This window comes from Somniosus microcephalus, unplaced genomic scaffold, assembly GCF_052327205.1.
Source record: "Somniosus microcephalus isolate GS21.2 unplaced genomic scaffold, FLI_Smic_1.0 scaffold1059, whole genome shotgun sequence".
Classification (NCBI taxonomy): domain Eukaryota; kingdom Metazoa; phylum Chordata; class Chondrichthyes; order Squaliformes; family Somniosidae; genus Somniosus; species Somniosus microcephalus.
This window is the reverse complement of record NW_028226246.1, coordinates 1-57,384: the sequence shown is the minus strand read 5'-3', so window position 1 is coordinate 57,384 and position 57,384 is coordinate 1. Positions and strand designations below refer to the sequence as shown.

Sequence of the window (57,384 nt, the reverse complement as noted above, 5' to 3'; positions counted from 1 at the left end):
TAAGCTTTTCACCAGATATCAGGCTACTGGGGTATCTGCCCCATTTCACTAGTTTATTAACAGCAACTTGGAAGTGTTTGCCTGGAGCTAGTTATCTTGGCCTGCTGTTTGTCCCTTGTTAAGGAGGTTTGCGGGGCTCTTGTGGCGTGAGGTTGGTGGAACTGATTGTTGAGCCCCATGAAATTGCAATGTTCCTGGAAATTTTAATGCTGGGATTAGCTTATTACTAGAAGTGGAGGTTGTTTAGTCCTCTATAACTGACTGGGATAATGAGTCTAAATGGGGTAGATGTCCATATTCTAAAAATGATAGAGGCACTAGTGAGGGTGCAAAACATTTACTAGGATGATGCCAGAACTGAGATTCGACTTACTAGGAAAGATTGACCTGTTTGGGTTGCCTTCTCTAGGAAAGAGAAGGCTGCGGGTGTTTAAAATTATGACTTGGTTCGACAGGTTAGATATCGAGATGTTTCCACTTGTGGGCAAGACCAGGACTAGGGGCCTGTAACTACAAGGTAGTAACTAACTAATGACTCCAATGGTGAATTCAGGAGAAACTTCTTTACCCAGAGAGTGGTGAGAATGTGGCTGTCGCTATCACGGAGTGGTTGAGGCGAATGGTGTAGCTGCATTTAAGGGGGAGCTCGAAGCATGAGGGAGGAAGGATATGCTGTTTGGGTGAGATGAAGGGTGGGAGGAGGCTCGTGTGGAGCATAAACACTGGCGTGGACAATTGGGCTGAATAGCCTGTTTCTGTGCTGTCGATGGCTTGTTAACCTGCAGGATTAGTCACCTGAGGAATTGCATCTCTGAAGGCCCCTTAAATGGCTTTCGGTGTTGGCCGTGGCTCAGTGGGCAGCACTCTAGCCTGAGTCGGAAGGTCGTAGGTTCAAATCCCACTATAGAAACCTTGAGTACAAAAGCCAGGCTGACGCCCCCAGTGCTGCACTGTCGGAGGTGCCATCTTTTCGGATGAGAAGTTAAACCGAGGCCACTTCTGGCCCCTCGGGTGAATGTAAAAGATCCTGTGGCACTTTTGGAAGAAGAGCAGGGGAGTTCTTCCCTCTGACCAATTATTATCCATCAGCCAACATCATATGATCTGGCCATTATCACATTGTTTGTAGGCTCTTGATGGGCTGCCATGTTTCTGACAATAGTGACTACATTTCAAAAGTAATTCATTGGTTATGAAATGCATTTTTTAATTTGTTCATGGAGTGTGGGTGTCACTGGCAAGGCCTGCATTTATTGCCCATCCCTAGTTAGCCTTGAGAATGTGGTGGTGAGCTGCCTTCTAGTCCAGTTGGTCAGTGTGCTGTTGGGGAGTTCCAGGATTTTGACCCATTGACGATATACTTGCAAGTCAGGATGGTGTGTGACTTGGAGGGGAACTTGGAGGTGGTGGTGTTCCCATATGCCTGCTGCCCTTGTCCTTCTAGGTGGTAGAGGTCACGGGTTTGGGCGGTGCTGCCGAAGAAGCCTTGGCGAGATGCTGCAGTGCGCCAGTGCTGGAGGGAGTGAATGTTTAATGTGTTGGTGTGACATCCTGAATCTGGGTATGGTGCTGTATAAATAAGATTGTTCTTTCTAAACATCTGACGTGAGTTTGGGACCTACAGTAAAATATAATTATCCCTAACCAACATACTAGGTCCCCAATTGGGATTCAGTTGCCGTACTGGATCTCCAACAGCAGGTGGGGATAGAATCCATACCAACTTAACGAGCACAGTTTTGTATCTCTCTTGTGGCTGACCCTGGTCAGTGAATGCTGGCTGAAATCTGCAGTAGAACTGTTGTCAATATTTAACCACTTACATATTGATGTAGCCCCTTCAACGTACTGAAATGTCCCCAAGGTGCTTCACAGAAGCCCTATCGAATAAAATTTGACACCAAGCCACATACGGAGATATTAGGGCAGATGACCAAAAGCTTGTTCAAGAGGTAGGTTTTAAGGAGGAGGGAGCGCTGGAGAGGTTTAGGGAGGGAATTCCAGAGTTTGGGGCCCAGGCAGCTGAAGGCAAGGCTGCCAATGGTGGAGCGATTACATAGAAACATAGAAGATAGGAGTAGGCCGCTTGAGCCTGCTCTGCCATTCAATGCGATCATGGCTGATCATCCAAATTCAGTACCCGATCCCTGCTATCTCCCCATAACCCCTTGATCCCTTTAGCCTTAAGAAGTGTATCCAACTCCTTCTTCTTGAATATATCTAATGAATTGGCCTCTGCTGCCTTCTGTGGTAGAGAATTCCACAGGTTCACCACGCTGTGGGTGAAGAAATTCCTCCTTCAGCGACTGGTGCACAAGGTCACCCAGGTCTCGTTGCACTTCCCCTTCTCCCAATCTATTGCCATTCAGATAATCTGCCTTCCTGGTTTTGCCACCAAGTGGATAACCTCCCATTTATCCACGTTATATTGCATCTGCCATGCTTCTGCCCAATCACCCAACCTGTAAATCATCCTGTAGTTTCTCGGCATCCTCCTCACAGCACGCACACACGCCCACCCAGCTTTGTGTCGTCTGCAAATTTAGAGATATTATATCTAGTTCCCTTGTCTAGATCATTAATATATATTGTGAATAGCTGGGGTCCAAGGACCGATCCCTGCGGTACCCCACTAGTCACTGCCTTCCACTCAGAAAAAGACCCGTTTATTCCAACTCTTTGCTTTCTATCTGCCAACCAGTTCTCTATCCAAGTCAGTACCTTGCCCCCAATCCCATGTGCCTTAACTTTACATACAAATCTCTTATGTGGGACCTTATCGAAAGCCTTCTGAAAGTCCAAATACACCACATCACAGAATCACAGAAACCCCACAGTGCAGATAGAGGCCATTTCGGCCCATCGAGCCTGCACCGACACCTATCGCACCCGATCCCCGTAACCCCTACACCAACACATATCCCACCCTATTATTGAACGCAGCAACAGCCCGTGGCGCGCCCAAGTGGTGGTGGTAAGGGGTAGCGAGAAGAAACGGATGGTGATCGACTATAGCCAAATGATCAACAGGTACACCCAACTAGACGCCTACCCGCTACCCCGCATATCAGAAATGGTGAACCAAATCGCCCAATACCGGGTGTTCTCCACCATCGACCTCAAGTCAGCGTACCACCAGCTCCCTATCAGACCAGAGGACCGCCCGTACACCGCCTTCGAGGCGAACGGACGCCTCTACCAATTCCTCAGAATCACCTTTGGGGTGACGAACGGGGTCTCGGTCTTCCAGAGGGAGATGGACCGCATGGTCGATGACCACCACTTGCAGGCAACCTTCCCCTACCTCGACAACGTCACCATCTGCGGTCACAACCAGCAGGATCACGACTCGAACCTCGAGAGGTTCCTGAAAACCGCACAAAAACTCAACCTCACTTACAACGAGGACAAGTGCGTTTACAACACCACGCGCCTCTGCATACTAGGCAGCGTGGTGGGGAATGGGGAAATCGGACCAGACCCCGACCGATTGAGCCCCCTACGGGAGCTGCCCCTGCCCAACACTCCCAAAGCCCTGAAAAGGTGCCTGGGGTTATTTTCTTATTATTCCCAATGAGTCCCCAACTACTCCGACAAAGCCCGCCCCCTCTTGAAAGCATCCTCTTTTCCGCTCTCTGCTGAGGCCCACGCTGCCTTCAAAAGCATTAAGCGGGATATTGAGCGGGCCACGCTACAGGCAGTGGACGAGAACACTCCCTTTCGAGTGGAAAGTGATGCGTCTGACTTTGCCTTGGCGGCCACCCTCAACCAGGCGGGGCGGCCCGTAGCTTTCTTCTCGAGGACCCTCCAAGGGCCCGAGATCAGACACTCCTCCGTGGAAAAGGAGGCCCAAGCCATCGTGGAGGCAGTGCGCCACTACCTAGCCGGCAAACGCTTCACCCTACTTACCGACCAGCGGTCGGTAGCGTTTATGTTCAATAATAAAGAGGGGGAAGATTAAAAATGATAAGATTCTTAGGTGGCGGATCGAGCTCTCCACCTTCGATTATGACATCATTTACCGGCCAGGGGCCCTTAACGAATCCCCCGACGCCCTCTCACGAGGGATGTGTGCCAGCGCCACCGGGGATCGGCTACAGACCCTCCACAACGACCTCTGCCACCCAGGGGTCACGCGGCTGTTCCACTTCATAAAGTCCCGTAACTTACCCTACTCGATTGAGGAAGTTCGGTCTCTGACCAGGAATGCCGCACTTGCGCTGAGTTCTCCCTTATCTATTTTACTAGTGACGTCCTCCAAAAATTCCAGTAGATTAGTCGAGCACGATTTACCTTTTGTAAATCCATGTTGACTTTGTCCGATCCTGTCTCTGTTTTCCAAGTGCTCTGCTATTACATCTTTTATAATGGACTCTAGCACTTTCCCCACTACCGATGTCGGGCTTACCGAGACCTGTAATTCCCCGTTTTCTCTCTACCACCTTTTTTGAATAGTGGGGTAACATTAGCTACCCTTCAATCCATGGGTACTGTTCCAGAGTCCGTCGAATGTTGGAAGATGATCAGCAATGCATCTACTATTTCTAGGGCCACTTCCTTAATTACGCTAGGATGTAGATTATCAGACCCTGGGGATTTATCGGCCTTCAATCCCATCAATTTCCCTAACACCATTTCCCTACAAATACTGATTTCTTTTAGTTCCTCCCTTTCATCGAACCCTATGTTCCCCGACATTTCTGGGAGGTTATTTGTGTCCCCCCTTGTGAAGACAGAACCAAAATATGTATTTAATTGGTCTGCCATTTCTTTGTTCCCCATTATAAATTCCCCAGTTGGGGATGCTCAAGAGGCCAAAATTGAAGGAGCGCAGAGCTTGCGGAGGGTTGTGGGGCTAGAGGAGGTTGGAGGGATTTCAAAACAACGATGAGAATTTTTAAAATCAAGGCGTTGCTTAACCGGGAATCGATGTAGGTCAGCGACGGGTGAATGGGACTTGGTGCGAGTTAGGATACGGGCAGCTGAGTTTTGGACGGCCTCAAGTAAATGGCGTGTAGTGCGTGGAAGGTCAGCATTGGAATAGTCGAGACTACAGGCGAATAGAGATGTGGCAGTCAGTCTCACCTGGGTTTAGTGAGTGTCTACACAAAGCCTCATACACAACATACAAAAAGTTGATGTGCATTCACACTGAAGTCTTCCAATAAATATGTATAATCACAGAAGTGCTTGTTTGAGTAAACCAGTTAACATTTTATACACAGCCAGCACACCTCGCCTCACCCCGTAAACAGCTGCCATCAAAGCCCAGTTGCTGTATTATTTTGTCGGTCTGTGCTCGGATTAGCAGCCCTCCAGGATTGTCCCAGAGTCTCCAGGAATTAAAAGATTCATCTCTGGGAGCCTGGCACGTCCTGAGTTCATGATAGGTGCGGTATTCCCAGAAGGTTGTGGGTTCGAGTCCCACTCCAGTGACGAGAGCACATTAATGCAGGCTGACACTCTAGTGCCACTGCTGAGGGAGCGCCGCACTGTCGGAGGTGTCATCTTTCGGATGAGACGTTAAACCGAGGGCCCGTCTGCCCTCTCGGGTGGATGTAAAAGATCCCATGGCCACTATTTTGTAGAAGAGCAGGGAGTTATCCCCTGGTGTCCCAGCAAATATTTATCCCTCAATCAACATCACTAAAAACAGATTATCTGGTCATTATCACATTGCTGTTTGTGGGAGCATGCTGTGTGCAAATTGGCTGCCGTGTTTCCTACATTACAACAGTGACTGCGCTCCAAAAATTACCTCATTGGCTGTAAAGCGTTTGGGATGTCCTGAGGCTGTGAAAGGCGCGATATAAATGCAAGTCTTTCTTTCTTTTACAGGCGACTTTGGGCCGATGGTTCCCAAAGCTCTCCACCCAATGGGGGCACTCTGGTTTGGTTTTTGGTTGATGACATCACCCAGTGTCTTCCTATTGATGGTTTCGGAGAAGGTCAACCCAATCTCTGCCTCTTTCTTTATCATAGGCAACGGCCTATTAAAAGTCAACCACGTGCTCCCTTTTTAAAGGGTCGCAAACGATAAGGTCTGTAAATTAACATAAATTTGAAAGGAACCTTAACAAATCAAATTAAAATTTGGTTGCCGGGGGTGATGATGCACTCCATTCTCCGCGGCGCCCACCGGCCGCGGAAGGCCTCAAGCGTGCCAGTGGATACCGCGTACTCCATATCCAGGGCCACCCGGGCGCGAACGTGGCCGCGGAAGAGAGGCAGGCAATCGGGCAGCTCTTTCCCACCCTCTTTCCAGTTGCCTGTTGACACAGCCGAGGCGAAAACTCCCTTTCGTCTTTTGTGTCGCCGCGAGATCACCGGGACAAGATCCGGTTCAACCTGGATGCGTTCCGCTTCTTTGAGGATGCCAGGGACCTGGTAAGAGTTGGCCAGATGTTGGAAGGTAAGACGGTGAGCGTTGACGCTGAGTAACTCCTGGATGTGTCTCCTGCAGATCTTCATCAGTTGCCACCTGAGAGTAGCTGCAGCAGATCAAAGGCCGGATTCGGTCAACAAAGCCTGTTCCTTCCAGAAGCCAGCCAACCGGTGAGAGGAATCTACCCCCGAATGGTGGACCTCTTTCTTTTTGGCGTATGGATGCATTCTGACCGATGGCTTGCTTCCTTGTTTAGATGGTCCCTGGTGAACGAGTTGGGCCTCTCCCTGGTGGAAGGATCCAATGAGGTTTGTGCCTGTTGTGATGGGGGCAACTGCAGGGGCGAGAGATTGCGATCTGGAGGAAGACCACACTCCAGGTGCAGGAGGGAGGTCCCATCTGAGCTTGGAATGTTGTGTTGGGTGTTGAGGGTGAAGAAGGATGTTTTGTAACTGGATGGAACTAATTGTTGCAGAGTCTGAGCCTGTGTGGGAGAGTGAGGCCTCACTTGGACCTCTGATCGTTCTGGATGTAGATCTGGACCTGGTTCATTCGGTGGATAGTGAAGCTGTTGGGACTCGTGAGGATATTCCGAGTTCTTATCGAGGTGAGTGTTGATTGTATGAAAACCCAATTCCAGTCCTGTGACTCCTGACTCCATATTGGCTTCTCGTTCTCGGCAGGTGATGTGCGTTCTGAGCTGCTTCTGGTCGTGGCTGTGACGTTGGCAGCTGGGGTCCTGATCTCCACCTCTCTGGTGGCCTTCCTACTGTCCAGGAAACACAACTGAATCCTCTCCCTCAATTGAGCTGCTTTATTTGTCAAAAAATGCTTCAATAAAATTGAAATGTGACTTGGTTGAGTTACAGTCTTTGGTGTTGAACTGGTTTTTAAATACACTGTCATGGTGGTTTGACCTAAGTTGTCTAAATGACACTAGACCAGTTTTGGAGGCCTATATTTAACTGAGAATTTCACCACACACCGCTCAGTTTTGGGTAGTTGAAAGTAGGCATTTGCACCTGGAATAAGATTGTGGCCTTAATAGGATGGCAACTGGAATCATACAGCACAGAAAGAGGCCATTCGGCCCATCGTGCCTGTGCTAGCTCTTTGAAAGAGCTCTCCAATTAGTCCCACTCCCCCCGGCTCTTCCCCATATCCCTGCCATTTTCACCGCTTTGTACTTATCCAATTCCCATTTTTGAAAGAGACTATTGAATCTGCTTCCACCGCCCTTTCAGGCAGCGTGTTCCAGATCACAACTTCTTCTTTATATTAGAAGTCTCCTCATCTCTGGCTCTCTTGTCAATGACGTCACTTACTAACCCTTCTGTCAGTGGAAACCGTTTCTCCTTATTTACTTTAATCAAAACCCTTACCATTTTGAACCCCTCCCTTGACCTTCTCTGCTCTAAGGAGAACAATCCCAGCTTCTCTGCAGTAATATTGTGACCTTTGTAAAGGGATGAAAGCGATGGGGAGCTTCTGCCATCTTTCTAGAGCGAGTAGATGGGGTTACAGACACCCAGCTAGGAGTCCGCTGTGAGAATGTTCCAGTCCCACATCGGGGTCAAGAGACTAGACCAAAGCAGCATCTCCTTAATTGGCCATCTTGCTCCATGTCCACTGGCGGTAGGTGTGTCTTGGCCCGGTACTGTCACTCTGCTGGCTCTGTTCCACATTTAACATCCCTTAAAGGTTAGTTACAATTGCCTTTTTGAATATAGTGATGTAACCTACCACCCACCATCACACATGGGTGGGTAGTGGAATCAAACAGTGCTGAGGGGATTGGTAAATGATCAATTATCTTTTTCATTGCACTCTGGCTTCTGGTGCATTTCCCCCACCCGCCCAAAATCCTTCGCCCACCCCACCTCCCATCACCCCCTGTTGGTGGCCGTGCCTTCAGACATCTGGCACCTCAGCTCAGACATTCTCTCCCTAAATCCCTCAACCTCTCCTCCTAATACATTGCTTCAAACCTACATCAGTGTCCAGGCATTTACCTGTCCTAATGTCTCCTCCTTTGACTCTGTCAGGTTTTTGTCTGATTTACGTGAGTTGAATGCTTTGCTTAGTTGAACATTGGGCGGTGTAACAAGGCACCACTGCAACCAGATGGTGAGGATAAAGGGGCAGGAATATAAGATGGCCATTAACAGATCAAATTAAGAATTTAGGAGGACATTCTTTACACAGAATGTGGAACATGGAGTGGTTGAAGCAGATATATTTGGAGTTGAGATACAGGTCGACCATGATCGAATTGAATGGCAGAACAGGCTCGAGGGCCTGAATGGACTCCTCCTGTTCATTTGTAAAGGAGGCTGGTAGCATAGATGAGGGAGGATGAAATAGAGGGCTCTGTGGGGTGGGGAGTTAGATAGAAAGCAAAGCACGCTCTACGCTGTCCCATCAAACACTCCCAGGGCAGCGAGAGTACGGGTTAGATACAGAGTAAAGCTCCGTCTACACTGTCTCATCAATCACTCCCAGCGCAGGTACAGCATAAGTTAGATACTGTTGTGTCCCCTTGTGTTTTTATTACTATGTAATACAGGCACTTTTAACTCATTTCTGGTTTACAGCTTTTACTCAGTGCTTTCATGATGTTGCTGCCGCATGGTGCGGAGTGATACAAGATGTCCGACCTTGCACTGTGCACTGCCTGACACAGTGTGCCACATAGCAGTATAAATGCACTAACCAAAGTAGTTCCATATAACAATGTAACAAGTAGTTCCATTTAACAATGTGATAATATAACGATGTAACAGATACAGGTTACAGCATGAGTTAGATACAGAGTAAAGCTCCCTCTACACTGTCCCATCAAGCACTCCCAGTGCAGCTACAGCGCGGGTTAGATACAGAATAAAGCTCCCTTTACAATGTCACGTCAAAATCTCCCAGGGCAGGTACAGCACGGGTTAGATATAGAGTAACGCTCCCTCTACACTGTCACTTCAAACAGTCCCAGGACACGCACAGCATGGGTTAGATACAGAGTAAAGCTCCCTCTGCACTGTCCCATGAAACACTCCCAGGGCAGGTAGCGCACGGTTAGATACAGAGTAAAGCTCCCTCTACACTGTCCCATCAAATACTCCCAGGACAGGTACAGCACGGGTCAGATACAGAGTAAAGCTCCCTTTAAACTGTCCCATCAAACACTCCCAGGGCAGGTACAGCATAGGTTAGATACAGAGTAAAGCTCCCTTTAGACTGTCGCATCAAACTCTCCCATGGCAGATACAGCATGAGTTAGATACAGAGTAAAGCTCCCTCTACACTACCCCATCAAACGCTCCCAAGGCAGGTACAGCACGGGTTAGACACAGAGTAAAGCTCTCTTTACAATGTCCCATCAAACACTCCCAGGGCAGGTACAGCACGGGTTAGATGGAGAGTGAAGCTCCCTCTACACTGTCCCATCAAACACTCCCAGGGCAGGTAGAGCACGGGTTAGATACACAGTAAATGAACAATTGACCCAGCAACAACTGCTGTTAGCGGAAGAGAGTTCCAAACCTTTCCCACCCTTTGTGTGTAGAAGTGTTTCCTAACTTCACTTCTGAAAGATCTGGCTCTAATTTTTAGGCCATGTCCCCTTGTCCTGAACTCCCAACCGGCGGAAATAGTTTGTCTCTGTGTACCCTATCGGTTCCCCTTAATATCTTGAAAACTTCAATCAAATCACCCCTTAACTTTCTAAATCCCGAGCTTTTCACCATTGGGAAAGTACGCTGATCTATCCTTTTTCGATCCAAAGTGGATGACTACTGTATTAATGGTGCCCATCAAAATGTGCCCTTGTGCGACTCTTTCAGGTGGGGGTGATTGACCAAATTGTAATAGGCCCTCGTGGCAATAAATCCATCAGTTCTGGCATTTTTTTCCTTTTTTTATTCTTCTTATTTTTTCTTTTTTTGTCAAGTTTTATTAAAAGTTTTATTAATTTACAGTTGATTAGTTTAACCAAAAGAGCACCCCTATTGGTCGAATGTTTTCTTAAGTTACAGTCAATTGCTTTAATCAAAAAGAGCAGTCAAATTTGAAATTAGTTTGTTCAGGTTCCTTTAAAGTTTTATTTATTTACAGACTAACTGGTTAATCACCCACACATAAAAGTGTACAGTTGATTGGTGTAACCACCCAATCAAAAGAGTCACTCCGATTGGTCGAATTAAAATAGGCCCTCCTGGCAATAAATACATGAGTTCTGGCATTGGGTAGAAATTGTGGAGCTTGGGGTTAATTGGCTCAATGTGACTGCAGGTTGTGTGTATAAAAGGTGCTTGTTGAGGGGTGCAGGGATAGTTGAGTTGTTTAGTATCATGGGGGATTTTGTAGTGAGGGGTTTGCTCCCAGTGCTGGTGTTAGTTGGAGCTGTTTGTTCCTCTGATATTTGGCAACAGTTTGGGGGCCAGAGGTTTCCATGGAGAAGAGTAAAAGCCACCCCTGGGCCTCAGCGAGTCCCTTCTCCTGGGTCTCCCTTTGGCTCCGGTTTCAGTGTGTCTGAGGGGCGCAGTGTGTCTCCACTGCAGACTGTGAGGGTGCAGTGTGGAGAGCACAACCTGCTGGTCAGGGTACAGATGGATTTATTTGGAACCAGACACCTGATTAAAGCTGCTGACCTGACCCTGGGGACGGCAGGTTGTCGGCCAACCGGGATCTACTCTCAGAACCACACCGTCCTCTTTGACTATGGGCTGCATGAGTGTGGCAGCAGAGTGAAGGTAATGTGATTCCTCAACTCTTGCTCTAAGCTTGGTGGCTGGATTAGACCCAACTCTTTATTCCTACCTTTGGTGAAATGTCATTGATGTTGAGGAGATTCCTGTCTCCTGCTTTTAAATCCTCAGACTTGTGTTGAATTATGCATTGTCCTTGGCTTTAACTGGTCTTCCTGAGTCTCCAACCTTGTGATCTCAGCCCTATTGGCCTTGAGCCTTCACTTAGTTCTTCAAACTTTTCCTTCCATACATCTTGTCTTGTGGATTTTCAGGTCCCTGGGGATTCAGTTTAATGGTTCAGTTATCTACAATATTCAGCTTTTGTCTCTCTTTCTCTCATACAGAGGAGCTGCGATTAAAGGAGGATTTAATCTTGTTCTTTTCATTGCTCTAAATTATCAACCTGTGGCTCCTTTTATTGAAGTGAAGCTGTCCTTTCATTGAGTCTTTATTCTGTTTAATTGTCTTGTGCTTGCAATCCCCCTCCTTGCATTAGCGACTGAGGCTGCACAACTTCCAACCACCTGAGTAGAATGTTGTCCATTTCTGAACCTGATGTCTTTCAGATGTCTGGAGATTTCCTGGTCTACGCCACCCACCTGAACCACACCCCCAAGGCCCATGGATCTGTCATTGTGAGAACTAATGGAGCTGTCGTTCCCATTGAGTGCCACTATTTTAGGTAAGATTCTTTACACTGTCGTGAATAACGTCTACAGCTGGTGTAGTTCTCTGACCTTGTCCTAAAATGGCTCCATTGTCTTTCCAGGAAGGGCAATGTGAGCAGTGACCCGATCAAGCCCACCTGGATCCCGTTCAGCTCCACCAAGTCTGGAGAGGGGCTTCTGTCATTCTCTCTGCGCCTAATGAACGGTATGTGATGGGTGGATGGGGAATGACTTCCTGTAGTCACCCACTGGCAGTTGTACCCAGTCTCCAACCCTTGTCCCTCTTGTACTTCAGATGACTGGCTCACAGAGCGCACCTCGACTGTCTACTACCTGGGTGACCTCATTCACATTGAGGCCTCTGTTTCAATGACCAACCACATGCCCCTGAAGCTCTACATTGATCGCTGTGTCGCTACGTTGAGCCCAGACACGGACTCCACCCCGAGATACAGCATCATTGACTACAATGGGTAAGGAGCGCTCTGCTTTCTCCAGCTGGTCCTGTCTCAATGGCTTCTCTTGATTCACTCAATGTCCCTTTTTAAAAAAAAAAAAAAAAAAATTATTTCTTCAGTTGCCTCCTGGACAGCAAAGCTGAGGACTCCTTCTCAACCTTCGTGTTGCCAAGAGACGGGCGTGAGCTGGACAAGCTCCACTTTGACCTGGATGCGTTCCGCTTCTTTGGAGATGACCGTTCCTTGGTAAGAGGAAGCCGACCATTGCAAAGTATTTACAGCCATTCTGCATAACTGGCTTGTGCTCCACACGAGTGTCCTCCCACGCCTCTTCATCTAACTCCAACATATCCTTCTATTCCTTTCTCCCTGATGTATTTATCTAGCTTCCCCTTAAATGCATCTACACTATTTGCCTCAAACACTCCGTGGTAGCGAGTTCCATATTCTCACCACTCTGGGTAAAGAAGTTTCCCCTGAAATCCCTCTGCTGTATATCCTGTGTACTCCTATGAATCACTAACATTACCCACTTTTCTCTCTGTTTCTAGCCAGCTTGCTATCCATTCTGCTACTTGTCCCCTGAATCCACCTGTTCATTGAGTTCCCAAGTTGGGAGGTGTTAAGTCTGTGGGTTGTATTGTAAATAATCCACAGACTCCACGATTAACAAAATAAAACCGGTCTTTACTATTCAGAGGTTCGGGCGATTCTGCCCTAGTTAACGTATCACAACCCTTATATACTGGTGTGGTCACTATCGGTATTACAGTATACATGAGCCAACAAATAGTGCCACCCTAAAGTAGTGCTCTTAAAGGCGAACGGTTACATTCAATAGTTCCCTTAAAGGTAAACGGTTACATACACAACACTCCTCCCTTTTTAGCTTATTACTTACAGAATCCCGTTAAACATACAATCTTCAACTTTATATATACAGTTTGCAGATATACTCTCGATGGAGTCAACGTCATATAACTTCATGTTTAACATAACATAATAACATATATAACTTCATGTCAAAACAGATCACAGATTCAGTCTCTGCAGGAACAGTTGCAACATACTTTCAGTGGAACAGTTTACAGGTTCAGTCTCTGGGAACAGTTCGTAAATTCAGTCTCTGATCTTAATTCGTTCCAGACAGCATCTTTTCGTAGTGTTTGGCCGGAGGTTGTAGAAGTAGTAATATTTTAAACAATTATTATCTTCGGCTTCTTCTATTTCTCTCCTGCCTTTTTACAACTCTTGACGTTCCCATCTTCTCGGCGGCCAGCTGTAATGCCACCAACTCTCTGTTCTTTAGACCTTAAGTGCTTCCTCCGGATTTCAGCACTTTGGGAGTTTCCCTCACAATTTAGGCATACCACATCCTCGTAGTATTCAGTGTCACTCAACAGGTCATGGTCACATTCGGGGTCATCCTGAGTTAGTCCATCGAGAGGCCCTTCTACTCCTTCCTTACCCAACTGGACGCTATCCGACTGCTGTTCCTTCTCTATCTCTCTTTCTTTCCGTCGTAGAGCCACCTTCTCCCAATGTTCCGTAGACTTTTGGTGCTCCTCCATGATTTCTGCACTTTGGGAGTCGAAGTTACAAGCTGGGCAGGACAGGACATCGCAATTTTCGGTGCAGTCCACCAGGTCATGGTAATATTCGGTGTCGTCCTGAGCTAGGCCAGCTAGAGGGTCGTCTATTTCCTCCATACCCAGCTGGACGTTAGCCAGCTCTTGTTCCAAATCCAGACATCTTTCCTGAAGAGACTTCTTCATGTGTACCTCTTCGTCCAGCTTTTTCTTGGCTTTCAGCAAGTCGTTTACTAATGACCTCATTAGTGATTTTAATACTTCAACTTCCTTCAATAATTTAACGAGTTCTGGGACATCCTGCATTTCATGTTCTGCCATGTCTTCCACCACTAATTTTTCATCTATGGATGGAATCTTTACCGATGAGTCAGCCTTGGCCTGAAGCTCATCAAACATTTCCTGCAGCCTTTGGACTTCTTGCTCATGGTCAACCTTCAGTTGCTCATGTGCTTTCACCAACACTAGCTTTTCGGAGGTTGCCAAGTTAACCCCTTCCAGGATTGTAGTCTGGGCCTGTTCATACTGTTCTTTCAACTCGTTACACTCTGCTTGCAACAAGTCGTAGAGATGAACTGGAATAAAATCCTGGCTTCCTGAAGATTCCTCTGCAATTGGTGTTTTTGCAATTTCCTGTTGGAGTTCAGCCAAGGCTGCTATGTTATCTGCCTCTCGAAGTCTCACTGCCATCAATTCTTCTTTATTCTTGCAGTCTATCTCAGCCATCTCCCGTTTACTCTCTTTTAACTGAGTGAGTAGCCCCTTATTCTGGGCTGAGAGATATTTCACCTTCTCCTGTAGACCATAGCACTCCTTCTCTGCTCGACATAGCTGATTTCTGCTGATTTGGTTCTGTGTTTCAAGTTCCAACATCCTTTGCTTAGCTGCTTTCAGTTTCGCCTCAATAATCCCCTCTCGCAACATATTCACATCAGGTAAAGAAGCGTTTCTCTCTTCCATGTCCAAGATTTGTTTCTGCATCTCCTTAAGAGCACACTGCGATTCAACTTCTCTTAACCTTGCCTGCACTAGCTCCGTCTCTAATTGCAGAACAAAATCCTCAGTGTAGCGTGGTTTGCCCTTCTGCTGTATCTCTAGATCATGCAAATATTCTAACTCCTGAACATCATAAGGGAGATGTGATCGGTAATTGGTCACGATGGCTCTATGGTCGCTCTCTCTGCTTGAGCCAGTAGGTTCTGTTGTCTTTCCAGACTCTCCCATTCGGTGTCATAGAACTTTTTCATTGTTTTCATCTCTTGTACGAGGCGGTAACTTAATTGTTCTAATTGTTGTTGTACTTTGACACAACGTTGAGTTTGAGCCCGGTGTTCCTCCGTAATGCATATGTCTGTAGCTTGAACAGACTCAGAATTCTCTCTTTATGCACGCCATCGATTTTCTAACCTTAGTCCGTGAGTTCATGTTAACCTTGTTTTTCATACATAAGCTGGACTTATCGTCTTCCGGCTCGGAGTCTGAGCTGCTTGTCTGCACCGAGTCCTCACTCGTCATTGCTTGTAGGTAGTGCCATTCCATGTCTATTTTCTGCATCCACTCCCGCCCTAGGAGTGGTGGTCCTCCCTCAGGTAGTACGTACAAATTCATTCTTGGGTGTACTTTACCCCTATCTCTCACCTTGACTCTTATTTTCCCCATGGGGTATACGTTATGCCCCGTGTATGTCTGATACGAACTTGGTATTTCTTAAGGGTATGTGAGAGAATAGTCGGTGGTAGTCCTTTTGGTTGATGACTGATACAGCTGATCCCGTGTCCAGCTCCATTCGTACTTGGACTCCAGCTATTTTTAGTGTGACCCAGATCGTCTGTAGATCAGTCACTTTACCCACATTGTGGATTCTCAGACTATCCAACTCCTGGCTGTTTGGGTCTGAGTCTGAATTTTGTTCGTCTGAACTCTTTCCAGCCACCTGATGTACCTTGTTGTACTTTTCTTGTGGTGGTGGCTTCCTTTGCTTGTTGGTCTTCTTTCCGGACCTGCATACCCTCGCGATGTGACCCAGTTTGCCACATTTCCTGCACTCCTGGTTCTTAAACCAGCACTGATTCTGGTCGTGTGTTGTCTTTCCACAACGGTAGCATTTGGAAGTGCTTGCAGTAATTTGGTCCACCCAGAGTGCCGCTGCCTTTTGCTGCATTTCCGCCGTTCCTTTCGCTGCGGCTTCATGCGATGAAGCTATGAGGACAGCCCTGTCCAGTGTGAGGTCGTTTTCTTCCAGAAGTCGCTTCTGCGTTCCTTCTTTGGCCAAGCCGCATACGAACTTGTCCCGCAGCGCCTCTGTCAAATTCCCTCCAAACTGGCAGTATTTCACTAGCTTACGCAGTTCGACTAAGTATTCTGCATTGCTTTCATCTTGCCTCTGGGTTCTGGCGTAAAATTTAAATCGTTCAGCCAGCATCAACGGTGTGGGGTTCAAGTGATCCTTCAGCACTGCTACGATCTCTTCGAAGGTCTGGTCCACTGGTTTAACTGGTGCTATTGGATGTTTCAAAAGCCCGTATGTTTTTGCTCCCATCGAATTTAACAAAGTTATTGCCTTGTCGTCGTCCTCAATTTCGTTGGCTACGCAATATATTTCTATGCGTTCCACATACGTGGCCCAGTCTTCTATTTCAGCATTAAAATCATTAATATTTCCTCGCTTAGGCATCTTCTTCTCTTTCCGAGAACAGTACAAGTATTTCTTTACTTATTATTAATTTTCTTCTCTTCTTGAACACACCAGCCTTTCTGAAAATTCTAATTAATTTTCTAAGATAGCGGTTTCCCGCTTCTGTCTTCCCCAGCGGTTTTCCCGCGAAAAATGGCGGCTTTCCTGCGCTTCTCGCTCTCCCCGCCCACTTCAATGGCGGTTTTCCCGCGCTTCTCGGCGCTCTCCGCCCACTTCAATGGCGGTTTTCACCCGTCCCCCGACGCTGACTGTCAGCCCGAGTGCGGCCCGTATCTCCTGTGCGATCGCTGGTGCGCCGCCTGCCCGAAGCGGTTCTCAGCCCTTATCACCGGTGCGATCGTTGGCCCGCTAAGCGCCTCTCGCTTGCACCCTCCCGGGCTCTGGCTCACCCGCTCACGCGTTTCACCGCGGCTCTTATCAGGGATTGCGATCGCCCTTATCTCCCGATCGATGGCCCGGCTGCGCCTCGCACTCCAAAGCGGCCCGGCCCTTATCTCCCGATCGATGGCCCTGTACCTCTGTCTTCCCAGCCTGTTTCTCCTCACAAGCTGCCTGGATGTCTTCTGCTCTGCAGTGCTCAGTCGCTGATGGAGGCTTCAGGGTCCTAATGCCTGTCACTTCCAGTGGGGTGGTGAGATTTGAAACCTTCAACGTCCTGTTTGTGGACGAAGCCGCCGTGAAATAACTGCCGCAGAGTTCGAATCCGACTCGTCGCCAATGTTAAGTCTGTGGGTTGTATTGTAAATAATCCACAGACTCCACGATTAACAAAATAAAACAGGTCTTTACTATTCAGAGGTTCGGGCGATTCTGCCCTAGTTAACGTATCACAACCCTTATATACTGGTGTGGTCACTATCGGTATTACAGTATACATGAGCCAACAAATAGTGCCACCCTAAAGTAGTGCTCTTAAAGGCGAACGGTTACATTCAATAGTTCCCTTAAAGGTAAACGGTTACATACACAACAGGAGGGAGTCACTATATAATGACTTGTGTTGACTGTGTCCCTCAGATTTTCATCTCCTGTCACCTGAAGGTTGCTGCAGTGGATCAGAGAGATTCCATGAGCAAAGCTTGTACTTTCCAGAAGATGCAGAATGTGTAAGTGCCCCCTCTCTCCCTCAGGGATGTGTTGTGTGGGGAAGTGATGCCCAACCTGATTGTGAAACTGATTCTCTTGTTTAGCTGGACCCCATTGGAAGTATCCAACAATGACGTTTGTGCCTGTTGTCACTTGGGCAACTGCAGTGCCACAAGGGAGTTTGGATTTGATTCCAGAGCAAGGAGGGATCTTGCACCTGACGCTGGTAGGACATTGATTGATTCTCTAGATGTTGGAGGTTGCCCTTTACCCTCTCTAACTGGAATGTTTGATATTGCAGGGAGTGATGCTGAATTGAAGTGGGAGGGTGAGGCCTCCCTTGGACCCCTGGTCATTCTGGACACTGATGTGACAGACCTGGCAACTGAGTCCCTTAATGAGGTTGAGCAACGGATGGAGGAGAGGTCTCCAGGTGGTGAGTTGGCCGACTGCTAGTTTCCATTTCCCCCTCAGTATTTCCTTCACTCACTGTTGGTTTCTCATTGCTGTTTAGGTGCGGAGTCTGAGGTGGTCCTGATGGTGGCCCTGACTGTGACTGCTGTGTCTCTGATCTCTGCTTCGTTGATCGCCTTGTTCCTGTACAGGAAACACAAGCAAACCCTGCGCAACAACTTGTGATTAATAAAGTGAAATTAGCAAATCTGTAATGGTTATTGCTTGCATTTGGTCATTGATCAAGGCTGGGGATTTGCATTCTGAATATGGGAAGTTTTCCATATTTATTTACTTCCATTAATGATTCTTGACCCAGTGGCATGCCTACTGAGTGTATTTAAGCTTTTCACCAGATATCAGGCTACTGGGGTATCTGCCCCATTTCACTAGTTTATTAACAGCAACTTGGAAGTGTTTGCCTGGAGCTAGTTATCTTGGCCTGCTGTTTGTCCCTTGTTAAGGAGGTTTGCGGGGCTCTTGTGGCGTGAGGTTGGTGGAACTGATTGTTGAGCCCCATGAAATTGCAATGTTCCTGGAAATTTTAATGCTGGGATTAGCTTATTACTAGAAGTGGAGGTTGTTTAGTCCTCTATAACTGACTGGGATAATGAGTCTAAATGGGGTAGATGTCCATATTCTAAAAATGATAGAGGCACTAGTGAGGGTGCAAAACATTTACTAGGATGATGCCAGAACTGAGATTCGACTTACTAGGAAAGATTGACCTGTTTGGGTTGCCTTCTCTAGGAAAGAGAAGGCTGCGGGTGTTTAAAATTATGACTTGGTTCGACAGGTTAGATATCGAGATGTTTCCACTTGTGGGCAAGACCAGGACTAGGGGCCTGTAACTACAAGGTAGTAACTAACTAATGACTCCAATGGTGAATTCAGGAGAAACTTCTTTACCCAGAGAGTGGTGAGAATGTGGCTGTCGCTATCACGGAGTGGTTGAGGCGAATGGTGTAGCTGCATTTAAGGGGGAGCTCGAAGCATGAGGGAGGAAGGATATGCTGTTTGGGTGAGATGAAGGGTGGGAGGAGGCTCGTGTGGAGCATAAACACTGGCGTGGACAATTGGGCTGAATAGCCTGTTTCTGTGCTGTCGATGGCTTGTTAACCTGCAGGATTAGTCACCTGAGGAATTGCATCTCTGAAGGCCCCTTAAATGGCTTTCGGTGTTGGCCGTGGCTCAGTGGGCAGCACTCTAGCCTGAGTCGGAAGGTCGTAGGTTCAAATCCCACTATAGAAACCTTGAGTACAAAAGCCAGGCTGACGCCCCCAGTGCTGCACTGTCGGAGGTGCCATCTTTTCGGATGAGAAGTTAAACCGAGGCCACTTCTGGCCCCTCGGGTGAATGTAAAAGATCCTGTGGCACTTTTGGAAGAAGAGCAGGGGAGTTCTTCCCTCTGACCAATTATTATCCATCAGCCAACATCATATGATCTGGCCATTATCACATTGTTTGTAGGCTCTTGATGGGCTGCCATGTTTCTGACAATAGTGACTACATTTCAAAAGTAATTCATTGGTTATGAAATGCATTTTTTAATTTGTTCATGGAGTGTGGGTGTCACTGGCAAGGCCTGCATTTATTGCCCATCCCTAGTTAGCCTTGAGAATGTGGTGGTGAGCTGCCTTCTAGTCCAGTTGGTCAGTGTGCTGTTGGGGAGTTCCAGGATTTTGACCCATTGACGATATACTTGCAAGTCAGGATGGTGTGTGACTTGGAGGGGAACTTGGAGGTGGTGGTGTTCCCATATGCCTGCTGCCCTTGTCCTTCTAGGTGGTAGAGGTCACGGGTTTGGGCGGTGCTGCCGAAGAAGCCTTGGCGAGATGCTGCAGTGCGCCAGTGCTGGAGGGAGTGAATGTTTAATGTGTTGGTGTGACATCCTGAATCTGGGTATGGTGCTGTATAAATAAGATTGTTCTTTCTAAACATCTGACGTGAGTTTGGGACCTACAGTAAAATATAATTATCCCTAACCAACATACTAGGTCCCCAATTGGGATTCAGTTGCCGTACTGGATCTCCAACAGCAGGTGGGGATAGAATCCATACCAACTTAACGAGCACAGTTTTGTATCTCTCTTGTGGCTGACCCTGGTCAGTGAATGCTGGCTGAAATCTGCAGTAGAACTGTTGTCAATATTTAACCACTTACATATTGATGTAGCCCCTTCAACGTACTGAAATGTCCCCAAGGTGCTTCACAGAAGCCCTATCGAATAAAATTTGACACCAAGCCACATACGGAGATATTAGGGCAGATGACCAAAAGCTTGTTCAAGAGGTAGGTTTTAAGGAGGAGGGAGCGCTGGAGAGGTTTAGGGAGGGAATTCCAGAGTTTGGGGCCCAGGCAGCTGAAGGCAAGGCTGCCAATGGTGGAGCGATTACATAGAAACATAGAAGATAGGAGTAGGCCGCTTGAGCCTGCTCTGCCATTCAATGCGATCATGGCTGATCATCCAAATTCAGTACCCGATCCCTGCTATCTCCCCATAACCCCTTGATCCCTTTAGCCTTAAGAAGTGTATCCAACTCCTTCTTCTTGAATATATCTAATGAATTGGCCTCTGCTGCCTTCTGTGGTAGAGAATTCCACAGGTTCACCACGCTGTGGGTGAAGAAATTCCTCCTTCAGCGACTGGTGCACAAGGTCACCCAGGTCTCGTTGCACTTCCCCTTCTCCCAATCTATTGCCATTCAGATAATCTGCCTTCCTGGTTTTGCCACCAAGTGGATAACCTCCCATTTATCCACGTTATATTGCATCTGCCATGCTTCTGCCCAATCACCCAACCTGTAAATCATCCTGTAGTTTCTCGGCATCCTCCTCACAGCACGCACACACGCCCACCCAGCTTTGTGTCGTCTGCAAATTTAGAGATATTATATCTAGTTCCCTTGTCTAGATCATTAATATATATTGTGAATAGCTGGGGTCCAAGGACCGATCCCTGCGGTACCCCACTAGTCACTGCCTTCCACTCAGAAAAAGACCCGTTTATTCCAACTCTTTGCTTTCTATCTGCCAACCAGTTCTCTATCCAAGTCAGTACCTTGCCCCCAATCCCATGTGCCTTAACTTTACATACAAATCTCTTATGTGGGACCTTATCGAAAGCCTTCTGAAAGTCCAAATACACCACATCACAGAATCACAGAAACCCCACAGTGCAGATAGAGGCCATTTCGGCCCATCGAGCCTGCACCGACACCTATCGCACCCGATCCCCGTAACCCCTACACCAACACATATCCCACCCTATTATTGAACGCAGCAACAGCCCGTGGCGCGCCCAAGTGGTGGTGGTAAGGGGTAGCGAGAAGAAACGGATGGTGATCGACTATAGCCAAATGATCAACAGGTACACCCAACTAGACGCCTACCCGCTACCCCGCATATCAGAAATGGTGAACCAAATCGCCCAATACCGGGTGTTCTCCACCATCGACCTCAAGTCAGCGTACCACCAGCTCCCTATCAGACCAGAGGACCGCCCGTACACCGCCTTCGAGGCGAACGGACGCCTCTACCAATTCCTCAGAATCACCTTTGGGGTGACGAACGGGGTCTCGGTCTTCCAGAGGGAGATGGACCGCATGGTCGATGACCACCACTTGCAGGCAACCTTCCCCTACCTCGACAACGTCACCATCTGCGGTCACAACCAGCAGGATCACGACTCGAACCTCGAGAGGTTCCTGAAAACCGCACAAAAACTCAACCTCACTTACAACGAGGACAAGTGCGTTTACAACACCACGCGCCTCTGCATACTAGGCAGCGTGGTGGGGAATGGGGAAATCGGACCAGACCCCGACCGATTGAGCCCCCTACGGGAGCTGCCCCTGCCCAACACTCCCAAAGCCCTGAAAAGGTGCCTGGGGTTATTTTCTTATTATTCCCAATGGGTCCCCAACTACTCCGACAAAGCCCGCCCCCTCTTGAAAGCATCCTCTTTTCCGCTCTCTGCTGAGGCCCACGCTGCCTTCAAAAGCATTAAGCGGGATATTGAGCGGGCCACGCTACAGGCAGTGGACGAGAACACTCCCTTTCGAGTGGAAAGTGATGCGTCTGACTTTGCCTTGGCGGCCACCCTCAACCAGGCGGGGCGGCCCGTAGCTTTCTTCTCGAGGACCCTCCAAGGGCCCGAGATCAGACACTCCTCCGTGGAAAAGGAGGCCCAAGCCATCGTGGAGGCAGTGCGCCACTACCTAGCCGGCAAACGCTTCACCCTACTTACCGACCAGCGGTCGGTAGCGTTTATGTTCAATAATAAAGAGGGGGAAGATTAAAAATGATAAGATTCTTAGGTGGCGGATCGAGCTCTCCACCTTCGATTATGACATCATTTACCGGCCAGGGGCCCTTAACGAATCCCCCGACGCCCTCTCACGAGGGATGTGTGCCAGCGCCACCGGGGATCGGCTACAGACCCTCCACAACGACCTCTGCCACCCAGGGGTCACGCGGCTGTTCCACTTCATAAAGTCCCGTAACTTACCCTACTCGATTGAGGAAGTTCGGTCTCTGACCAGGAATGCCGCACTTGCGCTGAGTTCTCCCTTATCTATTTTACTAGTGACGTCCTCCAAAAATTCCAGTAGATTAGTCGAGCACGATTTACCTTTTGTAAATCCATGTTGACTTTGTCCGATCCTGTCTCTGTTTTCCAAGTGCTCTGCTATTACATCTTTTATAATGGACTCTAGCACTTTCCCCACTACCGATGTCGGGCTTACCGAGACCTGTAATTCCCCGTTTTCTCTCTACCACCTTTTTTGAATAGTGGGGTAACATTAGCTACCCTTCAATCCATGGGTACTGTTCCAGAGTCCGTCGAATGTTGGAAGATGATCAGCAATGCATCTACTATTTCTAGGGCCACTTCCTTAATTACGCTAGGATGTAGATTATCAGACCCTGGGGATTTATCGGCCTTCAATCCCATCAATTTCCCTAACACCATTTCCCTACAAATACTGATTTCTTTTAGTTCCTCCCTTTCATCGAACCCTATGTTCCCCGACATTTCTGGGAGGTTATTTGTGTCCCCCCTTGTGAAGACAGAACCAAAATATGTATTTAATTGGTCTGCCATTTCTTTGTTCCCCATTATAAATTCCCCAGTTGGGGATGCTCAAGAGGCCAAAATTGAAGGAGCGCAGAGCTTGCGGAGGGTTGTGGGGCTAGAGGAGGTTGGAGGGATTTCAAAACAACGATGAGAATTTTTAAAATCAAGGCGTTGCTTAACCGGGAATCGATGTAGGTCAGCGACGGGTGAATGGGACTTGGTGCGAGTTAGGATACGGGCAGCTGAGTTTTGGACGGCCTCAAGTAAATGGCGTGTAGTGCGTGGAAGGTCAGCATTGGAATAGTCGAGACTACAGGCGAATAGAGATGTGGCAGTCAGTCTCACCTGGGTTTAGTGAGTGTCTACACAAAGCCTCATACACAACATACAAAAAGTTGATGTGCATTCACACTGAAGTCTTCCAATAAATATGTATAATCACAGAAGTGCTTGTTTGAGTAAACCAGTTAACATTTTATACACAGCCAGCACACCTCGCCTCACCCCGTAAACAGCTGCCATCAAAGCCCAGTTGCTGTATTATTTTGTCGGTCTGTGCTCGGATTAGCAGCCCTCCAGGATTGTCCCAGAGTCTCCAGGAATTAAAAGATTCATCTCTGGGAGCCTGGCACGTCCTGAGTTCATGATAGGTGCGGTATTCCCAGAAGGTTGTGGGTTCGAGTCCCACTCCAGTGACGAGAGCACATTAATGCAGGCTGACACTCTAGTGCCACTGCTGAGGGAGCGCCGCACTGTCGGAGGTGTCATCTTTCGGATGAGACGTTAAACCGAGGGCCCGTCTGCCCTCTCGGGTGGATGTAAAAGATCCCATGGCCACTATTTTGTAGAAGAGCAGGGAGTTATCCCCTGGTGTCCCAGCAAATATTTATCCCTCAATCAACATCACTAAAAACAGATTATCTGGTCATTATCACATTGCTGTTTGTGGGAGCATGCTGTGTGCAAATTGGCTGCCGTGTTTCCTACATTACAACAGTGACTGCGCTCCAAAAATTACCTCATTGGCTGTAAAGCGTTTGGGATGTCCTGAGGCTGTGAAAGGCGCGATATAAATGCAAGTCTTTCTTTCTTTTACAGGCGACTTTGGGCCGATGGTTCCCAAAGCTCTCCACCCAATGGGGGCACTCTGGTTTGGTTTTTGGTTGATGACATCACCCAGTGTCTTCCTATTGATGGTTTTGGAGAAGGTCAACCCAATCTCTGCCTCTTTCTTTATCATAGGCAACGGCCTATTAAAAGTCAACCACGTGCTCCCTTTTTAAAGGGTCGCAAACGATAAGGTCTGTAAATTAACATAAATTTGAAAGGAACCTTAACAAATCAAATTAAAATTTGGTTGCCGGGGGTGATGATGCACTCCATTCTCCGCGGCGCCCACCGGCCGCGGAAGGCCTCAAGCGTGCCAGTGGATACCGCGTACTCCATATCCAGGGCCACCCGGGCGCGAACGTGGCCGCGGAAGAGAGGCAGGCAATCGGGCAGCTCTTTCCCACCCTCTTTCCAGTTGCCTGTTGACACAGCCGAGGCGAAAACTCCCTTTCGTCTTTTGTGTCGCCGCGAGATCACCGGGACAAGATCCGGTTCAACCTGGATGCGTTCCGCTTCTTTGAGGATGCCAGGGACCTGGTAAGAGTTGGCCAGATGTTGGAAGGTAAGACGGTGAGCGTTGACGCTGAGTAACTCCTGGATGTGTCTCCTGCAGATCTTCATCAGTTGCCACCTGAGAGTAGCTGCAGCAGATCAAAGGCCGGATTCGGTCAACAAAGCCTGTTCCTTCCAGAAGCCAGCCAACCGGTGAGAGGAATCTACCCCCGAATGGTGGACCTCTTTCTTTTTGGCGTATGGATGCATTCTGACCGATGGCTTGCTTCCTTGTTTAGATGGTCCCTGGTGAACGAGTTGGGCCTCTCCCTGGTGGAAGGATCCAATGAGGTTTGTGCCTGTTGTGATGGGGGCAACTGCAGGGGCGAGAGATTGCGATCTGGAGGAAGACCACACTCCAGGTGCAGGAGGGAGGTCCCATCTGAGCTTGGAATGTTGTGTTGGGTGTTGAGGGTGAAGAAGGATGTTTTGTAACTGGATGGAACTAATTGTTGCAGAGTCTGAGCCTGTGTGGGAGAGTGAGGCCTCACTTGGACCTCTGATCGTTCTGGATGTAGATCTGGACCTGGTTCATTCGGTGGATAGTGAAGCTGTTGGGACTCGTGAGGATATTCCGAGTTCTTATCGAGGTGAGTGTTGATTGTATGAAAACCCAATTCCAGTCCTGTGACTCCTGACTCCATATTGGCTTCTCGTTCTCGGCAGGTGATGTGCGTTCTGAGCTGCTTCTGGTCGTGGCTGTGACGTTGGCAGCTGGGGTCCTGATCTCCACCTCTCTGGTGGCCTTCCTACTGTCCAGGAAACACAACTGAATCCTCTCCCTCAATTGAGCTGCTTTATTTGTCAAAAAATGCTTCAATAAAATTGAAATGTGACTTGGTTGAGTTACAGTCTTTGGTGTTGAACTGGTTTTTAAATACACTGTCATGGTGGTTTGACCTAAGTTGTCTAAATGACACTAGACCAGTTTTGGAGGCCTATATTTAACTGAGAATTTCACCACACACCGCTCAGTTTTGGGTAGTTGAAAGTAGGCATTTGCACCTGGAATAAGATTGTGGCCTTAATAGGATGGCAACTGGAATCATACAGCACAGAAAGAGGCCATTCGGCCCATCGTGCCTGTGCTAGCTCTTTGAAAGAGCTCTCCAATTAGTCCCACTCCCCCCGGCTCTTCCCCATATCCCTGCCATTTTCACCGCTTTGTACTTATCCAATTCCCATTTTTGAAAGAGACTATTGAATCTGCTTCCACCGCCCTTTCAGGCAGCGTGTTCCAGATCACAACTTCTTCTTTATATTAGAAGTCTCCTCATCTCTGGCTCTCTTGTCAATGACGTCACTTACTAACCCTTCTGTCAGTGGAAACCGTTTCTCCTTATTTACTTTAATCAAAACCCTTACCATTTTGAACCCCTCCCTTGACCTTCTCTGCTCTAAGGAGAACAATCCCAGCTTCTCTGCAGTAATATTGTGACCTTTGTAAAGGGATGAAAGCGATGGGGAGCTTCTGCCATCTTTCTAGAGCGAGTAGATGGGGTTACAGACACCCAGCTAGGAGTCCGCTGTGAGAATGTTCCAGTCCCACATCGGGGTCAAGAGACTAGACCAAAGCAGCATCTCCTTAATTGGCCATCTTGCTCCATGTCCACTGGCGGTAGGTGTGTCTTGGCCCGGTACTGTCACTCTGCTGGCTCTGTTCCACATTTAACATCCCTTAAAGGTTAGTTACAATTGCCTTTTTGAATATAGTGATGTAACCTACCACCCACCATCACACATGGGTGGGTAGTGGAATCAAACAGTGCTGAGGGGATTGGTAAATGATCAATTATCTTTTTCATTGCACTCTGGCTTCTGGTGCATTTCCCCCACCCGCCCAAAATCCTTCGCCCACCCCACCTCCCATCACCCCCTGTTGGTGGCCGTGCCTTCAGACATCTGGCACCTCAGCTCAGACATTCTCTCCCTAAATCCCTCAACCTCTCCTCCTAATACATTGCTTCAAACCTACATCAGTGTCCAGGCATTTACCTGTCCTAATGTCTCCTCCTTTGACTCTGTCAGGTTTTTGTCTGATTTACGTGAGTTGAATGCTTTGCTTAGTTGAACATTGGGCGGTGTAACAAGGCACCACTGCAACCAGATGGTGAGGATAAAGGGGCAGGAATATAAGATGGCCATTAACAGATCAAATTAAGAATTTAGGAGGACATTCTTTACACAGAATGTGGAACATGGAGTGGTTGAAGCAGATATATTTGGAGTTGAGATACAGGTCGACCATGATCGAATTGAATGGCAGAACAGGCTCGAGGGCCTGAATGGACTCCTCCTGTTCATTTGTAAAGGAGGCTGGTAGCATAGATGAGGGAGGATGAAATAGAGGGCTCTGTGGGGTGGGGAGTTAGATAGAAAGCAAAGCACGCTCTACGCTGTCCCATCAAACACTCCCAGGGCAGCGAGAGTACGGGTTAGATACAGAGTAAAGCTCCGTCTACACTGTCTCATCAATCACTCCCAGCGCAGGTACAGCATAAGTTAGATACTGTTGTGTCCCCTTGTGTTTTTATTACTATGTAATACAGGCACTTTTAACTCATTTCTGGTTTACAGCTTTTACTCAGTGCTTTCATGATGTTGCTGCCGCATGGTGCGGAGTGATACAAGATGTCCGACCTTGCACTGTGCACTGCCTGACACAGTGTGCCACATAGCAGTATAAATGCACTAACCAAAGTAGTTCCATATAACAATGTAACAAGTAGTTCCATTTAACAATGTGATAATATAACGATGTAACAGATACAGGTTACAGCATGAGTTAGATACAGAGTAAAGCTCCCTCTACACTGTCCCATCAAGCACTCCCAGTGCAGCTACAGCGCGGGTTAGATACAGAATAAAGCTCCCTTTACAATGTCACGTCAAAATCTCCCAGGGCAGGTACAGCACGGGTTAGATATAGAGTAACGCTCCCTCTACACTGTCACTTCAAACAGTCCCAGGACACGCACAGCATGGGTTAGATACAGAGTAAAGCTCCCTCTGCACTGTCCCATGAAACACTCCCAGGGCAGGTAGCGCACGGTTAGATACAGAGTAAAGCTCCCTCTACACTGTCCCATCAAATACTCCCAGGACAGGTACAGCACGGGTCAGATACAGAGTAAAGCTCCCTTTAAACTGTCCCATCAAACACTCCCAGGGCAGGTACAGCATAGGTTAGATACAGAGTAAAGCTCCCTTTAGACTGTCGCATCAAACTCTCCCATGGCAGATACAGCATGAGTTAGATACAGAGTAAAGCTCCCTCTACACTACCCCATCAAACGCTCCCAAGGCAGGTACAGCACGGGTTAGACACAGAGTAAAGCTCTCTTTACAATGTCCCATCAAACACTCCCAGGGCAGGTACAGCACGGGTTAGATGGAGAGTGAAGCTCCCTCTACACTGTCCCATCAAACACTCCCAGGGCAGGTAGAGCACGGGTTAGATACACAGTAAATGAACAATTGACCCAGCAACAACTGCTGTTAGCGGAAGAGAGTTCCAAACCTTTCCCACCCTTTGTGTGTAGAAGTGTTTCCTAACTTCACTTCTGAAAGATCTGGCTCTAATTTTTAGGCCATGTCCCCTTGTCCTGAACTCCCAACCGGCGGAAATAGTTTGTCTCTGTGTACCCTATCGGTTCCCCTTAATATCTTGAAAACTTCAATCAAATCACCCCTTAACTTTCTAAATCCCGAGCTTTTCACCATTGGGAAAGTACGCTGATCTATCCTTTTTCGATCCAAAGTGGATGACTACTGTATTAATGGTGCCCATCAAAATGTGCCCTTGTGCGACTCTTTCAGGTGGGGGTGATTGACCAAATTGTAATAGGCCCTCGTGGCAATAAATCCATCAGTTCTGGCATTTTTTTCCTTTTTTTATTCTTCTTATTTTTTCTTTTTTTGTCAAGTTTTATTAAAAGTTTTATTAATTTACAGTTGATTAGTTTAACCAAAAGAGCACCCCTATTGGTCGAATGTTTTCTTAAGTTACAGTCAATTGCTTTAATCAAAAAGAGCAGTCAAATTTGAAATTAGTTTGTTCAGGTTCCTTTAAAGTTTTATTTATTTACAGACTAACTGGTTAATCACCCACACATAAAAGTGTACAGTTGATTGGTGTAACCACCCAATCAAAAGAGTCACTCCGATTGGTCGAATTAAAATAGGCCCTCCTGGCAATAAATACATGAGTTCTGGCATTGGGTAGAAATTGTGGAGCTTGGGGTTAATTGGCTCAATGTGACTGCAGGTTGTGTGTATAAAAGGTGCTTGTTGAGGGGTGCAGGGATAGTTGAGTTGTTTAGTATCATGGGGGATTTTGTAGTGAGGGGTTTGCTCCCAGTGCTGGTGTTAGTTGGAGCTGTTTGTTCCTCTGATATTTGGCAACAGTTTGGGGGCCAGAGGTTTCCATGGAGAAGAGTAAAAGCCACCCCTGGGCCTCAGCGAGTCCCTTCTCCTGGGTCTCCCTTTGGCTCCGGTTTCAGTGTGTCTGAGGGGCGCAGTGTGTCTCCACTGCAGACTGTGAGGGTGCAGTGTGGAGAGCACAACCTGCTGGTCAGGGTACAGATGGATTTATTTGGAACCAGACACCTGATTAAAGCTGCTGACCTGACCCTGGGGACGGCAGGTTGTCGGCCAACCGGGATCTACTCTCAGAACCACACCGTCCTCTTTGACTATGGGCTGCATGAGTGTGGCAGCAGAGTGAAGGTAATGTGATTCCTCAACTCTTGCTCTAAGCTTGGTGGCTGGATTAGACCCAACTCTTTATTCCTACCTTTGGTGAAATGTCATTGATGTTGAGGAGATTCCTGTCTCCTGCTTTTAAATCCTCAGACTTGTGTTGAATTATGCATTGTCCTTGGCTTTAACTGGTCTTCCTGAGTCTCCAACCTTGTGATCTCAGCCCTATTGGCCTTGAGCCTTCACTTAGTTCTTCAAACTTTTCCTTCCATACATCTTGTCTTGTGGATTTTCAGGTCCCTGGGGATTCAGTTTAATGGTTCAGTTATCTACAATATTCAGCTTTTGTCTCTCTTTCTCTCATACAGAGGAGCTGCGATTAAAGGAGGATTTAATCTTGTTCTTTTCATTGCTCTAAATTATCAACCTGTGGCTCCTTTTATTGAAGTGAAGCTGTCCTTTCATTGAGTCTTTATTCTGTTTAATTGTCTTGTGCTTGCAATCCCCCTCCTTGCATTAGCGACTGAGGCTGCACAACTTCCAACCACCTGAGTAGAATGTTGTCCATTTCTGAACCTGATGTCTTTCAGATGTCTGGAGATTTCCTGGTCTACGCCACCCACCTGAACCACACCCCCAAGGCCCATGGATCTGTCATTGTGAGAACTAATGGAGCTGTCGTTCCCATTGAGTGCCACTATTTTAGGTAAGATTCTTTACACTGTCGTGAATAACGTCTACAGCTGGTGTAGTTCTCTGACCTTGTCCTAAAATGGCTCCATTGTCTTTCCAGGAAGGGCAATGTGAGCAGTGACCCGATCAAGCCCACCTGGATCCCGTTCAGCTCCACCAAGTCTGGAGAGGGGCTTCTGTCATTCTCTCTGCGCCTAATGAACGGTATGTGATGGGTGGATGGGGAATGACTTCCTGTAGTCACCCACTGGCAGTTGTACCCAGTCTCCAACCCTTGTCCCTCTTGTACTTCAGATGACTGGCTCACAGAGCGCACCTCGACTGTCTACTACCTGGGTGACCTCATTCACATTGAGGCCTCTGTTTCAATGACCAACCACATGCCCCTGAAGCTCTACATTGATCGCTGTGTCGCTACGTTGAGCCCAGACACGGACTCCACCCCGAGATACAGCATCATTGACTACAATGGGTAAGGAGCGCTCTGCTTTCTCCAGCTGGTCCTGTCTCAATGGCTTCTCTTGATTCACTCAATGTCCCTTTTTAAAAAAAAAAAAAAAAAAATTATTTCTTCAGTTGCCTCCTGGACAGCAAAGCTGAGGACTCCTTCTCAACCTTCGTGTTGCCAAGAGACGGGCGTGAGCTGGACAAGCTCCACTTTGACCTGGATGCGTTCCGCTTCTTTGGAGATGACCGTTCCTTGGTAAGAGGAAGCCGACCATTGCAAAGTATTTACAGCCATTCTGCATAACTGGCTTGTGCTCCACACGAGTGTCCTCCCACGCCTCTTCATCTAACTCCAACATATCCTTCTATTCCTTTCTCCCTGATGTATTTATCTAGCTTCCCCTTAAATGCATCTACACTATTTGCCTCAAACACTCCGTGGTAGCGAGTTCCATATTCTCACCACTCTGGGTAAAGAAGTTTCCCCTGAAATCCCTCTGCTGTATATCCTGTGTACTCCTATGAATCACTAACATTACCCACTTTTCTCTCTGTTTCTAGCCAGCTTGCTATCCATTCTGCTACTTGTCCCCTGAATCCACCTGTTCATTGAGTTCCCAAGTTGGGAGGTGTTAAGTCTGTGGGTTGTATTGTAAATAATCCACAGACTCCACGATTAACAAAATAAAACCGGTCTTTACTATTCAGAGGTTCGGGCGATTCTGCCCTAGTTAACGTATCACAACCCTTATATACTGGTGTGGTCACTATCGGTATTACAGTATACATGAGCCAACAAATAGTGCCACCCTAAAGTAGTGCTCTTAAAGGCGAACGGTTACATTCAATAGTTCCCTTAAAGGTAAACGGTTACATACACAACACTCCTCCCTTTTTAGCTTATTACTTACAGAATCCCGTTAAACATACAATCTTCAACTTTATATATACAGTTTGCAGATATACTCTCGATGGAGTCAACGTCATATAACTTCATGTTTAACATAACATAATAACATATATAACTTCATGTCAAAACAGATCACAGATTCAGTCTCTGCAGGAACAGTTGCAACATACTTTCAGTGGAACAGTTTACAGGTTCAGTCTCTGGGAACAGTTCGTAAATTCAGTCTCTGATCTTAATTCGTTCCAGACAGCATCTTTTCGTAGTGTTTGGCCGGAGGTTGTAGAAGTAGTAATATTTTAAACAATTATTATCTTCGGCTTCTTCTATTTCTCTCCTGCCTTTTTACAACTCTTGACGTTCCCATCTTCTCGGCGGCCAGCTGTAATGCCACCAACTCTCTGTTCTTTAGACCTTAAGTGCTTCCTCCGGATTTCAGCACTTTGGGAGTTTCCCTCACAATTTAGGCATACCACATCCTCGTAGTATTCAGTGTCACTCAACAGGTCATGGTCACATTCGGGGTCATCCTGAGTTAGTCCATCGAGAGGCCCTTCTACTCCTTCCTTACCCAACTGGACGCTATCCGACTGCTGTTCCTTCTCTATCTCTCTTTCTTTCCGTCGTAGAGCCACCTTCTCCCAATGTTCCGTAGACTTTTGGTGCTCCTCCATGATTTCTGCACTTTGGGAGTCGAAGTTACAAGCTGGGCAGGACAGGACATCGCAATTTTCGGTGCAGTCCACCAGGTCATGGTAATATTCGGTGTCGTCCTGAGCTAGGCCAGCTAGAGGGTCGTCTATTTCCTCCATACCCAGCTGGACGTTAGCCAGCTCTTGTTCCAAATCCAGACATCTTTCCTGAAGAGACTTCTTCATGTGTACCTCTTCGTCCAGCTTTTTCTTGGCTTTCAGCAAGTCGTTTACTAATGACCTCATTAGTGATTTTAATACTTCAACTTCCTTCAATAATTTAACGAGTTCTGGGACATCCTGCATTTCATGTTCTGCCATGTCTTCCACCACTAATTTTTCATCTATGGATGGAATCTTTACCGATGAGTCAGCCTTGGCCTGAAGCTCATCAAACATTTCCTGCAGCCTTTGGACTTCTTGCTCATGGTCAACCTTCAGTTGCTCATGTGCTTTCACCAACACTAGCTTTTCGGAGGTTGCCAAGTTAACCCCTTCCAGGATTGTAGTCTGGGCCTGTTCATACTGTTCTTTCAACTCGTTACACTCTGCTTGCAACAAGTCGTAGAGATGAACTGGAATAAAATCCTGGCTTCCTGAAGATTCCTCTGCAATTGGTGTTTTTGCAATTTCCTGTTGGAGTTCAGCCAAGGCTGCTATGTTATCTGCCTCTCGAAGTCTCACTGCCATCAATTCTTCTTTATTCTTGCAGTCTATCTCAGCCATCTCCCGTTTACTCTCTTTTAACTGAGTGAGTAGCCCCTTATTCTGGGCTGAGAGATATTTCACCTTCTCCTGTAGACCATAGCACTCCTTCTCTGCTCGACATAGCTGATTTCTGCTGATTTGGTTCTGTGTTTCAAGTTCCAACATCCTTTGCTTAGCTGCTTTCAGTTTCGCCTCAATAATCCCCTCTCGCAACATATTCACATCAGGTAAAGAAGCGTTTCTCTCTTCCATGTCCAAGATTTGTTTCTGCATCTCCTTAAGAGCACACTGCGATTCAACTTCTCTTAACCTTGCCTGCACTAGCTCCGTCTCTAATTGCAGAACAAAATCCTCAGTGTAGCGTGGTTTGCCCTTCTGCTGTATCTCTAGATCATGCAAATATTCTAACTCCTGAACATCATAAGGGAGATGTGATCGGTAATTGGTCACGATGGCTCTATGGTCGCTCTCTCTGCTTGAGCCAGTAGGTTCTGTTGTCTTTCCAGACTCTCCCATTCGGTGTCATAGAACTTTTTCATTGTTTTCATCTCTTGTACGAGGCGGTAACTTAATTGTTCTAATTGTTGTTGTACTTTGACACAACGTTGAGTTTGAGCCCGGTGTTCCTCCGTAATGCATATGTCTGTAGCTTGAACAGACTCAGAATTCTCTCTTTATGCACGCCATCGATTTTCTAACCTTAGTCCGTGAGTTCATGTTAACCTTGTTTTTCATACATAAGCTGGACTTATCGTCTTCCGGCTCGGAGTCTGAGCTGCTTGTCTGCACCGAGTCCTCACTCGTCATTGCTTGTAGGTAGTGCCATTCCATGTCTATTTTCTGCATCCACTCCCGCCCTAGGAGTGGTGGTCCTCCCTCAGGTAGTACGTACAAATTCATTCTTGGGTGTACTTTACCCCTATCTCTCACCTTGACTCTTATTTTCCCCATGGGGTATACGTTATGCCCCGTGTATGTCTGATACGAACTTGGTATTTCTTAAGGGTATGTGAGAGAATAGTCGGTGGTAGTCCTTTTGGTTGATGACTGATACAGCTGATCCCGTGTCCAGCTCCATTCGTACTTGGACTCCAGCTATTTTTAGTGTGACCCAGATCGTCTGTAGATCAGTCACTTTACCCACATTGTGGATTCTCAGACTATCCAACTCCTGGCTGTTTGGGTCTGAGTCTGAATTTTGTTCGTCTGAACTCTTTCCAGCCACCTGATGTACCTTGTTGTACTTTTCTTGTGGTGGTGGCTTCCTTTGCTTGTTGGTCTTCTTTCCGGACCTGCATACCCTCGCGATGTGACCCAGTTTGCCACATTTCCTGCACTCCTGGTTCTTAAACCAGCACTGATTCTGGTCGTGTGTTGTCTTTCCACAACGGTAGCATTTGGAAGTGCTTGCAGTAATTTGGTCCACCCAGAGTGCCGCTGCCTTTTGCTGCATTTCCGCCGTTCCTTTCGCTGCGGCTTCATGCGATGAAGCTATGAGGACAGCCCTGTCCAGTGTGAGGTCGTTTTCTTCCAGAAGTCGCTTCTGCGTTCCTTCTTTGGCCAAGCCGCATACGAACTTGTCCCGCAGCGCCTCTGTCAAATTCCCTCCAAACTGGCAGTATTTCACTAGCTTACGCAGTTCGACTAAGTATTCTGCATTGCTTTCATCTTGCCTCTGGGTTCTGGCGTAAAATTTAAATCGTTCAGCCAGCATCAACGGTGTGGGGTTCAAGTGATCCTTCAGCACTGCTACGATCTCTTCGAAGGTCTGGTCCACTGGTTTAACTGGTGCTATTGGATGTTTCAAAAGCCCGTATGTTTTTGCTCCCATCGAATTTAACAAAGTTATTGCCTTGTCGTCGTCCTCAATTTCGTTGGCTACGCAATATATTTCTATGCGTTCCACATACGTGGCCCAGTCTTCTATTTCAGCATTAAAATCATTAATATTTCCTCGCTTAGGCATCTTCTTCTCTTTCCGAGAACAGTACAAGTATTTCTTTACTTATTATTAATTTTCTTCTCTTCTTGAACACACCAGCCTTTCTGAAAATTCTAATTAATTTTCTAAGATAGCGGTTTCCCGCTTCTGTCTTCCCCAGCGGTTTTCCCGCGAAAAATGGCGGCTTTCCTGCGCTTCTCGCTCTCCCCGCCCACTTCAATGGCGGTTTTCCCGCGCTTCTCGGCGCTCTCCGCCCACTTCAATGGCGGTTTTCACCCGTCCCCCGACGCTGACTGTCAGCCCGAGTGCGGCCCGTATCTCCTGTGCGATCGCTGGTGCGCCGCCTGCCCGAAGCGGTTCTCAGCCCTTATCACCGGTGCGATCGTTGGCCCGCTAAGCGCCTCTCGCTTGCACCCTCCCGGGCTCTGGCTCACCCGCTCACGCGTTTCACCGCGGCTCTTATCAGGGATTGCGATCGCCCTTATCTCCCGATCGATGGCCCGGCTGCGCCTCGCACTCCAAAGCGGCCCGGCCCTTATCTCCCGATCGATGGCCCTGTACCTCTGTCTTCCCAGCCTGTTTCTCCTCACAAGCTGCCTGGATGTCTTCTGCTCTGCAGTGCTCAGTCGCTGATGGAGGCTTCAGGGTCCTAATGCCTGTCACTTCCAGTGGGGTGGTGAGATTTGAAACCTTCAACGTCCTGTTTGTGGACGAAGCCGCCGTGAAATAACTGCCGCAGAGTTCGAATCCGACTCGTCGCCAATGTTAAGTCTGTGGGTTGTATTGTAAATAATCCACAGACTCCACGATTAACAAAATAAAACAGGTCTTTACTATTCAGAGGTTCGGGCGATTCTGCCCTAGTTAACGTATCACAACCCTTATATACTGGTGTGGTCACTATCGGTATTACAGTATACATGAGCCAACAAATAGTGCCACCCTAAAGTAGTGCTCTTAAAGGCGAACGGTTACATTCAATAGTTCCCTTAAAGGTAAACGGTTACATACACAACAGGAGGGAGTCACTATATAATGACTTGTGTTGACTGTGTCCCTCAGATTTTCATCTCCTGTCACCTGAAGGTTGCTGCAGTGGATCAGAGAGATTCCATGAGCAAAGCTTGTACTTTCCAGAAGATGCAGAATGTGTAAGTGCCCCCTCTCTCCCTCAGGGATGTGTTGTGTGGGGAAGTGATGCCCAACCTGATTGTGAAACTGATTCTCTTGTTTAGCTGGACCCCATTGGAAGTATCCAACAATGACGTTTGTGCCTGTTGTCACTTGGGCAACTGCAGTGCCACAAGGGAGTTTGGATTTGATTCCAGAGCAAGGAGGGATCTTGCACCTGACGCTGGTAGGACATTGATTGATTCTCTAGATGTTGGAGGTTGCCCTTTACCCTCTCTAACTGGAATGTTTGATATTGCAGGGAGTGATGCTGAATTGAAGTGGGAGGGTGAGGCCTCCCTTGGACCCCTGGTCATTCTGGACACTGATGTGACAGACCTGGCAACTGAGTCCCTTAATGAGGTTGAGCAACGGATGGAGGAGAGGTCTCCAGGTGGTGAGTTGGCCGACTGCTAGTTTCCATTTCCCCCTCAGTATTTCCTTCACTCACTGTTGGTTTCTCATTGCTGTTTAGGTGCGGAGTCTGAGGTGGTCCTGATGGTGGCCCTGACTGTGACTGCTGTCTCTCTGATCTCTGCTTCGTTGATCGCCTTGTTCCTGTACAGGAAACACAAGCAAACCCTGCGCAACAACTTGTGATTAATAAAGTGAAATTAGCAAATCTGTAATGGTTATTGCTTGCATTTGGTCATTGATCAAGGCTGGGGATTTGCATTCTGAATATGGGAAGTTTTCCATATTTATTTACTTCCATTAATGATTCTTGACCCAGTGGCATGCCTACTGAGTGTATTTAAGCTTTTCACCAGATATCAGGCTACTGGGGTATCTGCCCCATTTCACTAGTTTATTAACAGCAACTTGGAAGTGTTTGCCTGGAGCTAGTTATCTTGGCCTGCTGTTTGTCCCTTGTTAAGGAGGTTTGCGGGGCTCTTGTGGCGTGAGGTTGGTGGAACTGATTGTTGAGCCCCATGAAATTGCAATGTTCCTGGAAATTTTAATGCTGGGATTAGCTTATTACTAGAAGTGGAGGTTGTTTAGTCCTCTATAACTGACTGGGATAATGAGTCTAAATGGGGTAGATGTCCATATTCTAAAAATGATAGAGGCACTAGTGAGGGTGCAAAACATTTACTAGGATGATGCCAGAACTGAGATTCGACTTACTAGGAAAGATTGACCTGTTTGGGTTGCCTTCTCTAGGAAAGAGAAGGCTGCGGGTGTTTAAAATTATGACTTGGTTCGACAGGTTAGATATCGAGATGTTTCCACTTGTGGGCAAGACCAGGACTAGGGGCCTGTAACTACAAGGTAGTAACTAACTAATGACTCCAATGGTGAATTCAGGAGAAACTTCTTTACCCAGAGAGTGGTGAGAATGTGGCTGTCGCTATCACGGAGTGGTTGAGGCGAATGGTGTAGCTGCATTTAAGGGGGAGCTCGAAGCATGAGGGAGGAAGGATATGCTGTTTGGGTGAGATGAAGGGTGGGAGGAGGCTCGTGTGGAGCATAAACACTGGCGTGGACAATTGGGCTGAATAGCCTGTTTCTGTGCTGTCGATGGCTTGTTAACCTGCAGGATTAGTCACCTGAGGAATTGCATCTCTGAAGGCCCCTTAAATGGCTTTCGGTGTTGGCCGTGGCTCAGTGGGCAGCACTCTAGCCTGAGTCGGAAGGTCGTAGGTTCAAATCCCACTATAGAAACCTTGAGTACAAAAGCCAGGCTGACGCCCCCAGTGCTGCACTGTCGGAGGTGCCATCTTTTCGGATGAGAAGTTAAACCGAGGCCACTTCTGGCCCCTCGGGTGAATGTAAAAGATCCTGTGGCACTTTTGGAAGAAGAGCAGGGGAGTTCTTCCCTCTGACCAATTATTATCCATCAGCCAACATCATATGATCTGGCCATTATCACATTGTTTGTAGGCTCTTGATGGGCTGCCATGTTTCTGACAATAGTGACTACATTTCAAAAGTAATTCATTGGTTATGAAATGCATTTTTTAATTTGTTCATGGAGTGTGGGTGTCACTGGCAAGGCCTGCATTTATTGCCCATCCCTAGTTAGCCTTGAGAATGTGGTGGTGAGCTGCCTTCTAGTCCAGTTGGTCAGTGTGCTGTTGGGGAGTTCCAGGATTTTGACCCATTGACGATATACTTGCAAGTCAGGATGGTGTGTGACTTGGAGGGGAACTTGGAGGTGGTGGTGTTCCCATATGCCTGCTGCCCTTGTCCTTCTAGGTGGTAGAGGTCACGGGTTTGGGCGGTGCTGCCGAAGAAGCCTTGGCGAGATGCTGCAGTGCGCCAGTGCTGGAGGGAGTGAATGTTTAATGTGTTGGTGTGACATCCTGAATCTGGGTATGGTGCTGTATAAATAAGATTGTTCTTTCTAAACATCTGACGTGAGTTTGGGACCTACAGTAAAATATAATTATCCCTAACCAACATACTAGGTCCCCAATTGGGATTCAGTTGCCGTACTGGATCTCCAACAGCAGGTGGGGATAGAATCCATACCAACTTAACGAGCACAGTTTTGTATCTCTCTTGTGGCTGACCCTGGTCAGTGAATGCTGGCTGAAATCTGCAGTAGAACTGTTGTCAATATTTAACCACTTACATATTGATGTAGCCCCTTCAACGTACTGAAATGTCCCCAAGGTGCTTCACAGAAGCCCTATCGAATAAAATTTGACACCAAGCCACATACGGAGATATTAGGGCAGATGACCAAAAGCTTGTTCAAGAGGTAGGTTTTAAGGAGGAGGGAGCGCTGGAGAGGTTTAGGGAGGGAATTCCAGAGTTTGGGGCCCAGGCAGCTGAAGGCAAGGCTGCCAATGGTGGAGCGATTACATAGAAACATAGAAGATAGGAGTAGGCCGCTTGAGCCTGCTCTGCCATTCAATGCGATCATGGCTGATCATCCAAATTCAGTACCCGATCCCTGCTATCTCCCCATAACCCCTTGATCCCTTTAGCCTTAAGAAGTGTATCCAACTCCTTCTTCTTGAATATATCTAATGAATTGGCCTCTGCTGCCTTCTGTGGTAGAGAATTCCACAGGTTCACCACGCTGTGGGTGAAGAAATTCCTCCTTCAGCGACTGGTGCACAAGGTCACCCAGGTCTCGTTGCACTTCCCCTTCTCCCAATCTATTGCCATTCAGATAATCTGCCTTCCTGGTTTTGCCACCAAGTGGATAACCTCCCATTTATCCACGTTATATTGCATCTGCCATGCTTCTGCCCAATCACCCAACCTGTAAATCATCCTGTAGTTTCTCGGCATCCTCCTCACAGCACGCACACACGCCCACCCAGCTTTGTGTCGTCTGCAAATTTAGAGATATTATATCTAGTTCCCTTGTCTAGATCATTAATATATATTGTGAATAGCTGGGGTCCAAGGACCGATCCCTGCGGTACCCCACTAGTCACTGCCTTCCACTCAGAAAAAGACCCGTTTATTCCAACTCTTTGCTTTCTATCTGCCAACCAGTTCTCTATCCAAGTCAGTACCTTGCCCCCAATCCCATGTGCCTTAACTTTACATACAAATCTCTTATGTGGGACCTTATCGAAAGCCTTCTGAAAGTCCAAATACACCACATCACAGAATCACAGAAACCCCACAGTGCAGATAGAGGCCATTTCGGCCCATCGAGCCTGCACCGACACCTATCGCACCCGATCCCCGTAACCCCTACACCAACACATATCCCACCCTATTATTGAACGCAGCAACAGCCCGTGGCGCGCCCAAGTGGTGGTGGTAAGGGGTAGCGAGAAGAAACGGATGGTGATCGACTATAGCCAAATGATCAACAGGTACACCCAACTAGACGCCTACCCGCTACCCCGCATATCAGAAATGGTGAACCAAATCGCCCAATACCGGGTGTTCTCCACCATCGACCTCAAGTCAGCGTACCACCAGCTCCCTATCAGACCAGAGGACCGCCCGTACACCGCCTTCGAGGCGAACGGACGCCTCTACCAATTCCTCAGAATCACCTTTGGGGTGACGAACGGGGTCTCGGTCTTCCAGAGGGAGATGGACCGCATGGTCGATGACCACCACTTGCAGGCAACCTTCCCCTACCTCGACAACGTCACCATCTGCGGTCACAACCAGCAGGATCACGACTCGAACCTCGAGAGGTTCCTGAAAACCGCACAAAAACTCAACCTCACTTACAACGAGGACAAGTGCGTTTACAACACCACGCGCCTCTGCATACTAGGCAGCGTGGTGGGGAATGGGGAAATCGGACCAGACCCCGACCGATTGAGCCCCCTACGGGAGCTGCCCCTGCCCAACACTCCCAAAGCCCTGAAAAGGTGCCTGGGGTTATTTTCTTATTATTCCCAATGGGTCCCCAACTACTCCGACAAAGCCCGCCCCCTCTTGAAAGCATCCTCTTTTCCGCTCTCTGCTGAGGCCCACGCTGCCTTCAAAAGCATTAAGCGGGATATTGAGCGGGCCACGCTACAGGCAGTGGACGAGAACACTCCCTTTCGAGTGGAAAGTGATGCGTCTGACTTTGCCTTGGCGGCCACCCTCAACCAGGCGGGGCGGCCCGTAGCTTTCTTCTCGAGGACCCTCCAAGGGCCCGAGATCAGACACTCCTCCGTGGAAAAGGAGGCCCAAGCCATCGTGGAGGCAGTGCGCCACTACCTAGCCGGCAAACGCTTCACCCTACTTACCGACCAGCGGTCGGTAGCGTTTATGTTCAATAATAAAGAGGGGGAAGATTAAAAATGATAAGATTCTTAGGTGGCGGATCGAGCTCTCCACCTTCGATTATGACATCATTTACCGGCCAGGGGCCCTTAACGAATCCCCCGACGCCCTCTCACGAGGGATGTGTGCCAGCGCCACCGGGGATCGGCTACAGACCCTCCACAACGACCTCTGCCACCCAGGGGTCACGCGGCTGTTCCACTTCATAAAGTCCCGTAACTTACCCTACTCGATTGAGGAAGTTCGGTCTCTGACCAGGAATGCCGCACTTGCGCTGAGTTCTCCCTTATCTATTTTACTAGTGACGTCCTCCAAAAATTCCAGTAGATTAGTCGAGCACGATTTACCTTTTGTAAATCCATGTTGACTTTGTCCGATCCTGTCTCTGTTTTCCAAGTGCTCTGCTATTACATCTTTTATAATGGACTCTAGCACTTTCCCCACTACCGATGTCGGGCTTACCGAGACCTGTAATTCCCCGTTTTCTCTCTACCACCTTTTTTGAATAGTGGGGTAACATTAGCTACCCTTCAATCCATGGGTACTGTTCCAGAGTCCGTCGAATGTTGGAAGATGATCAGCAATGCATCTACTATTTCTAGGGCCACTTCCTTAATTACGCTAGGATGTAGATTATCAGACCCTGGGGATTTATCGGCCTTCAATCCCATCAATTTCCCTAACACCATTTCCCTACAAATACTGATTTCTTTTAGTTCCTCCCTTTCATCGAACCCTATGTTCCCCGACATTTCTGGGAGGTTATTTGTGTCCCCCCTTGTGAAGACAGAACCAAAATATGTATTTAATTGGTCTGCCATTTCTTTGTTCCCCATTATAAATTCCCCAGTTGGGGATGCTCAAGAGGCCAAAATTGAAGGAGCGCAGAGCTTGCGGAGGGTTGTGGGGCTAGAGGAGGTTGGAGGGATTTCAAAACAACGATGAGAATTTTTAAAATCAAGGCGTTGCTTAACCGGGAATCGATGTAGGTCAGCGACGGGTGAATGGGACTTGGTGCGAGTTAGGATACGGGCAGCTGAGTTTTGGACGGCCTCAAGTAAATGGCGTGTAGTGCGTGGAAGGTCAGCATTGGAATAGTCGAGACTACAGGCGAATAGAGATGTGGCAGTCAGTCTCACCTGGGTTTAGTGAGTGTCTACACAAAGCCTCATACACAACATACAAAAAGTTGATGTGCATTCACACTGAAGTCTTCCAATAAATATGTATAATCACAGAAGTGCTTGTTTGAGTAAACCAGTTAACATTTTATACACAGCCAGCACACCTCGCCTCACCCCGTAAACAGCTGCCATCAAAGCCCAGTTGCTGTATTATTTTGTCGGTCTGTGCTCGGATTAGCAGCCCTCCAGGATTGTCCCAGAGTCTCCAGGAATTAAAAGATTCATCTCTGGGAGCCTGGCACGTCCTGAGTTCATGATAGGTGCGGTATTCCCAGAAGGTTGTGGGTTCGAGTCCCACTCCAGTGACGAGAGCACATTAATGCAGGCTGACACTCTAGTGCCACTGCTGAGGGAGCGCCGCACTGTCGGAGGTGTCATCTTTCGGATGAGACGTTAAACCGAGGGCCCGTCTGCCCTCTCGGGTGGATGTAAAAGATCCCATGGCCACTATTTTGTAGAAGAGCAGGGAGTTATCCCCTGGTGTCCCAGCAAATATTTATCCCTCAATCAACATCACTAAAAACAGATTATCTGGTCATTATCACATTGCTGTTTGTGGGAGCATGCTGTGTGCAAATTGGCTGCCGTGTTTCCTACATTACAACAGTGACTGCGCTCCAAAAATTACCTCATTGGCTGTAAAGCGTTTGGGATGTCCTGAGGCTGTGAAAGGCGCGATATAAATGCAAGTCTTTCTTTCTTTTACAGGCGACTTTGGGCCGATGGTTCCCAAAGCTCTCCACCCAATGGGGGCACTCTGGTTTGGTTTTTGGTTGATGACATCACCCAGTGTCTTCCTATTGATGGTTTTGGAGAAGGTCAACCCAATCTCTGCCTCTTTCTTTATCATAGGCAACGGCCTATTAAAAGTCAACCACGTGCTCCCTTTTTAAAGGGTCGCAAACGATAAGGTCTGTAAATTAACATAAATTTGAAAGGAACCTTAACAAATCAAATTAAAATTTGGTTGCCGGGGGTGATGATGCACTCCATTCTCCGCGGCGCCCACCGGCCGCGGAAGGCCTCAAGCGTGCCAGTGGATACCGCGTACTCCATATCCAGGGCCACCCGGGCGCGAACGTGGCCGCGGAAGAGAGGCAGGCAATCGGGCAGCTCTTTCCCACCCTCTTTCCAGTTGCCTGTTGACACAGCCGAGGCGAAAACTCCCTTTCGTCTTTTGTGTCGCCGCGAGATCACCGGGACAAGATCCGGTTCAACCTGGATGCGTTCCGCTTCTTTGAGGATGCCAGGGACCTGGTAAGAGTTGGCCAGATGTTGGAAGGTAAGACGGTGAGCGTTGACGCTGAGTAACTCCTGGATGTGTCTCCTGCAGATCTTCATCAGTTGCCACCTGAGAGTAGCTGCAGCAGATCAAAGGCCGGATTCGGTCAACAAAGCCTGTTCCTTCCAGAAGCCAGCCAACCGGTGAGAGGAATCTACCCCCGAATGGTGGACCTCTTTCTTTTTGGCGTATGGATGCATTCTGACCGATGGCTTGCTTCCTTGTTTAGATGGTCCCTGGTGAACGAGTTGGGCCTCTCCCTGGTGGAAGGATCCAATGAGGTTTGTGCCTGTTGTGATGGGGGCAACTGCAGGGGCGAGAGATTGCGATCTGGAGGAAGACCACACTCCAGGTGCAGGAGGGAGGTCCCATCTGAGCTTGGAATGTTGTGTTGGGTGTTGAGGGTGAAGAAGGATGTTTTGTAACTGGATGGAACTAATTGTTGCAGAGTCTGAGCCTGTGTGGGAGAGTGAGGCCTCACTTGGACCTCTGATCGTTCTGGATGTAGATCTGGACCTGGTTCATTCGGTGGATAGTGAAGCTGTTGGGACTCGTGAGGATATTCCGAGTTCTTATCGAGGTGAGTGTTGATTGTATGAAAACCCAATTCCAGTCCTGTGACTCCTGACTCCATATTGGCTTCTCGTTCTCGGCAGGTGATGTGCGTTCTGAGCTGCTTCTGGTCGTGGCTGTGACGTTGGCAGCTGGGGTCCTGATCTCCACCTCTCTGGTGGCCTTCCTACTGTCCAGGAAACACAACTGAATCCTCTCCCTCAGTTGAGCTGCTTTATTTGTCAAAAAATGCTTCAATAAAATTGAAATGTGACTTGGTTGAGTTACAGTCTTTGGTGTTGAACTGGTTTTTAAATACACTGTCATGGTGGTTTGACCTAAGTTGTCTAAATGACACTAGACCAGTTTTGGAGGCCTATATTTAACTGAGAATTTCACCACACACCGCTCAGTTTTGGGTAGTTGAAAGTAGGCATTTGCACCTGGAATAAGATTGTGGCCTTAATAGGATGGCAACTGGAATCATACAGCACAGAAAGAGGCCATTCGGCCCATCGTGCCTGTGCTAGCTCTTTGAAAGAGCTCTCCAATTAGTCCCACTCCCCCCGGCTCTTCCCCATATCCCTGCCATTTTCACCGCTTTGTACTTATCCAATTCCCATTTTTGAAAGAGACTATTGAATCTGCTTCCACCGCCCTTTCAGGCAGCGTGTTCCAGATCACAACTTCTTCTTTATATTAGAAGTCTCCTCATCTCTGGCTCTCTTGTCAATGACGTCACTTACTAACCCTTCTGTCAGTGGAAACCGTTTCTCCTTATTTACTTTAATCAAAACCCTTACCATTTTGAACCCCTCCCTTGACCTTCTCTGCTCTAAGGAGAACAATCCCAGCTTCTCTGCAGTAATATTGTGACCTTTGTAAAGGGATGAAAGCGATGGGGAGCTTCTGCCATCTTTCTAGAGCGAGTAGATGGGGTTACAGACACCCAGCTAGGAGTCCGCTGTGAGAATGTTCCAGTCCCACATCGGGGTCAAGAGACTAGACCAAAGCAGCATCTCCTTAATTGGCCATCTTGCTCCATGTCCACTGGCGGTAGGTGTGTCTTGGCCCGGTACTGTCACTCTGCTGGCTCTGTTCCACATTTAACATCCCTTAAAGGTTAGTTACAATTGCCTTTTTGAATATAGTGATGTAACCTACCACCCACCATCACACATGGGTGGGTAGTGGAATCAAACAGTGCTGAGGGGATTGGTAAATGATCAATTATCTTTTTCATTGCACTCTGGCTTCTGGTGCATTTCCCCCACCCGCCCAAAATCCTTCGCCCACCCCACCTCCCATCACCCCCTGTTGGTGGCCGTGCCTTCAGACATCTGGCACCTCAGCTCAGACATTCTCTCCCTAAATCCCTCAACCTCTCCTCCTAATACATTGCTTCAAACCTACATCAGTGTCCAGGCATTTACCTGTCCTAATGTCTCCTCCTTTGACTCTGTCAGGTTTTTGTCTGATTTACGTGAGTTGAATGCTTTGCTTAGTTGAACATTGGGCGGTGTAACAAGGCACCACTGCAACCAGATGGTGAGGATAAAGGGGCAGGAATATAAGATGGCCATTAACAGATCAAATTAAGAATTTAGGAGGACATTCTTTACACAGAATGTGGAACATGGAGTGGTTGAAGCAGATATATTTGGAGTTGAGATACAGGTCGACCATGATCGAATTGAATGGCAGAACAGGCTCGAGGGCCTGAATGGACTCCTCCTGTTCATTTGTAAAGGAGGCTGGTAGCATAGATGAGGGAGGATGAAATAGAGGGCTCTGTGGGGTGGGGAGTTAGATAGAAAGCAAAGCACGCTCTACGCTGTCCCATCAAACACTCCCAGGGCAGCGAGAGTACGGGTTAGATACAGAGTAAAGCTCCGTCTACACTGTCTCATCAATCACTCCCAGCGCAGGTACAGCATAAGTTAGATACTGTTGTGTCCCCTTGTGTTTTTATTACTATGTAATACAGGCACTTTTAACTCATTTCTGGTTTACAGCTTTTACTCAGTGCTTTCATGATGTTGCTGCCGCATGGTGCGGAGTGATACAAGATGTCCGACCTTGCACTGTGCACTGCCTGACACAGTGTGCCACATAGCAGTATAAATGCACTAACCAAAGTAGTTCCATATAACAATGTAACAAGTAGTTCCATTTAACAATGTGATAATATAACGATGTAACAGATACAGGTTACAGCATGAGTTAGATACAGAGTAAAGCTCCCTCTACACTGTCCCATCAAGCACTCCCAGTGCAGCTACAGCGCGGGTTAGATACAGAATAAAGCTCCCTTTACAATGTCACGTCAAAATCTCCCAGGGCAGGTACAGCACGGGTTAGATATAGAGTAACGCTCCCTCTACACTGTCACTTCAAACAGTCCCAGGACACGCACAGCATGGGTTAGATACAGAGTAAAGCTCCCTCTGCACTGTCCCATGAAACACTCCCAGGGCAGGTAGCGCACGGTTAGATACAGAGTAAAGCTCCCTCTACACTGTCCCATCAAATACTCCCAGGACAGGTACAGCACGGGTCAGATACAGAGTAAAGCTCCCTTTAAACTGTCCCATCAAACACTCCCAGGGCAGGTACAGCATAGGTTAGATACAGAGTAAAGCTCCCTTTAGACTGTCGCATCAAACTCTCCCATGGCAGATACAGCATGAGTTAGATACAGAGTAAAGCTCCCTCTACACTACCCCATCAAACGCTCCCAAGGCAGGTACAGCACGGGTTAGACACAGAGTAAAGCTCTCTTTACAATGTCCCATCAAACACTCCCAGGGCAGGTACAGCACGGGTTAGATGGAGAGTGAAGCTCCCTCTACACTGTCCCATCAAACACTCCCAGGGCAGGTAGAGCACGGGTTAGATACACAGTAAATGAACAATTGACCCAGCAACAACTGCTGTTAGCGGAAGAGAGTTCCAAACCTTTCCCACCCTTTGTGTGTAGAAGTGTTTCCTAACTTCACTTCTGAAAGATCTGGCTCTAATTTTTAGGCCATGTCCCCTTGTCCTGAACTCCCAACCGGCGGAAATAGTTTGTCTCTGTGTACCCTATCGGTTCCCCTTAATATCTTGAAAACTTCAATCAAATCACCCCTTAACTTTCTAAATCCCGAGCTTTTCACCATTGGGAAAGTACGCTGATCTATCCTTTTTCGATCCAAAGTGGATGACTACTGTATTAATGGTGCCCATCAAAATGTGCCCTTGTGCGACTCTTTCAGGTGGGGGTGATTGACCAAATTGTAATAGGCCCTCGTGGCAATAAATCCATCAGTTCTGGCATTTTTTTCCTTTTTTTATTCTTCTTATTTTTTCTTTTTTTGTCAAGTTTTATTAAAAGTTTTATTAATTTACAGTTGATTAGTTTAACCAAAAGAGCACCCCTATTGGTCGAATGTTTTCTTAAGTTACAGTCAATTGCTTTAATCAAAAAGAGCAGTCAAATTTGAAATTAGTTTGTTCAGGTTCCTTTAAAGTTTTATTTATTTACAGACTAACTGGTTAATCACCCACACATAAAAGTGTACAGTTGATTGGTGTAACCACCCAATCAAAAGAGTCACTCCGATTGGTCGAATTAAAATAGGCCCTCCTGGCAATAAATACATGAGTTCTGGCATTGGGTAGAAATTGTGGAGCTTGGGGTTAATTGGCTCAATGTGACTGCAGGTTGTGTGTATAAAAGGTGCTTGTTGAGGGGTGCAGGGATAGTTGAGTTGTTTAGTATCATGGGGGATTTTGTAGTGAGGGGTTTGCTCCCAGTGCTGGTGTTAGTTGGAGCTGTTTGTTCCTCTGATATTTGGCAACAGTTTGGGGGCCAGAGGTTTCCATGGAGAAGAGTAAAAGCCACCCCTGGGCCTCAGCGAGTCCCTTCTCCTGGGTCTCCCTTTGGCTCCGGTTTCAGTGTGTCTGAGGGGCGCAGTGTGTCTCCACTGCAGACTGTGAGGGTGCAGTGTGGAGAGCACAACCTGCTGGTCAGGGTACAGATGGATTTATTTGGAACCAGACACCTGATTAAAGCTGCTGACCTGACCCTGGGGACGGCAGGTTGTCGGCCAACCGGGATCTACTCTCAGAACCACACCGTCCTCTTTGACTATGGGCTGCATGAGTGTGGCAGCAGAGTGAAGGTAATGTGATTCCTCAACTCTTGCTCTAAGCTTGGTGGCTGGATTAGACCCAACTCTTTATTCCTACCTTTGGTGAAATGTCATTGATGTTGAGGAGATTCCTGTCTCCTGCTTTTAAATCCTCAGACTTGTGTTGAATTATGCATTGTCCTTGGCTTTAACTGGTCTTCCTGAGTCTCCAACCTTGTGATCTCAGCCCTATTGGCCTTGAGCCTTCACTTAGTTCTTCAAACTTTTCCTTCCATACATCTTGTCTTGTGGATTTTCAGGTCCCTGGGGATTCAGTTTAATGGTTCAGTTATCTACAATATTCAGCTTTTGTCTCTCTTTCTCTCATACAGAGGAGCTGCGATTAAAGGAGGATTTAATCTTGTTCTTTTCATTGCTCTAAATTATCAACCTGTGGCTCCTTTTATTGAAGTGAAGCTGTCCTTTCATTGAGTCTTTATTCTGTTTAATTGTCTTGTGCTTGCAATCCCCCTCCTTGCATTAGCGACTGAGGCTGCACAACTTCCAACCACCTGAGTAGAATGTTGTCCATTTCTGAACCTGATGTCTTTCAGATGTCTGGAGATTTCCTGGTCTACGCCACCCACCTGAACCACACCCCCAAGGCCCATGGATCTGTCATTGTGAGAACTAATGGAGCTGTCGTTCCCATTGAGTGCCACTATTTTAGGTAAGATTCTTTACACTGTCGTGAATAACGTCTACAGCTGGTGTAGTTCTCTGACCTTGTCCTAAAATGGCTCCATTGTCTTTCCAGGAAGGGCAATGTGAGCAGTGACCCGATCAAGCCCACCTGGATCCCGTTCAGCTCCACCAAGTCTGGAGAGGGGCTTCTGTCATTCTCTCTGCGCCTAATGAACGGTATGTGATGGGTGGATGGGGAATGACTTCCTGTAGTCACCCACTGGCAGTTGTACCCAGTCTCCAACCCTTGTCCCTCTTGTACTTCAGATGACTGGCTCACAGAGCGCACCTCGACTGTCTACTACCTGGGTGACCTCATTCACATTGAGGCCTCTGTTTCAATGACCAACCACATGCCCCTGAAGCTCTACATTGATCGCTGTGTCGCTACGTTGAGCCCAGACACGGACTCCACCCCGAGATACAGCATCATTGACTACAATGGGTAAGGAGCGCTCTGCTTTCTCCAGCTGGTCCTGTCTCAATGGCTTCTCTTGATTCACTCAATGTCCCTTTTTAAAAAAAAAAAAAAAAAAATTATTTCTTCAGTTGCCTCCTGGACAGCAAAGCTGAGGACTCCTTCTCAACCTTCGTGTTGCCAAGAGACGGGCGTGAGCTGGACAAGCTCCACTTTGACCTGGATGCGTTCCGCATCTTTGGAGATGACCGTTCTTTGGTAAGAGGAAGCCGACCATTGCAAAGTATTTACAGCCATTCTGCATAACTGGCTTGTGCTCCACACGAGTGTCCTCCCACGCCTCTTCATCTAACTCCAACATATCCTTCTATTCCTTTCTCCCTGATGTATTTATCTAGCTTCCCCTTAAATGCATCTACACTATTTGCCTCAAACACTCCGTGGTAGCGAGTTCCATATTCTCACCACTCTGGGTAAAGAAGTTTCCCCTGAAATCCCTCTGCTGTATATCCTGTGTACTCCTATGAATCACTAACATTACCCACTTTTCTCTCTGTTTCTAGCCAGCTTGCTATCCATTCTGCTACTTGTCCCCTGAATCCACCTGTTCATTGAGTTCCCAAGTTGGGAGGTGTTAAGTCTGTGGGTTGTATTGTAAATAATCCACAGACTCCACGATTAACAAAATAAAACCGGTCTTTACTATTCAGAGGTTCGGGCGATTCTGCCCTAGTTAACGTATCACAACCCTTATATACTGGTGTGGTCACTATCGGTATTACAGTATACATGAGCCAACAAATAGTGCCACCCTAAAGTAGTGCTCTTAAAGGCGAACGGTTACATTCAATAGTTCCCTTAAAGGTAAACGGTTACATACACAACACTCCTCCCTTTTTAGCTTATTACTTACAGAATCCCGTTAAACATACAATCTTCAACTTTATATATACAGTTTGCAGATATACTCTCGATGGAGTCAACGTCATATAACTTCATGTTTAACATAACATAATAACATATATAACTTCATGTCAAAACAGATCACAGATTCAGTCTCTGCAGGAACAGTTGCAACATACTTTCAGTGGAACAGTTTACAGGTTCAGTCTCTGGGAACAGTTCGTAAATTCAGTCTCTGATCTTAATTCGTTCCAGACAGCATCTTTTCGTAGTGTTTGGCCGGAGGTTGTAGAAGTAGTAATATTTTAAACAATTATTATCTTCGGCTTCTTCTATTTCTCTCCTGCCTTTTTACAACTCTTGACGTTCCCATCTTCTCGGCGGCCAGCTGTAATGCCACCAACTCTCTGTTCTTTAGACCTTAAGTGCTTCCTCCGGATTTCAGCACTTTGGGAGTTTCCCTCACAATTTAGGCATACCACATCCTCGTAGTATTCAGTGTCACTCAACAGGTCATGGTCACATTCGGGGTCATCCTGAGTTAGTCCATCGAGAGGCCCTTCTACTCCTTCCTTACCCAACTGGACGCTATCCGACTGCTGTTCCTTCTCTATCTCTCTTTCTTTCCGTCGTAGAGCCACCTTCTCCCAATGTTCCGTAGACTTTTGGTGCTCCTCCATGATTTCTGCACTTTGGGAGTCGAAGTTACAAGCTGGGCAGGACAGGACATCGCAATTTTCGGTGCAGTCCACCAGGTCATGGTAATATTCGGTGTCGTCCTGAGCTAGGCCAGCTAGAGGGTCGTCTATTTCCTCCATACCCAGCTGGACGTTAGCCAGCTCTTGTTCCAAATCCAGACATCTTTCCTGAAGAGACTTCTTCATGTGTACCTCTTCGTCCAGCTTTTTCTTGGCTTTCAGCAAGTCGTTTACTAATGACCTCATTAGTGATTTTAATACTTCAACTTCCTTCAATAATTTAACGAGTTCTGGGACATCCTGCATTTCATGTTCTGCCATGTCTTCCACCACTAATTTTTCATCTATGGATGGAATCTTTACCGATGAGTCAGCCTTGGCCTGAAGCTCATCAAACATTTCCTGCAGCCTTTGGACTTCTTGCTCATGGTCAACCTTCAGTTGCTCATGTGCTTTCACCAACACTAGCTTTTCGGAGGTTGCCAAGTTAACCCCTTCCAGGATTGTAGTCTGGGCCTGTTCATACTGTTCTTTCAACTCGTTACACTCTGCTTGCAACAAGTCGTAGAGATGAACTGGAATAAAATCCTGGCTTCCTGAAGATTCCTCTGCAATTGGTGTTTTTGCAATTTCCTGTTGGAGTTCAGCCAAGGCTGCTATGTTATCTGCCTCTCGAAGTCTCACTGCCATCAATTCTTCTTTATTCTTGCAGTCTATCTCAGCCATCTCCCGTTTACTCTCTTTTAACTGAGTGAGTAGCCCCTTATTCTGGGCTGAGAGATATTTCACCTTCTCCTGTAGACCATAGCACTCCTTCTCTGCTCGACATAGCTGATTTCTGCTGATTTGGTTCTGTGTTTCAAGTTCCAACATCCTTTGCTTAGCTGCTTTCAGTTTCGCCTCAATAATCCCCTCTCGCAACATATTCACATCAGGTAAAGAAGCGTTTCTCTCTTCCATGTCCAAGATTTGTTTCTGCATCTCCTTAAGAGCACACTGCGATTCAACTTCTCTTAACCTTGCCTGCACTAGCTCCGTCTCTAATTGCAGAACAAAATCCTCAGTGTAGCGTGGTTTGCCCTTCTGCTGTATCTCTAGATCATGCAAATATTCTAACTCCTGAACATCATAAGGGAGATGTGATCGGTAATTGGTCACGATGGCTCTATGGTCGCTCTCTCTGCTTGAGCCAGTAGGTTCTGTTGTCTTTCCAGACTCTCCCATTCGGTGTCATAGAACTTTTTCATTGTTTTCATCTCTTGTACGAGGCGGTAACTTAATTGTTCTAATTGTTGTTGTACTTTGACACAACGTTGAGTTTGAGCCCGGTGTTCCTCCGTAATGCATATGTCTGTAGCTTGAACAGACTCAGAATTCTCTCTTTATGCACGCCATCGATTTTCTAACCTTAGTCCGTGAGTTCATGTTAACCTTGTTTTTCATACATAAGCTGGACTTATCGTCTTCCGGCTCGGAGTCTGAGCTGCTTGTCTGCACCGAGTCCTCACTCGTCATTGCTTGTAGGTAGTGCCATTCCATGTCTATTTTCTGCATCCACTCCCGCCCTAGGAGTGGTGGTCCTCCCTCAGGTAGTACGTACAAATTCATTCTTGGGTGTACTTTACCCCTATCTCTCACCTTGACTCTTATTTTCCCCATGGGGTATACGTTATGCCCCGTGTATGTCTGATACGAACTTGGTATTTCTTAAGGGTATGTGAGAGAATAGTCGGTGGTAGTCCTTTTGGTTGATGACTGATACAGCTGATCCCGTGTCCAGCTCCATTCGTACTTGGACTCCAGCTATTTTTAGTGTGACCCAGATCGTCTGTAGATCAGTCACTTTACCCACATTGTGGATTCTCAGACTATCCAACTCCTGGCTGTTTGGGTCTGAGTCTGAATTTTGTTCGTCTGAACTCTTTCCAGCCACCTGATGTACCTTGTTGTACTTTTCTTGTGGTGGTGGCTTCCTTTGCTTGTTGGTCTTCTTTCCGGACCTGCATACCCTCGCGATGTGACCCAGTTTGCCACATTTCCTGCACTCCTGGTTCTTAAACCAGCACTGATTCTGGTCGTGTGTTGTCTTTCCACAACGGTAGCATTTGGAAGTGCTTGCAGTAATTTGGTCCACCCAGAGTGCCGCTGCCTTTTGCTGCATTTCCGCCGTTCCTTTCGCTGCGGCTTCATGCGATGAAGCTATGAGGACAGCCCTGTCCAGTGTGAGGTCGTTTTCTTCCAGAAGTCGCTTCTGCGTTCCTTCTTTGGCCAAGCCGCATACGAACTTGTCCCGCAGCGCCTCTGTCAAATTCCCTCCAAACTGGCAGTATTTCACTAGCTTACGCAGTTCGACTAAGTATTCTGCATTGCTTTCATCTTGCCTCTGGGTTCTGGCGTAAAATTTAAATCGTTCAGCCAGCATCAACGGTGTGGGGTTCAAGTGATCCTTCAGCACTGCTACGATCTCTTCGAAGGTCTGGTCCACTGGTTTAACTGGTGCTATTGGATGTTTCAAAAGCCCGTATGTTTTTGCTCCCATCGAATTTAACAAAGTTATTGCCTTGTCGTCGTCCTCAATTTCGTTGGCTACGCAATATATTTCTATGCGTTCCACATACGTGGCCCAGTCTTCTATTTCAGCATTAAAATCATTAATATTTCCTCGCTTAGGCATCTTCTTCTCTTTCCGAGAACAGTACAAGTATTTCTTTACTTATTATTAATTTTCTTCTCTTCTTGAACACACCAGCCTTTCTGAAAATTCTAATTAATTTTCTAAGATAGCGGTTTCCCGCTTCTGTCTTCCCCAGCGGTTTTCCCGCGAAAATGGCGGCTTTCCTGCGCTTCTCGCTCTCCCCGCCCACTTCAATGGCGGTTTTCCCGCGCTTCTCGGCGCTCTCCGCCCACTTCAATGGCGGTTTTCACCCGTCCCCCGACGCTGACTGTCAGCCCGAGTGCGGCCCGTATCTCCTGTGCGATCGCTGGTGCGCCGCCTGCCCGAAGCGGTTCTCAGCCCTTATCACCGGTGCGATCGCTGGCCCGCTAAGCGCCTCTCGCTTGCACCCTCCCGGGCTCTGGCTCACCCGCTCACGCGTTTCACCGCGGCTCTTATCAGGGATTGCGATCGCCCTTATCTCCCGATCGATGGCCCGGCTGCGCCTCGCACTCCAAAGCGGCCCGGCCCTTATCTCCCGATCGATGGCCCTGTACCTCTGTCTTCCCAGCCTGTTTCTCCTCACAAGCTGCCTGGATGTCTTCTGCTCTGCAGTGCTCAGTCGCTGATGGAGGCTTCAGGGTCCTAATGCCTGTCACTTCCAGTGGGGTGGTGAGATTTGAAACCTTCAACGTCCTGTTTGTGGACGAAGCCGCCGTGAAATAACTGCCGCAGAGTTCGAATCCGACTCGTCGCCAATGTTAAGTCTGTGGGTTGTATTGTAAATAATCCACAGACTCCACGATTAACAAAATAAAACAGGTCTTTACTATTCAGAGGTTCGGGCGATTCTGCCCTAGTTAACGTATCACAACCCTTATATACTGGTGTGGTCACTATCGGTATTACAGTATACATGAGCCAACAAATAGTGCCACCCTAAAGTAGTGCTCTTAAAGGCGAACGGTTACATTCAATAGTTCCCTTAAAGGTAAACGGTTACATACACAACAGGAGGGAGTCACTATATAATGACTTGTGTTGACTGTGTCCCTCAGATTTTCATCTCCTGTCACCTGAAGGTTGCTGCAGTGGATCAGAGAGATTCCATGAGCAAAGCTTGTACTTTCCAGAAGATGCAGAATGTGTAAGTGCCCCCTCTCTCCCTCAGGGATGTGTTGTGTGGGGAAGTGATGCCCAACCTGATTGTGAAACTGATTCTCTTGTTTAGCTGGACCCCATTGGAAGTATCCAACAATGACGTTTGTGCCTGTTGTCACTTGGGCAACTGCAGTGCCACAAGGGAGTTTGGATTTGATTCCAGAGCAAGGAGGGATCTTGCACCTGACGCTGGTAGGACATTGATTGATTCTCTAGATGTTGGAGGTTGCCCTTTACCCTCTCTAACTGGAATGTTTGATATTGCAGGGAGTGATGCTGAATTGAAGTGGGAGGGTGAGGCCTCCCTTGGACCCCTGGTCATTCTGGACACTGATGTGACAGACCTGGCAACTGAGTCCCTTAATGAGGTTGAGCAACGGATGGAGGAGAGGTCTCCAGGTGGTGAGTTGGCCGACTGCTAGTTTCCATTTCCCCCTCAGTATTTCCTTCACTCACTGTTGGTTTCTCATTGCTGTTTAGGTGTGGAGTCTGAGGTGGTCCTGATGGTGGCCCTGACTGTGACTGCTGTGTCTCTGATCTCTGCTTCGTTGATCGCCTTGTTCCTGTACAGGAAACACAAGCAAACCCTGCGCAACAACTTGTGATTAATAAAGTGAAATTAGCAAATCTGTAATGGTTATTGCTTGCATTTGGTCATTGATCAAGGCTGGGGATTTGCATTCTGAATATGGGAAGTTTTCCATATTTATTTACTTCCATTAATGATTCTTGACCCAGTGGCATGCCTACTGAGTGTATTTAAGCTTTTCACCAGATATCAGGCTACTGGGGTATCTGCCCCATTTCACTAGTTTATTAACAGCAACTTGGAAGTGTTTGCCTGGAGCTAGTTATCTTGGCCTGCTGTTTGTCCCTTGTTAAGGAGGTTTGCGGGGCTCTTGTGGCGTGAGGTTGGTGGAACTGATTGTTGAGCCCCATGAAATTGCAATGTTCCTGGAAATTTTAATGCTGGGATTAGCTTATTACTAGAAGTGGAGGTTGTTTAGTCCTCTATAACTGACTGGGATAATGAGTCTAAATGGGGTAGATGTCCATATTCTAAAAATGATAGAGGCACTAGTGAGGGTGCAAAACATTTACTAGGATGATGCCAGAACTGAGATTCGACTTACTAGGAAAGATTGACCTGTTTGGGTTGCCTTCTCTAGGAAAGAGAAGGCTGCGGGTGTTTAAAATTATGACTTGGTTCGACAGGTTAGATATCGAGATGTTTCCACTTGTGGGCAAGACCAGGACTAGGGGCCTGTAACTACAAGGTAGTAACTAACTAATGACTCCAATGGTGAATTCAGGAGAAACTTCTTTACCCAGAGAGTGGTGAGAATGTGGCTGTCGCTATCACGGAGTGGTTGAGGCGAATGGTGTAGCTGCATTTAAGGGGGAGCTCGAAGCATGAGGGAGGAAGGATATGCTGTTTGGGTGAGATGAAGGGTGGGAGGAGGCTCGTGTGGAGCATAAACACTGGCGTGGACAATTGGGCTGAATAGCCTGTTTCTGTGCTGTCGATGGCTTGTTAACCTGCAGGATTAGTCACCTGAGGAATTGCATCTCTGAAGGCCCCTTAAATGGCTTTCGGTGTTGGCCGTGGCTCAGTGGGCAGCACTCTAGCCTGAGTCGGAAGGTCGTAGGTTCAAATCCCACTATAGAAACCTTGAGTACAAAAGCCAGGCTGACGCCCCCAGTGCTGCACTGTCGGAGGTGCCATCTTTTCGGATGAGAAGTTAAACCGAGGCCACTTCTGGCCCCTCGGGTGAATGTAAAAGATCCTGTGGCACTTTTGGAAGAAGAGCAGGGGAGTTCTTCCCTCTGACCAATTATTATCCATCAGCCAACATCATATGATCTGGCCATTATCACATTGTTTGTAGGCTCTTGATGGGCTGCCATGTTTCTGACAATAGTGACTACATTTCAAAAGTAATTCATTGGTTATGAAATGCATTTTTTAATTTGTTCATGGAGTGTGGGTGTCACTGGCAAGGCCTGCATTTATTGCCCATCCCTAGTTAGCCTTGAGAATGTGGTGGTGAGCTGCCTTCTAGTCCAGTTGGTCAGTGTGCTGTTGGGGAGTTCCAGGATTTTGACCCATTGACGATATACTTGCAAGTCAGGATGGTGTGTGACTTGGAGGGGAACTTGGAGGTGGTGGTGTTCCCATATGCCTGCTGCCCTTGTCCTTCTAGGTGGTAGAGGTCACGGGTTTGGGCGGTGCTGCCGAAGAAGCCTTGGCGAGATGCTGCAGTGCGCCAGTGCTGGAGGGAGTGAATGTTTAATGTGTTGGTGTGACATCCTGAATCTGGGTATGGTGCTGTATAAATAAGATTGTTCTTTCTAAACATCTGACGTGAGTTTGGGACCTACAGTAAAATATAATTATCCCTAACCAACATACTAGGTCCCCAATTGGGATTCAGTTGCCGTACTGGATCTCCAACAGCAGGTGGGGATAGAATCCATACCAACTTAACGAGCACAGTTTTGTATCTCTCTTGTGGCTGACCCTGGTCAGTGAATGCTGGCTGAAATCTGCAGTAGAACTGTTGTCAATATTTAACCACTTACATATTGATGTAGCCCCTTCAACGTACTGAAATGTCCCCAAGGTGCTTCACAGAAGCCCTATCGAATAAAATTTGACACCAAGCCACATACGGAGATATTAGGGCAGATGACCAAAAGCTTGTTCAAGAGGTAGGTTTTAAGGAGGAGGGAGCGCTGGAGAGGTTTAGGGAGGGAATTCCAGAGTTTGGGGCCCAGGCAGCTGAAGGCAAGGCTGCCAATGGTGGAGCGATTACATAGAAACATAGAAGATAGGAGTAGGCCGCTTGAGCCTGCTCTGCCATTCAATGCGATCATGGCTGATCATCCAAATT

At 47.4% G+C, this 57,384-nt stretch overlaps 3 protein-coding genes across 3 annotated transcripts; all 3 read left to right on the top strand.

The window, feature by feature from the left end:
• Positions 1 to 10,686: 10,686 nt before the first annotated feature.
• LOC147080872 (zona pellucida sperm-binding protein 3-like) lies at positions 10,687 to 18,808 on the top strand. The gene is made up of 9 exons (XM_085981055.1): positions 10,687 to 11,130; positions 11,694 to 11,809; positions 11,897 to 12,000; positions 12,091 to 12,268; positions 12,373 to 12,499; positions 17,555 to 17,643; positions 17,728 to 17,849; positions 17,925 to 18,059; positions 18,138 to 18,808. The coding sequence occupies exons 1-9, from the start codon at positions 10,729 to 10,731 to the stop codon at positions 18,260 to 18,262; spliced, it is 1,398 nt and encodes a 465-aa protein (XP_085837181.1). The 5' UTR covers positions 10,687 to 10,728; the 3' UTR covers positions 18,263 to 18,808.
• Positions 18,809 to 29,106: 10,298 nt separating this feature from the next.
• Positions 29,107 to 38,016, top strand: LOC147080871 (zona pellucida sperm-binding protein 3-like). Its single transcript, XM_085981056.1, has 9 exons — positions 29,107 to 29,547; positions 30,111 to 30,226; positions 30,314 to 30,417; positions 30,508 to 30,685; positions 30,790 to 30,916; positions 35,972 to 36,060; positions 36,145 to 36,266; positions 36,342 to 36,476; positions 36,555 to 38,016. Exons 1-9 carry the CDS (start codon positions 29,146 to 29,148, stop codon positions 36,677 to 36,679), a joined length of 1,398 nt encoding a protein of 465 aa, XP_085837182.1. The 5' UTR covers positions 29,107 to 29,145; the 3' UTR covers positions 36,680 to 38,016.
• Positions 38,017 to 47,520: 9,504 nt separating this feature from the next.
• On the top strand, positions 47,521 to 55,641 carry LOC147080870 (zona pellucida sperm-binding protein 3-like). Its single transcript, XM_085981054.1, has 9 exons — positions 47,521 to 47,964; positions 48,528 to 48,643; positions 48,731 to 48,834; positions 48,925 to 49,102; positions 49,207 to 49,333; positions 54,388 to 54,476; positions 54,561 to 54,682; positions 54,758 to 54,892; positions 54,971 to 55,641. Exons 1-9 carry the CDS (start codon positions 47,563 to 47,565, stop codon positions 55,093 to 55,095), a joined length of 1,398 nt encoding a protein of 465 aa, XP_085837180.1. The 5' UTR covers positions 47,521 to 47,562; the 3' UTR covers positions 55,096 to 55,641.
• Positions 55,642 to 57,384: the final 1,743 nt, after the last annotated feature.

Bases quoted from the DNA above. Each gene is read 5' to 3' on its own strand.
- LOC147080872 (XM_085981055.1), top strand. From the start codon at position 10,729: ATGGGGGATTTTGTAGTGAGGGGTTTGCTCCCAGTGCTGGTGTTAGTT. The intron at 11,131-11,693 runs GTAATGTGATTC...GATGTCTTTCAG, and splicing joins AGTGTGGCAGCAGAGTGAAG to ATGTCTGGAGATTTCCTGGT. The intron at 17,850-17,924 runs GTAGGACATTGA...TTGATATTGCAG, and splicing joins GGATCTTGCACCTGACGCTG to GGAGTGATGCTGAATTGAAG.
- LOC147080871 (XM_085981056.1), top strand. From the start codon at position 29,146: ATGGGGGATTTTGTAGTGAGGGGTTTGCTCCCAGTGCTGGTGTTAGTT. The intron at 29,548-30,110 runs GTAATGTGATTC...GATGTCTTTCAG, and splicing joins AGTGTGGCAGCAGAGTGAAG to ATGTCTGGAGATTTCCTGGT. The intron at 30,917-35,971 runs GTAAGAGGAAGC...TGTGTCCCTCAG, and splicing joins TTGGAGATGACCGTTCCTTG to ATTTTCATCTCCTGTCACCT.
- LOC147080870 (XM_085981054.1), top strand. From the start codon at position 47,563: ATGGGGGATTTTGTAGTGAGGGGTTTGCTCCCAGTGCTGGTGTTAGTT. The intron at 54,683-54,757 runs GTAGGACATTGA...TTGATATTGCAG, and splicing joins GGATCTTGCACCTGACGCTG to GGAGTGATGCTGAATTGAAG. The intron at 54,893-54,970 runs GTGAGTTGGCCG...ATTGCTGTTTAG, and splicing joins GGAGGAGAGGTCTCCAGGTG to GTGTGGAGTCTGAGGTGGTC.